Source organism: Xiphophorus hellerii, chromosome 2, assembly GCF_003331165.1.
Source record: "Xiphophorus hellerii strain 12219 chromosome 2, Xiphophorus_hellerii-4.1, whole genome shotgun sequence".
Taxonomy (NCBI): domain Eukaryota; kingdom Metazoa; phylum Chordata; class Actinopteri; order Cyprinodontiformes; family Poeciliidae; genus Xiphophorus; species Xiphophorus hellerii.
Genome location: NC_045673.1, coordinates 26272993 through 26328382, shown reverse-complemented (window position 1 = coordinate 26328382; position 55390 = coordinate 26272993). Strand labels below are relative to the sequence as shown.

The window sequence follows — 55390 nt, the reverse complement described above, 5'->3', positions numbered from 1 at the left end:
AGGACGAAGGCAGAGAAACTCAAATGATCCATCTCATATTACACTGTCACAAGAAGGCGACAGTTTTCACAGATATGTAAAAAAAGAAAAAAGAAAAACATATTCCTTGACGGGACAAAAACAGTTAGATTTTTCAGGAACATCATGTTCTGCCCCCCCCCCGACAACGTTTTCTTGCTGAGCAGTTTGCTGAGGTTCTGCTAATCTAGGTATGTCTCGCTGTCGTATTGTGACTCAATAATTTCATTGTGAGTGCATGAAATGCATTTAGATAAAAACATTCATGTCTGGAGCCCAATCAGGGATTTTGAACAGAAAATCTTCAAGTTTCACATGATGAACGTGACGGGAGCGCACCGTGTCTTTCCACAGGCAAATTTGGAGTATTTGGCGCAGGAAAAGAGGTTTTAGCAACATTTTCCCTCGATGTGAGCACCGAGTGAACGTAGTGTGTCAGAAGGGACACATTTCAGCAGTCACAGTTTTTGGCCATCATTGTGACGGCGTGATACGTCTCTTTGTCGCTCCACACATTCAATAAAAAAAAAAAAAAAACTTAAAGCAGCAACAAGGATTAAGAGTTTAATCAGGGAATCAATCATTGACTACTTAAAAACGTCCACAGCTAATTAATTAATTGCAAACGAGTTCTGTTTGTCTCAATCACAGTTTGCCCTGCTCTGTGTTATTCCCACTTTTTTTTTTTTTTTTTTCTGCAGTGGAACAAAAATATTTCCAGGTAACATAAATTGGTATGTCAGACGTATTTATATGTCGGTGATTCGAGAATGCTCACAGAAACAAAAAACACTTTGATTTACAAATGATGCCGTCACCGGAGACTTCAAGCTGCGATGTTCTTGTGTGGTCCGTGAAAGCAAAACCATAAGTTAAGGCCGCGTTTCCAAGTCTGGAGCAATCTCTGAGAGCCGGTGTGAGTCATGAAATAAAATGGGGTTTGTCATTATTACATTACTATTATCTTTTGTAAGCATTTATCAAGTCAAAGAAAAGCAAATTCAAAGTATTTACCCCCCACCAGATGTCTTCGGATTTACTTTTATACATGTCGCAAGATTGTTTAGTCGTTTAAATTTAAAAATCTAATGATCCAAAAGAGTTGATTTATTTATTTTTTTTACTTTTTCTCAGGTAGTTTTAAAAACCTCTTGAGCTGGAACAAATAGATACAGCGAGCCCAGAAATGACCTTTCCCTCCCAAGTCTCTTTCGCTGCCATTTTGGGGGTAAGTTGAGAAATCTAAGAGCTATGGGGAGCTTAGCTATCTTCAGAAAGGATTTGTGATTTCGTTTCCTAGGGTTGCTTAAAACAAACCCTCACCAAAAACACTGAGCAAATAGTCTCTTTTCTTCTTTCTTTCCTTGTGTGCACTTTTAACCGATTAAAGATTTTTCTTTTCCCTCGAAAAAGTGATCACGTGCAACAACCTCATAAAACTGGTTGGACCCGTACCTTTCTCCACTTGCTCAGCTATGTCTGTTCCCCCCCTTTACTTTAGCTGAAAGCCACACAGAAGGTGCCTCCTTCTCGCCCCTGAAGAACAAGGCGCTGCGGGTCGTTAGAGGCTGAGAGTCAACTCGTTAGAGGCTTTTTACGCCGCGTCGTCGAAGAGAGCGAGAGCCGCGCAAAAAGAGCTCGAGCGCCCTGAACGCAAAAGATGCTAACGGAAGTATGTGGTCAACGGGCTGCCATTAATGAAGCACATTAATATTTGATTTCATTAAAAAAATAAGGAAAGAAAGACAAACATCCAGAGCTCATGACAAACTGCATTCCCATCGGATATTTCCTCTCACCATTTCACTGGCGGTCTGGCTTCACGAAGGCCTCGCGCGGATGATTTCTTTTTTTTCTTTGATCTTTTTTCTCCTTCCCTTCCTCCCTCCGCGCATTAGGTTACACGTCGGTTTCATGACTTCAATGTAATTCTCTTTTAGAGCAGCGGTCTGATCTCCAGGAGGTTCAGTTGCGAAGCCTGGAGAAAAGCAAACAGCTCAGGATTCTACCTCACTGACGAGGCCGCTGTTCTGGGAAAAGTGCGGCATTTCATGTCACTGAAGGGTGAAGAAGATGCGAAGTGGCAGGGCAGAAGAAGAAATGTATCTCAGCTATTTGACTTCTCCTTTAGACTGGCATGAGGTCAATTTTGTAATGGGATAAAAAATAAGATCTCCTCTGTTGTTTAAGGTTGTTTTTTTTTTTTGGGGGGGCTTAAGAATTTCTTTAAATGAGTTTACCAAATTAAACCGCTGCAGCGTCCACATGCTTTTTCCTCCTTAGCAGCAGAGCTAGTTTGGCAGCCGGCCCTGGAACAGCTTTCTCAGGCGCACCGGGGCAACGGTGTGTTTGACTTGGAGGCCGTTTCCGGCTTCATTATACAGCTTTTTCATTTCACTCAAAAAACCGTGCGGATTATTAAGATGGGCACCCTGCCTTTCTCTGATTTTCTTTTAGTTCAGCTCATTCCCTTCACCACCGTCTCTACCTTCCTTGGAGTTGACCGAAAAAAAAGATGTTCCCAAAAAAATGTTAGAGGGTACACTCAGTCTTTATCCAATGCCGCTTTTTCCGCTAATAATGATCGCAGCTCGGTAAAAAAATTAGACCAAAATCATAGAGGGGCAGAGTGAAAAGAGCATTACTTCATTGCTGAGGACATGGAATAATATCTATGTCATTTTTAGCACAAACGATCGCTCACCACAAACCCTCGTCTTTAGTCCAAGTAATATAGACATTATCCTGCAGCCGCCTAATTACTCCAGAGAAAACGTTCAGAGTAGATAGTAGACAATCCAAACCATCAATAATATCGATTCCAAGTCGCTATCAGTATCAGATCGACACTTTAGTTTCAGATTCCCTCTTGAAATTGTATTGTAGTTTCTCAGTTCTACTGTAAAAATAAAATGTTGCCTTGATTTGCTCTGTGGCAAGTCACAGTGATAAATTTCATTGGCCGATAAATTGTCCCAGTAAATATCGCAATAAACGGTAATATTTGTCTTTGCGAGGCAATTTTCAAGGAATATATTGATAATAGCATCATAATTCAAGTTTGCCCTCTCAAAGACCGGTAAACTTTAATTTTGTAAGGAACATTTAACACTGGAACTGGAAGACGTATTAAATATCCAAAATAAACAATATCCATAACCAAAAATAAAATGGATTATGAAGTCTCCTTATGGAAAATCGTCTTTCAGAAAAAGAAAATCAGAATGGAAATTATAGAGTGCATTTTACACGGTGATTGCTTGTTGCGACAGACTAATTTGCTCTCAATAAGTATTTGCATTTTATTTAGAAAATAATGCACACAAATGTGTTTGATTTTTCTATTGTTTCTGTATGTCATATAAAGATGTTATTAACGTATTTTGCAGACATTTATAAACTTTGGCTAAATAATTCTGTCCAAGATTTTAACAAAATAATTCAAAGGAAAAAAATCACAAAAATGCCCTCAGGCAAGAAGTTTAATGATATATCAAACTTAAATAATAAGTATTGGTATCGGTAATATTGGCTCTTTATTTACTTGGTATTCAAACCAAGTAAATTAGTTTCACACACATTTAGGTGTGTGAAACTAAATATCACACACCTCTACTAGACAGCAGTAACATTGAAATTGATTGTAAATAACACATTATTGACCAAATTTGATTGACTTTATCACATGTACAATGAGATTTAATTTTATTCTCATTGCACATGTGTACAGTGACAAACAACAATAAATTCTATTCTATTTCAATGACTTCTTTTTAATTTCCTTCATGTTTTTAATCGGTTCTTCCCGAATGAAGTTAAGACCGTTGAACTTGTCCTTCTCAGATGTTGTAAATGTTGCCTTCTACATAATTTGATTTTTTTAAATCCTCATGTTAAATTTCCAACCCGCAGATGTCCCAATGTCAGATAATCAAGTGTTCCCTGCACTGATTGCTGCTTGGATCCCACAATGTTACACTTGTATTCTCCGTTTGAGTCGATGATGACTTATCACTGAAAAGAAAGCTTTCTTCCTGTGCACAGTACGTCAAGAGACCTCACAGTAGCAGCTAATTTCCAGCGTAGTCCAAGCTCATAGAGATTGCGTAATAAAGGGTCCATTACTGCAACGTGAAAGTATTAAAATCTGTAAAAAGTGGGTGAGTTATGGCAGGTTAAGGATCCATCATCGCTGCTCCAAATGCAGAGTACCATATGGTGGCTCAACACTGGCACGAAAGAAATTTCTAAAAGCACATCCATCTGGAATGCAAGAATCTGAGGTTCCCAGCAGAGAAGTGCTGCAGTCGGGCCAAAACCTGCATCAGTTTTTGTTTGGAAAAGTAAAAAAAGAAAAAAAAAAAAAAGCGTTGGCCCATTTGTTCAGCTGGAAGGAGTACAATAAACGTTTTATTGGAACAAAATGTGTTTCGGCAGAGAGTCGTTACTACTTACCATTAAAGGAAATGTTTATTAGAGCAATTTCACGTGGCGTTTACCAATTTACAAGAGCAGCCGAACAAAAGGCCAACAGCAGAATACATTTCTGGAGTGAGGCAGCTGGACGTGAAGGTGAGATTTTTAGTGACTGCGCAACACTTCTCGAATCCTCCCTGCGGTCGATCGTCTCTTCTCCTCCCCGCAATCCAAAAGCCACTTGATGTCAGCAAATCCCATTGGCTGAGAGGGTTTCAGGAAGCAAGAGGCATTTAAGTGCGGTACATTTTTCTTCCACATTCATCTGCTCCCCTCCGCCCCCCTGTCAGCTGCTCCTACAGCTGGTGAAATATAAATGCCTCACATATTGATTTAATCCGTTCGCAGAATTACCATTTGCAGCAAAAGATGGAGGTTACACTGTGGGAATGAGGTTAACAGCAGAATCGGTGTGCTAACCCTTCGAAGGTTTACGATAAATATACTTTAAATATCAATTAAAACACAATTAGGTTTTGCACAGAAATAAATGAGCCAGGTGTTTCTGATTAGGTTAAGGGAAACCAGAGCAATCTACTGAGCGGGAGATAGTTAAACATGAAGAATTTTATAGGACACCTGAACCACCTTTATTGCTATCGTCCATCGTATTTTTTCAGCAGTGTTGAGGTTCGTAGCTCATGCTGCTGATATCAGTTTATCAATTTTCACGTCTGAAATCGATAAATACTGCATGGCAGAGCAGTAACCACAACGCTTGAGCGTCACGAAACTCAATCAGTGTTGAAACCCCATGCAAACACACCGATAGCAGCAAAGTCTTCAGCTCAAACTTTAGTTCATAAAGTGAAGATTTACATGGCCACATTTCCAGGAGGTCAGCAGAGTGGTACCTAGAAGACTCAACAAACCGGCATTCCACTGAAGGGTTTAAAAGCCTTCTGTGTTGAGACCATTCAATTCAACCATTCAAAACACTACAGTTCAGGCGTTTTTACTCTAATGTGCCGCCAGAATGCATAATGTTAAAAGATTTTCCTTCAGTTTTGTTTTGCTTGTGTCACAGCAGCTTCACTTTTCAAAACGTGTATCTTAGGATGAAATCCCAATTTCCTGATTACAGGACTGGATCTTTATGACCTTTAACCTTTTTGGATTGTTTGTGCAGATTAGTCAGTGTGAACGTTTGGGGTTCGTGAATTTTGTGACCGGAGATTTGTGGAGTTTCGACAAGAGAAAGGATCTTTGCTGTTTTAGGATTTAGTTAACATACTTATCAACATTATTCTGACTTGTAATTGTCACAAGCTACATCTTTTCAACAGAATAGTCAATATAGGTTGGAATAGTTCACAAAAGGATAATGTCCAAATAACATGCAAAGTGCAAAGCCTGGGAAACAGCAGATGTTGAGCCGTCAGAGATATAAATTAGACTTCTCAGACGGTTTTAGGGCATAAATGGGGAGTACAGTCTCACCACGTAGATAACAGTGAGACATTTTACATCCCATAAAGCAGAAAGTTGAATATTTTTAGATTTTCTTGACAGCATCTTTTAAAAGGACAGCAGATAGGCGAACATAATGAAACACGATGAAAAGGAGTAACTGGGAAAAACAAACAAACAATAAAACCCCCCAACAAAGATATTTGGAGAGAGCATCTCATTTTCTGAGGAATCATTTTAACCCATTAAAAAAAAAAAAACACTGGATTTTTAAAAAACTTTTCGCAATCATTTACAAGGAATGTGCAAAGTGGAGATTTCTCGGGGTCTGGAAGAGGAGATGATGTGTGAATGGATGAAAGGTAATATGCAGATGTTCACTAGAAGAAGGAAGTTTGCGTCGTCTAACAAATGGTTGCAGTAAAGCAGAATGTGAATCCAGGAGGTGGTGAAATTTGAGGCTGTGTTCACACCATCCCTGTTTCTTTCCTCTATAATCAAACTCTGATTTGTTTGCCTGGATGGCCCGATCGGTTTGGGTTTTGTGTGAATGAACCTGAAACTCTGATGTGGACCAAAAAAATGAACTCTGGCCCACCTAAAAAGCTAGGTCTCAGTTAGGTCTCGGTTCGGTTGAAGTGAACTCTGGTGCGGTTCGAATGCGAACGCCAAGTGGACCGGAAACCTCTCCAGAAGTAGTAAATGGACTATAGTGCAGGTCATTCTGGGTAAATACAACCAAAACAAACTAGAGTCTGGCTCTAAAGGAAGAAATGTCTGATAGTTTTTTGCCAAAGACGAAAGAGAAATCCTACAACCACTAAAATCATTTTGCGCACATGTTGCGAAGAAGAAAGTTGCGCTCTGATTTTCGTGTTGTTTCCTTCAGTTGTTCTTGGTGCAGCGCCACCACAGGTCGGAGGGGTGAGCAGATTTTTCAAAGGGTTTGGTTTGTTTGGCTTTATGTTGTCGAATGCCGGAGAATCCAGAGGCTCTCTAGAGGAGAGACATGGAGAGCGGGCAGTGAGAAAGATAACCAGGTATTACAAACTGTAGCATGGAGGAAATTGAGACCACCAGTGTAGGTCAAACATCAGGTATGAGTTCATGATGGGAGCGCAGTGACAGGATAAGTTGCTGAGTGCATAAAGACTTCAGAGACCCTTAAAAAAAAGAACTGATGTCCTGTCAGAAAAACTCCAGCTGCCGCTCTCACTTTGAAAAGGTTCTAAGTTTAAACAAATTGCCTTTTAAATGTTAATGTTGCAGTTGTTATGTTAACGCCCCAACACCTCTTATCCTATACATCAGTCTCACATAGTGCTGTTCCACTGCTGTCAGCAGGTTACTTTTTCTGTTGAGCCGAGCTGTTATTGTTGGCCGCAACATGAAGATGAGCGCTTTAAGCTTGAGTATAGATCCGAAACTCTTATTTTGAAGTGACAAAGGAAGTAGTTTTTCACTGCTTGCCTTTTTTTGTTGTTGACAGAGTTAGCTTGCTAAGTCATTAAGCTAACGTTTAACACAAGCATGTTAGAAGATGCTACAATTTTTAAAAAGTATGTCCGGAAACATTTTTGGGACGCAGCAAATGAATCAGTGTGACAGACAAGGTGCAAATTATTGTTAAGCATTGTAAAAATATCATAACAAACTCACTGTTAGACCTTAGTGTGACTAATATTAACTTATAGCCTTTGGATCTTTATGTCACAACTCAAATAAGGGACAGTTTTTCATTTCTTTTTTATTACTTTCACCTAAACTGGAACATTTTTACTTAAAAAACTAAAACACCTAATCCCATAACAGGGTTCTCCCTACATCTACTGTGTAATATAACCCTAAATAGGACTGTGACGATGAGTTCACATCAGGGCTTTGTGCACATCAGTCAGTATTGTTCAAATGAGTTCTTTAAGAGCAGCAGCTCTGCAATTACTGTGAGAGGAGAAAACCGTGATTTTCTTTGAAAATATCCACAACTTCTGTGATGGACTGGCGACCTGTGCAGGGTGTACCCCGCCTCTCGCTCAGCGATCGATGGAGATAGGCACCAGCACCCCTCACATCCTTTCAAAGGCAAGCGAGTTAGATAATGAGGGGATCGGTGGAAAATCCACAGCTTTCTTTATATTTCGTTATCAGGCAAGACTTCCATTTCAAGACCCGCCGAAGCCACTGCCATGTTTCAACCCGAGGACGATGCTTCTTGGGTTGCAAGTCGCTTATTTCCTTCTCCAAACATAAGCAGTGTCTCAACAGGCATCTGACTAAACAACATGGTTCTGGTTTGAGTGATCATTTCCCAGCGTGTCGGTAGCATGTTTCAGTCTGGCTTCAAGGTGTCTCTTCTACAGAAGCTGAGTTTTTTTGGGTTTTTTTGTCTGTAACCTTACAGTCCATCCCTGCGTAGAGATCCAGTGATCCGTGGAGACATCCCTCGGTAGTTTTCCTTCCGTGGTATTTTGCTCGCTATCTTTGCCAGGGTTATTCGCGTGTGCGTGCGTGCATGTGTGTGGTCCACTTTGAATTTCTTGACGTTTCTTCTTGCGCCGGTTCTCGACACTTGGCAAGCCTTGTTTATTCTTCTCCTGTTTTCATTAGCATCAACTATTTCGGCCAGTCCAAACTGATCTCTGTTGTTTTTGGCACAATGCTTTCTCGGGTGACAGCTCTAACCCTTCAAGACCCCTTAGTTTTAACTTGATTCCACAAGCTTTGAGCTTTGAAAATATCCAAGTTAAAGTTAAAGAAAATCAATCAAAAGGTCAGTTCTTTAAGTTGTGGTAATAATTTTGACCCATATAATGATAATTTCAGATGGCAAAGTAAGAAAAAGCCTCTAAAACAACAGAAATATCTTCAAATCCACAAAAATGTCTTGCTAATTTCATTCTCAACGACTTACGTTAAAAAAAAAAAAGAAGACTGGGATTGCCTTTTGTTCACGAAGCCCTAAAATAGAAAAAGGGCAGATGTGATTCCAGTACTTTCCCAGATCACGATGAGTTTGATAAACAGATTAAAACTCGGCTAGCAGGCAAAAATAACGTGCCTTGCTAAACACTGTAGTGTAGGCAAACATAATATATGGTCGTTTGTTGCCTAATACTGTAGATTGGAGGATGATACCAGAAACTTGGCAACATAATTGTTTTTTTAGTGCAGCTATGAATGAGAAAGACTCCCCTTTCCTGGTATCAATTTTCTTCCAGTTGGAAAAAAAGAAGAAAGAAATGGGAACATCTGCTAAGAAATATGATTTGGACGGTTGTAAGCATGATGCGCATTCTTTCCTCTTCCTGACCCTGCTCGGATTGAGCAAAGGCAGATCTTCGCAAACTGTTTCAGAAAGCAGGTCAGGTAATTCGCTCCGTGTCGTCGCCTCCTGCTGGACCGTCTCTCGATCAGCTCTACGCCCCCCTTTGTGACCTCTCTGTGGCCTTTCCGTCTTATCGTGCGTTGCACGTCTAAAATGAGTGCAGCGTCTGTCGTCAAAGCTAACAACGCCATAAATTAGCTTTATCTGTGGGCTCAAGCGTTCAGCACTGGTGAAAAAATAAATAAATAAAGCCCCCTCTATTTGAAAAGTCCCAGTCTCACCTAATTGAGTTATCCTGTTTTTTTCTGCTAATGTGCGAGAAGGGCGGGCCTGATCGCCCGTCTGCCCACGCGCACATGCAGCCGTCACGCGTGGCCTGACCCAGGGTCTGCTTGTCGTGGTCGGGCTCGGCGTCAGCACCGCATTTTCACATTTGGTCTTTCACTTTTCGCATCAGACGCAAACTTTTGGGTTGAATAATAATAATAATAATAAATAATAGTAATAAAAAAGATAAATAAATAATGTGAAAGACTATGACAGAGTATTAGAGCCATATTAAGAAAAGAATTCAATAGAAACACGAGATTAATATCATAATATTCCAAGAAAAAAGTTGTACGAGAATAATGTTGTAATAATATGAGAATAAAGTCGTATTATTACGAGAATAAAGTTGTAACTCTGACCTTATTCTCATAGTATTCAGACTTTATTAACATAGCATTATGGTTTATTGTCGTAATATTCAGACTTTATTCTTACACGAATGTATTCTTGTAATATTATGAGTTTATTTTAATTATTTTGTGACTTTGTCATAATTTTATAGATTTTTTGCGTGGGTCTTGTACTTGTTCAATTTATATTGTGAGATTTTATAAAAAATTTTAGAATATTAAATATAATGTAAAACATCTTGTGCAAGTGTTGCACTGGAATCCCAAGTCCTGCAAACTGCAACGATCAACTTCCATCCAGCTTTTCCATCCAATAGTAGTCCAAGACTGAAAAATAGGGTTCAAGTTTGGGTAAAAAAAAAAAAAGAAAAGAGAGAAGAAAAGTAATTTGTACTTTTTTTTAATTTGAAATCAACACTTTGTAATATTACAACACTGGGACAAGGTTAAACAGTTTGCTCCTTAATATTTGCAATGTTTTCTGGTCTGCTTCCTCTGGATTCTCGCTGCAGGTATGTCTGATAATGTTTCACAATGTCTGTGTGGTCCATCATGAAGTTCTTGATCTGAGGAGGAAACACACAAGCACCCATCAGTTCTTTCCTTTTCTTACTCCGGCTGCCTTACGCCGCTTCCCTCAGGGTGACCTACCGCCTCCAGTTGTTTCTCTGTGTCGTGGATGTGCAAACCGCTTACTCCAATCACCCCGCCGGCCATTTCGAAGAGGTTAAGGGTCGCGTACGTGATCTGGCCCAGCTCCAGCGTTTTCTTTGCAGCCGTTTCCTGAATTTGGTTCCACTGCCTTTCCTGTGGAAACACACGCGACACCTGAGCTTCTCTCGGAACGTCTTTTGCTTCTTGGCTACGGTGAGGCTATGATTAGGCGCCCTCATACCCATATCAGAGCTTTGGAGCGGGCCTTTTCCAGGTTCGTCTGGAGCTGCGACAGGTGGTTGTTCTTTTGCAGCCACAGCAGGTTGTGCTGGTCCTTCAGGATCTGGAAGGCTTTCTTCTGCTGCTCCATGTGTTCCTGCACCTGAGTCTCCCTCTGGTACAGCTGGTCCCTGATGTAGAGGAGGTTCTCGAAGTAGCCTGCGAGCGCGTCCACGTTGGTGAACTGCAAGACACGGAGTTAGGGTCGCCTGATGACAAACGGGAGCCAAAAATAAATGCGAAGTTCAAAATAAATTCAAGGGTGCGTTCGCACCGGCTCTGTTGCTGTAATTGAAATCCGGTTCGCTTGCCCAGAAAGTCTGGTTTGTTTCGGACGGTGCGAGTGTGCAATCGATCCAGAAAGCAAACTCTGGCTCGCCTAAAAACCTTGGTCTCAGGTCAGTTAACGGTGAACTCTGGCGCGGTTTGAATGCATGTCTGAGCGTCAAGCGGACCGGAGACCACTCCAAAAGCAGGAAGTGGGCTATAGCGGAGGGAGTTATGTGTGCAGGAAAAGGACAGATGGGATAGATCCCCTATCATGTTTTTTTTTTTTTTCTCAGATGTCCAAATGCAAAATAAAAATGAATTAAAAACGTGTCCTGGTTTTAGATTTTTCACACAAAGGTTTTACTCAAGTAAAAGCAAAAAGGTATTTGAAATAAAAGGTACTTTATGGAGTTATGTCAGGTGTCTTTTTTTTTACTTCATTTAGACTGTTTCAACTGAACTTGTGTCCCAACTTGTCCTTTTTTCCCCCTCGCCATTTCTGTCAATGAATTAAAAGAAAACTGCGCCACACGTCGGGTCACTTCCGTACTTTTGTTAGCTTGAGCACGCGCTCCAAGAACTCCCTGTAGTGTGTGTATTTGAGGGTCTGAAGCTGCATCTCCCGCTTCCTCTTCTTCAGCCCAACGCACTCCTCCCTCAGCCTCTGTACTTCCGCCTCCTTCTCCATCGCCTCCTTCATCTCCTTCTCAGCCGTCAACCTGTCGGATTCCGTTTCTTCGTCCTGGAGCAGAACGACGGATTTACTCAGTGCCATAGACAAGTCGCGTAAACAATTTGTGCGCTTTTGGACATTTAGGAGACATACCGTCAGCATGAAACAAACTCAGAAATGTAAGTAGTGTAATCCAAAACCTAAAGCCAAAGATGTGGTGACTAAGTATCCTCAAACAAATCTCATAGCCTGGGGGAGCATGTCCTATTTTTATTCCCCAGCTGGTAAACAGACGATTGTTGAGATATTTCTTTTCAGAGGGAAAAATAGGATTAAACATTTATATGTGAGCACACTTTAATAGAAAAATGAATATTTAGCAGTGTTAAATAATGACTTACAGATTGTCAAACTTGATAAACATGTTTTCGTGTGTGGGTGTGTGCGTGTGTGTAGGGGTGGACGTGTGTGTGTGTGATTTTTGGAAGTACCCGAAAAAACATTTCCAGCTTGAAGCGCTGCTCACGTGCTTCCTTTGCGGTTTGCTGCAGCTCCTCGTTACGCCGATGTAAATAAATCAAATACTGCCACAAAAAAAACAAAACAACAAACATCAACAAAACAGATACTCAGTTATAGTCATATGAGTCACACGATATGAGTTTTGACATGGCGTACAATGAAAACATCATGATTCTGGCTCTAAAGAAGTAAACAAACAGTTCTGGATGTTTAAAAATTTAGGATTACATAAAAGTCGAATGTCGCATCATAAAATATAAACGGTTCTAACTTATGCCTTGGTGGCTAAGATGTCTAAGCCTAAGGCTACGTTTAAGCCAAATGTTTTGTCTGGCCTGAGACGGCATTAAAATCCATCCTACTGAAACGTTTCACAAAGCACCAACTATGTTTTGCATAATAACAGCATAATTCTGCCCAGATTTGAGCTTCCTGTTGTGTTTGTGTTTTTTTTGTTTTTTTTAACATAAACCTTTTAACATAAACCTCTCCTTGCGATCCATTTTAGCAATCAATTGAGCTGTGCAGGTGTTTCAAACTGGACCAACAACAAAGGCGGTATAAGAGAGAGAGAGAGAAAAATGCCTTTATTTATTTCTAAACAACTGGTCAAAGGTTTGAGCAAATCAGACTAATCTTTCTCTGCTGCTTCAGGGTCGTGTTAAGGATGTGATCGAGGTCAGCGGTCCGCAACCTGCAGCTCCAAAGTCACACGTGGGTCGCAATAACTCGAAAATAATGACAAACACTCTCTGTGTTTTGGGGAAACCCTCTGCATCACCTTCACTTTTTATTAGGTCACACGCTGGCTATCTAACATTCTAGAAATATAGGATTCAAAGGAAATGCATCGCATAAAACTTTTTATATTATCTTTCTGTATTCTAAAATCTAAAAGCAGCCGTGGAAAAAAAAGAAGCTTTTTATTGATTCAAGTAGCACAACAAAGGGCTGCGAGCAAATTTCCTTTGGTAAGACACAGAAACGGGTTTTTGGATGATGAAGGTTTTTGGCCCCTGGTCTAGTTGTCAAACCTGAAACCACACTAAGACAACTACATAAAAAAAAAAAAATTGAATTTTCTTTTTTTTTGAGTTTTTGCAAGCAAAATGATAAAAATCGCAAAAATTTGACGTGACCTGGGGAAGAATAACCAATTCAATAATTCCGTCTGATGTAGTGAACAAGCAAACAAACACAAAAACAATACAGTTGCCCCTCACCAAATTGAACAACACGGTGTTTTATGGCGTCTGTAATTATTTTAGAAGTGACCCAGTTTTAGTTTGACCATTCCAAGTGTTGCAGAGTTCCGTGAATGTTAGTTAAACGCGGCGGAATTAAAACCAGCGTCGTTAGGGCAGTGTCTCCTTCAGCTGGACCAGAACCGCCGGACAGACCGTCCCAAACCTGTTTCTGCTCATGGGTCTTCTGCTTGAGCTCCTCCAGCTCTCTCTCCTTGTCCCTCAGCTCAATCTGCGCTGCTATGAAGTCCCGTCCCGTCATCGCGTCTTGGACATTCGACTTCATGTTCCTGCGAACACAAACAGAACAAACGTGTTGGCCACGATGGACCCGGACCGGGTTCGGCTGAAGGTGGGGGTAGAGGGGTACTTACAGACAAACCGTCCGGTCGCTGGTCATCTTGGAAAACATTGCTTGCTCTGTTTCCCGTCGGCCTCCAGATGTTATTTTTTTCCCCCCTCAATGTAATTCACTTCTACAGTAAACTCTCGAGAGCCTTTTCGTCGTCTCTATGGTAACGGGTCGCTTTCTTTCACGGGCGCAAACTGACGTTTTGTTTTGAAGCAAAACAGTGTTTATGTATGGAAGCCCGAGAGTGCCATTTGTAGGCGTTTCAGCTTTCGGGATTAAATGTAATGTGATAAAGAATTAGGGCTACTGGAGAGTGAAAGAAAATTAAAATGTGGCCACGGAGGAGTATAATCCTAAATTTCTGGATTAATTTTGCATAATTGCTAAAAAAATAAAATAAAATTAAAAAAGGATATTCTCTCGTGGAAAAGTTGTACATTTGCAACACACGTAATTTTTTTTTTTCATGATTAAAGGTATATATTTAGAATATTAGACCTGGAATATTCTCTAACATTGTAAAGCCAGCATGATAAATAAGTCAGTTTACTAAGATTATAAAGTCAGACATTTGGTACAAAACATACCATAGGTCTTCTAACATTTAAGTGGTACATTTTTAGATATACACACATGAATATTTTCCCAGAGATGCTGTGCTGATGCAGAACAGAACTCACATATACCCTCTGACATTTCGGAAAACAACCAGACATGAAATCACCACCAAACCTTAGAGGACTTCTGGTATTTTTTGTTGCAAAAATGCCCGTATATGTACGGTAAGAGAATATCAAAGTTTTAATACAATGAATTTATTTGTTTAATGATGCACAATTATATTTTTTTTCTTGCAAATTTATGACTTTCTGTCATCAGCGACTATCCAATTTTTTTATTGAATAGGTTTTGAAAGTCCTCTGCCACATCGTTCTTTCTTTTACCTACGGTGCAGCTAACACGCCGTTGCTAATACTCCTTGGTAAAAAAAACCCTGACGTTTTATCTCAAAATGTGCAAAGCTAGCAGAGACATACCACCTATAAAGACTTGTTCCTGTAAATTGAGTGAAAGAAGGTTCAAATATTAAGTTATTTGTTTTTATGTGGCAAAACATGAAAACATTTAGCAAGTGTGAACTCGCTTGCAAGATATGCTGACTTAGAGATTGTACACAGTTCACAGCATTGCTAAAACCTCTAACCGTGTGATATTTAGTTTCTTTACTTAACCTGGAAATAAACAACAGTCTCATTCTGGAGGACAGAAGAAACGATGTCAACGTAGTTCTCCAGCTGAAAATAAAGCACTGTTCCTTTGTCGAAAATAATTACCTTTAATATCTTCTGGAAGGTTTGCCAACAACAGAACAGACAGAAAAACCCGATTCACACACTTGCCCGCTTTTCAGTGCTTTTATTGAGAGTTTCTAGAGCCGGGGCAAAGTTCAGAAAAACCCTGAAATTTTGTGCATGTAAGAAAATCTGTTTTTGATGTAGCCTGTTGTCAGTCGGCAGTCAGGCAGCAGACACCCTGAAGCTTTTTCTGCTCCCACGAAAGAATGATAAATCTGTCAAACACGACCTCAGCTACTCTAGTTTACGGAGATCTGCAAATCCAGCCTGGGGTCACTTCCAGTTCGGTTATATAAAAATCGGAAAACTACCTCTCTAAGATATAGGCATACACATATATATATGGGATAAAAGGTGGAAATCATAGAATCAGGAGCGTTAAAGGGATCCGCATGGCAAACAGGCACAGAATTACCTTGGCTACTTCATATGAATTTCAAAGACTAAACATTGCATTTCAAAGGGCTTTGAAAAAACGTGTGAATGTCGTGTGATGTGTGCTCGTCTGTTCCGAGGCCCGTTCATCAGCGGCACAGAGAAAACGAGACTCCACTATTCAAATGGAAACTGATTTGGTCAAAGGCCTTTTGATTTTCATTGTACTGCGAACTGAATTTATATTTCACCGATGAAATCCCATGTGCAAAACTCAAAAAAGGCAGTGTACGAAAACACAACTTTATTTGCTGTGTGAACACTTAAAAATGTAAAAGTGTGATTTATTTACCGGGCTTGTTACAGAATGCCGTCGGGGGCGTTCTCTTTCAGACTGCACGGGTTTTCCAGCTTGGAAACTTCAAGTTGACTTTATTGTCTAAAATCGCAAATGAATGAATCTTTAGATCTTTCATGCTGTGCGGGGTAGCCTGCCATTTGTCCCATTTGCTGCTGGAGACGACTCGTCCACGACGACCCCGCAAATACTGAGCGTGCGCTGGAAACGGCTGGACTCACACAGCTCATACACAAACAGGAAGACAATACAAAAAAGCAACAAAAAAACAATTTAAAAAGAAGGTCTAAATCAGTCAGTTACAGATAGAAAAATGACAGGTTAAAAGTATTCATATAAATTTAACATCTCTATGCCCTTCAATTGTCGAATTATAGAGAAATCAACAAAGAATAGTTAAATGAAATACGCCTCATAACCTTGGAATGAAGCTCTTGCACATTTTGGCTTTTTTCTTTCCTTTTTTAAAAAAAATAAAATCACATCTTATAAATTGCAGGAGGTCAAACTGCTTGTGGGAAGAGTAAAATGGGCATCTCAAGTACGTAAGAGCCTCGCTGCATTTCATGCTAAAGCAGTCACTGAGGGGAGCCAACATGGCCGCGCTCCGCCCACGAACATCACGCACTGCACGCAAGAATCAGGCTCGTGAAAAATCACCAGAATTTTAACAATCATTGTAGCAACATGTCAAGAACGAAAATATGCAAAGCATTTTGAAAGATTCAGTAAGTACTTTTGGTTGAGGAAAAGGACGAAGGACTCTTGTCTCTCTGCTCGCAGTGCAGGAGTGATGTTTTATTACACTTAGACATAAATATGTAAAATGTAACAACACAGGAACCCATTAGGTTGCCAAATAGAAAAAAAAATAAAAAGGAAAGTAACAAAAACACGTTAAACACCTGAACAGAGAGACGTTCATACAGAGCTAAAGTATTGTCTTAGAGGAGGACAGCAGAATTTACTCGCCATTTCGTGTCAAAGTGGTGAACAGAAACTGAAAATATGGTTATCAGATGTTAAGGTTGTAAAAACAGCGGGGGGGATAAACCAAATCTACTCTTCTGCCAAGCAGAGTGAGCCGATCCAAAGGGGAAATTGGGAGCTGAAGAATGTTCCACAAAGTGATTTTGTGACTTGGCTTCACACACATATAAACTAAAGTCACAGCCGTTTTTTTTCTTTTCAAAAAAGGTTTCTTGCACCCTAAAAACTTTCAATGTTATTTGGTCAACATCCTTATTTTCTTGTGACTAACCTGGTCTAATTGTAACATTTCCTTCTTTGTGTTTTGAGATCAACCAATGCAATTACTATTGGTGCAGCAGAGAAAATAGTGCTGCCATCTATTGGCAGACACACGCAATTACTTTGCACCACATTCTTAATAAACGAGCTCCAAGCTAGAGAGAAAAATATCAGAAATGTTCCACCAATCCACAGGCTCCCCTACAGATGTGATTTTCAGTTTGTGTTGAGTCTGAAATGTTACCGTCCACGTTTCATATTGCCAAAGAAAATTGGTTCCACGCACACCATGTAGCGTCATAACCTGCTCTGGCTAGCATTCCTAAAATATGATGACTGTGACTTTATGAATAAAAACAGCTGTTCAGCAGTGAACAGCAGCAAAGAAACGCCTCACGGTTGCTTTTTTTTTTTTTTGTCGTTGTTGTTGGAAACGGTAATAAAAACGGATTGGATCAGTTACAGCGCTGAGTCTGAAGCGCCGGTCAAGTCTCATCTCTTCTTCCTCGGTTGTTGTTCGGCGCCTTCATCACGACGAGGCGTCGTTAATAATACGCAGAAATGCACCCGGGGGGGACGAATGAATGCCTGCCCTGCTTGAGGACAAATGAGATCCTATCGAAGGCCTGACTGCGTGTGTAACCCCTGTCATTAGCGAACAAATGCGCCTGGAAACAAAGGCAGATGAAAATTGAGAAGACTTCATAAATAAATGCCATACAAAGGTACTGGATTTTGAGTAAAGGTTGACTAACCTCGTGAGGGTTCAGTTCATCTCAGCAGGGTTGTTCTGTTTTGATGGCTGCCTCCCTCTGGACATGAGGAAGATGCTGTTTAACAAAAACATCAGTCTGAAAAGGTTGCATTCATTTATTATTTAATTATTTTTATTTTATTTGCAGTACATTTAGAAATAGCCATCTCAGAAACTCAACTGTACGGAGCCCACTTGATGACATGGGGGATTTTTAAAAATTTTTTTGCATCCCCACGCAATAATGTATTTAGCAGTCATGCATCATCTTGATTACTGAAAGTCTTTCTGCTACAATGTCATGTTTTTGAAAGATTTTTTCACGTACGCAATGTCCCATCCCCACTCTGAAGCCTAACCATGGCAGAATTGTTTTGCGAGAAAGGAAGAAAGAATAAAAACGATCCAAATTATTGACTTTTTTGAGTTATATTCACAGGGTAATATCGACCTTCTGACAGTTTTGTTGTGTCTGTTAGTCTGAGTGGTTAATAAAGGCCAAATCCCATCTCCACCGAAAGACATCACACAAACACGAAGAAGCAGCTAATAGATGGATTTTTAATAAGAGTTAAGAATGTATAAACACGGGAATCTTTAAATTTGCACCGCACAAACTATTTAGTAACTGTTGTTAGAATCAGGATTCTGTGAGCGGCACTTTGTTGTTTTTTTTTCTTGTGTTTGTCATTTAGTAGTGCGGTGTTAAAGTAGTAATATTGCTGTTGCTACGTCGTCTCGCAATGTATAAGAGCTGTGCTTGTTTAATCTTTTTAAAAAAGTTTGTAAAGATATTTTGGCAAAAAACCCCCCCAAAAAAACAACAAAACTAGATGCTGCTCCTGTATTTTAATCTTAGTTCTGGCAGTAACATACTCCCGTACTATTGGAACAAATCCAAACGATTGCAAATCCATACTCCACACTTTAGGAACCACTGATATAGGGAATGGTGCGGTCAGAACCTAAAGATATCCACATGTGTGCTGCTTATCTGTTGTACGTCTTCCATACTCTTCGTAACCTTTTTCATAAGATCAGACAGAGAGCAGAGTAAAACTTCATGCACAATAGTTGCCAACCAGCAACAGTAAAATCATGATGATATTTGCATTATTCTAAAGAAGTCCCTTGAAATAGAAAAAAAAACAAACTTGCACACTAATATATCTTTGGCTCCTATAGAAACTGTAATGTTCACAAAAAAAAATGTGCAAGGTGTTTACGTGAATGAGGTTTGGACGTTAAGTTGCGCAATATGTAGCCCTTTTCAGTACGTTTCCATGGAGACTTACCATACATTTCTTGTTTGTGAAAAACTCTAAGTCTGATTAATGAAAGCATTTCTTTTGTTAACCCCCAGATATCCCTGAAATCCGCTTGTTGCCTTTTAACAGTCTAGAGATCTGCTCCGTGTCCGGATTTATTGTGTTTACATTCCCCCGCCAGAGTACCATTGCACTCAACAACATACCTGAAAAGCAGAAACAACCAACAGGCTCCAACATTAAGTTTACCCTTCGTGAGTTTACATAGCACAATTTTTAGAGACTGTAGAATCTAATAACATAACAGGCAAAAGAGAGCCACAAGTTCAGTCACTAACACCTGAATCCCAACGTCACATTTAGACAAAAACAAACAAAAGTCTTTAAATAACATGAAAACCCAAACAATGAGTTCCACTTTAAAGAAAACAATGCAAAAATACAAATTCAAAAATGATAATGAAATTATAAAGACCTTCAGGAAGAGTAAAAGCTTACACATGACGAATAACCCACACACACAAGTAGGATGGCCACAATTTCACGTTTGAAAGTGTGGCCATCCTTGCTTCTTCCGGATCTCACCCACAGGTGGCAGTACTTAAAATTACCTGATGTATTATAACTTTCTATAACTTCTTTCCTCTCTTCGTGCTACAACAAAATGGAGCACACCAAGACAAGCCATGTCCCACAGACTAATGTTATGCTGTCAAAAAGAAGCCTTGCGTCAGTAGCCATGTTCCCACCAACATTTTCTTAAATTAAGTATCGCAAAGAAAAGGCTGATAGAAATGACAAAATTCAAAATAATTTTCTCAACGTCTACGTCCAAACCTTTAGTCCCAACCCATGAATGACTCGGGGACTGCACTGGATCCGCAATGTGAAGAGTTACTGCGGCTCTATTGCACTTTATAGTTAGTGCTGCTTAATTGGGGCCTGCCATGCAAAGCAATGGCAGGAACCTATTGCTATTCTCCCAATTCTTTATTTTTCATCCGTAACCGTTAATGCGGCTCATACCGCTGGGTGCACACCTACAAATGAGGTATCAAAACGTGCAGAAAATTCACGCCATTGGAGCTATTACTTTTGGTGGGATTCGGGGTTAACATGGCGACATAATTCGCAAAAAACTATGAAAAAAACCCCATTATAAGTCAATGGGAAAAATCCTAGAAATACTCTATTTTTGAGGATTCTCTGTGTCGTCACGAATTCACGTAGAAATGCCATTCAAATTTCATTTTGTAGATACGTCTGTGATCTCTTCGAAAGTGAAGACGGCTCGTCGATACCAATTACGGTTTGTCCACAATTTGTCTCTAAGCAACCCAAAGTTTCTCATTTTTCCTAAAATTAGAGTGTGAATCTTCCTGAGTGCCCCTCTGCTAGAGTGAGAAATGAAGACAATTTTTCACCCCAAAATAATTTTGAAATCGCCATCACGCCCACAAATATCGCACGATTGGTATCAAAATCGGTCCTGACATTGATACGCATGTCTGCTCCGGTAAAATGTTTTCGAAATTTATCTAGATCGTACGGTTTTCTGTCACGGTGCTTCAGAGCAAAGTCATGCGACAGGATTTTCTAGGCTGTCTGAGGCTCTGTCACTAACAGTTCACACCTTGGTGAGAAACTTATTTACCATAGCAACGGAACTCAAGAGGCTATTGGCTGCTGATTAGGACTACAAATACGCATCACTGTAGTTCTATCTATAGTGGAACGCTCAGTTGAAACAGATCAGGACTGAACTGGCCTTTAGAACTACTTTCTGCTATGGGCTGTATATAACTGATTTAACTCAGTAACTGTTACACATGGGATTAGTTTGGAACTTTAAAATTAAGCATACTGAAAATTTCAAAATAAAAGCCTTGAATATTTTTAAATCAGGTAATTGCTCTGTTGAGCACTATAATTGATTTAACCCAATGACTGTTATACATGGGATTAGTTTGGACCTTTGAAATGAAGCATAATAATAATTTCAAAGTAAAAGCCTTGACAATTTTTACATGAGATTATTGCTCTTTTCAGCATTATATAACTGATTTTATCCAATGACTGTTATACATGGATTTAGTTTGGCCCTTTGAAATGAAGTTTTACAAAAATTTCAAAATAAAAGCCTTGACAAAAATTTTAAATTATACTGAATGGTGCACGGCCACCTTACTTAACGTTCTTGTGATTCTCCACATGCTACTGATTACATTGCAGCGTTCTTTAGCATTGATGCTAATTTCTAGCATGACAACGCCGGGCCCAAACCGACGGGCACGCTTTGGCAGGCCCCGGTTAAATTTCTTCAGAAATTTTCTAGTCTGTATTTGTTTTTTCTTGAGGCAGAACAAATGTTTCTCTCTGTCGTTATACAGTGTTAATAAAGTTTTTTTTTTAAAAAAACATCCCCCCTTTCCCCCCACACCCAACAGACTTCTTGTGGCTATGATGTTGAACTGTGATGTCACACATCCTGTTTGTGACATCACTGGTGACTGTCTTTGTATTCCCAGATTCCACAGAGAAATTCATTTGCAGTTTAAGGTTCGAACGAGAAAGAAACAATGGCGGAGAAAGATTTCACGTTACAAAAGTTAGAGATTCTCCAGAAGAACCAGATGAAGCTGAACAGTGAAAATGAGCAGCTTCAGAAAACAGTGGAGAGTCTGAAGAGGAAACTAGAGAGACTGAACAGGACCGATGACTCAACAAATTGGCATGTAGAGAATAGCAAACTCATAAGTTCGAATGGGTATTATAAAAAACAAATGATTAAAGTTAATTTGGAATTGGAGGAAGCGAGAACAACAATTGAAAGAATGCAAAATGATTATTGCAACATGCAACAATTAACAATTAAACTAGAACGGAAGCGGGCCATGGCAAAAAATGACGCGGAAAAATCTTTAAAAGAAAAGTCAGAAAAACTGCTGTGCCTTACTAGGGAGAACGAGGAATTAAATAAGGAGATCGTGGCTTTAAAAATCAAGATAGACAGAATGGAATCCAGGGTGGAAAAAACCAAGATTGAGCCACAAATTGATCAAACACAGGAGGAAGAAACACCAAAACTGAATATATTCCGGAGAGTTGGGCGTGTTTTTGTTGACATGTATAATTCGGGAACGCTGAGGTACTGGGTGCCACCCTGGATTTTTTAATAACTGAAAAAAATTTCAGGTAACTGGACATAAGTATTGGGGGGTCACTGTGTTGTGAAAACTGGTATGAGGAGGTGGGATCATTCCAGACTAATGCAGACAACAGATCATGAAGGCCTGAGCAAGTGAATCTTGCATTTTGATTTTTTGATGATTATGGGACAAGATATTTTGAATTTACTTATGATGATCATACACCATATATAAAACTGTAATTGAAGTATTAATCAAACAATGTGTTAGATACAGAGGCAAGGGAAAAAGGCAAGTCTGAACATGTCTGGACTTGCCCCAGAGCTGTGTCCCAATTAAGGAGCTGAAACTAAGATGGTCACGAGGAAAGTAAGGGAGGGAAGCAGGGTATATGTGGGAATGGCTGGGACTTTCCGATGAGGTAGTTGCATGCTCGAGAGGTCACGTACGCCTTATAGAGGCATGGGTTGAAAGGGTATATAAGGCCAAGGGGACCAAGAAGAGAGGTCTGGCACCCTGGAGCCATGGGGAAGTTGAGACTTCGCACCGCCAGAAGGGACAAGACCCCTTGACCCTCAGCCCTGGTTCCTGATTTGGCTGCCTTACTCTGCCTCAACCCTAGGATTTCAAAGTTGCAGCAACAGACTTGGAGAAAAGACAAAGGTGACTGAGTGATGAAGATCTGAAGTGTTCGAAGGACAACAGCCAGGTCTGCTTTGCTTCTATTTCAAAGAGGATTTTGACTAGTCTGTAACAAGCGCACGTTGTATTTAGAGGGGGCGCTACCGTTAATAGGAGTGGTTATTGAGGTTGTGCAGGTGTGAGGGCTACTCAGCTGATTGCTTCTTAACTGGAAAAGGCCATAACTCTTGGACTGTAGGTAGTTAAAGGCTAGTTGAGTCTCCTTCGACACCAGCTTAGATAGATCATCTCTACTAGACTTGCTTCAGGGTAATACTCGAAGGCTTAGAGATTTTTTGGACCCGTTGGACGGAGAGCTGGTCAGTAGTCACTCCTTGGATGTTGTGAGGTTGAGGGCGGGGCTGACTATTGCGTAACGACAGCTGGTACCATAACGCTGTGGGGTTAGCGACAGCAGAGAGGAGAACTTGGGGGGTAGCTGGTACCAGGATGTTTGAGGATAGCGCCAGCAGAGAGGGGAGCTTGGGGGGTTGCTGGTACCAGGATGTTTGGGGATAGCGCCAGCAGAGAGGGGAGCTTGGGGGGTTGCTGGTACCAGGATGTTTGGGGATAGCGACAGCAGAGAGGGGAGCTTGGGGGGTTGCTGGTACCAGGATGTTTGGGGATAGCGACAGCAGAGAGGGGAGCTTGGGGGGTTGCTGGTACCAGGATGTTTGGGGATAGCGACAGCAGAGAGGGGAACTATCATTGTTTCCTCAAGAAATGCTTTACAAATGTCACAGTTAAGACTTTTAAGACGTGCATATTAAATGTGCAGCTATTAACATGAAGTATTTAAAATAAGTTATGCTTTATGATATTTTCTTTGCAGAAAAGACAATAGAACAATAGTTAATTGAGAACTTTCTAAGCTCTTCTGGATGCAGATCAGAGCATGTTTACTTAGGGAATATTAGAGCAGTTTACCATATATTTATTTCTCTGTTTTCTTAATTAACTAAGTGGGAGGAGACATTAGAGAAGGAAAAGTGGAAAAGACAGAATTATTAAAGTAGAAGTTTAAAGTATACCGTTGTCTTTCTCATTCACCCAGATTCCTTAGATCAGGGGTCACCAACCTTTTAGAGACTGGGAGCTACTTCACGGGTCCAGAGTAACACGAAGGGCTACTTGTCTGATACAGACATAAATTGTCTTGGCTATATATATATACAGTATATATATATATATATATATGATTACATGCTGCCTGATCATGTTAATGTTAGGGACTACTGACAGTAGTTATCAGTAATAATTTACCATGGCAGCTATGGTTAATTGCTATTATGTGATCAGAAGTTCTTAGTTCAGAGTTTTGAGTTTGATTCCCTTTTGGAGCTTTTCTGTGTGATTCTAAATTGCCCACAAGTGACTGAGAGTTTGGATTGTTGCAGCAGCAGCTGTACAGCTGGACGCACTGAGAGATTTTCCTTTAAATTAAAAAAAGAAAAGTTATTGTATTTCTATTATCCAACCCTGTTTACTAATAACAAAATTATGGAGAAGAAAAAGTTCTTTTGTGCCAAAACATCTTGTATGTAGCGCGGATCAGTGTGAGTCTGTGGGGGTCAAAGGGCACCCAAAGCCTAAATTTTATTGGTCAGTTTGCTTTTTCTGTGAGCTAAAAATGATGAGTGGAGTTTGAACCTCCCGTAGTTATAAGATTTCGCCAATCCTCCTCTTTCCGTGGATCTCACTGCTTCGCTTCAATGTCTTTATTATTTAGCATCGTTTGTGTAAAAAAACAGAAAAAAGAAATAAAAGGGTGCGCTGCTTTAGTGGTTTAGTTTTGTGCCGATGTTTGCGCGTTGGAGAGGTGGTTGTGCTCCTGCAGGTCGGGTGCAGTGATAGTTTTGTACCTTCCAATCTGTCAGACATTTTTTTTCGACATCTGCTTGTGTCAGCCCGCAGGTGACCCATCAGCTGTTCAGTTCACAAAATCACAAAAAAGCTAATAAACCGACAACCCGCCAGAACCGCGCACTGTAAAAAGCTCAGGCAGAACCTGAGGTTCAAATGATGAGTGGTTCAAACTCCGGTCATCATTTTTAACTCACAGAAAAAGAAAACTGACCTATAAGATTTAGGCTTCGGCGTTCCCCACCTCACCAACTTAAAACTCTGAACTAAGAACGTCTGACCACAATATAGCAATTAACCATAGCTGTCCTTACTGATAACTATTGTGCATAGTCCCTAACATTAATATGATCAGGCAGCATGTAATCATATTTACTTAAATGAATTTTTGTTGTAAAGAAAATTTATGTCTGTATCAAACAAGTAGCCCTTCGTGTTACTCTGAACCTGTGAAGTAGCTCCCAGTCTCCAAAAGGTTGGTGACCCCTGGTCTGAAAATAGCCAGACTTACCATGATTTTATGTAAAAAGAAATCAACTGTTAAGTACTATTTTTTTTTTTTTTAAATGGTTTCCACTAGTATTTTAACCATTTTCTTTCTTTCCAACAAGAATCCAAACAAGTGTTTGTAGTTGGAAGTTCTCTTTTCCATGACATCATCTTCATTCCAAATTTCTAAAATCTTCAACTTTTCAAGGTTAGAAAATTTGTATCCCTAACCTTCTTGAAAACAAGAAGGTTAAAACAAGAATGTCTTGCATGGCAGGCACCTATTGTTCCACACCTAATAAAACGTCTCTTTATTGGGGCCTAATATTAGCCTGCATTATCTTGTTATTTCAGGTTAAGGCACTGGCCTGCGCAGATAGTGCCTATCTATTAGCATTAGCCTTTGACCTAATGCTAATAGATAGGACTACAAATACGCCATATCTGTAGTTCTAACTAACACTGAATTAAAACAGAGGACTGAGCTGCCATTTAGAACTACTGGCTGTTTTGCCAGTAAATAACTCATTTAACCCAAACAACAATTCTATATGAAGCTTACTGAAAATTTCAAGATAAAAGCCTCAATATCCCTCTGAGGATAGTCACAGATTGACTTCAATGCATTTCTGAAAAATTTCTGAGCTCAGCACACACCATCTTTCTCTCATCGCTGTTATTACTGTGAGTGAGGTAGAGAATATGAATCGTGGTACTATTGGAGACGACAAATAGCCCTCTCAGATGCTTCAAACGGTTTTCAAGTACGTATCACGGTTCCCGAACGGGAAGGAGTTGTTAGGACTGCTTTTTTCTGTCAAACTGGCTGACTCAAAGAAATAGAATTCTGTCAGCCCTGAGTGTCTGACAGACAAGCTTCATTACCATAGCAACAGAACAAAGAACAGGACAGGGCAGAGCAGCTGATTAGGACTACAAAAACGCATCACTGTAGTTCTAACTATGGCAGAACATGCAGGTTAGAACTACGACATGGCAGAACTGTCAGTTACTACAGAGGAGGACTGAGTCTGCCTTTAGAACTACTTGTGTTTTGGGCATTTTATAGCTGATTTTACCCAACCATTGTTACACATGGGATTAGTGTGGCCATTTTAAATTAATCTTAATAAAAATGTCAAAATAAAAGCCTTGACAGTTTTTACATCAGGTAATTGCTCTTTCGGGCATTATATAACTGATTTCACCCAATCGCTGTTACTCATGGGATTAGTTTGGACATTTAAAATGAAGCTTACTGAACATTTCAAAATAAAAGCCTGAATATTCCTCTCAGATCTTTCAGAAAAACAAACTACTTCAAACTACTGGAATTCTGTCTCTTCCTGTCTGCTTCATCATGCGACAGCTGAGCTGCTCTTTAGAACTACAATGACTCAAGGTTAGGACTACAACATGGCGGAACTGTCAGTTACTACAGAGGAGGACTGAGCTGGCCTTTAGAACTACTTGTGTTTTGGGCATTTTATAATTGATTTTACCCAACCATTGTTACACATGGGATTAGTGTGGCCATTTAAAATGAAGCTTATTAAACATTTCAAAATAAAAGCATTGACAATTTTTACATCAGGTAATTGCTCTTTTGGGCATTATAGAAACGATTTAACCCAATCATGGGATGGGTTATGGGATTAGTTTGGACATTTAAAATGAAGTATACTTAAAATTTCAAAATAAAAGCCTTAATACTCCCCTCTGGTTAGTGCACGGCCGTAGGCGGTGCAATAATTTTAGCCTGTATTATCTTTCTCTCTTAGGTTAGTGCGCTGCCTTTCATAGCAAGGCAGTACATTAACATTAGCACAAACATTAGCACTTCACTGCCCTCCACTAGTGCACCGCCATAGGTGATGCAATAATATTACCTTGCATTATCTTTTTCTCTCAGGTCAGGTCACTGTCTTGCGCAGTAGCTAATCTTAGCATTGATGCTAATTTTTAGCATCCGAACACTGGGTCCAAACCGACAGGCACACTTTGGCAGGCCCCGGTTAAATTTCTTCAGGAATTTTCTAGTTTGTGGTAGTATTTCTTTACCACTGTATGGTCACCATTAACTATTTTACCAGACACGCAGCCTTCTACCGGGTTATGTAACGAGGCTATGTGTTTAGTTTGTCATTCATTAGTTTCAATTGTATCTAGTTACTGTTATGTGCTGCTGACTGCCATTAACGTGCTGCTCAACAAAAAAAAAAGTATGACAGGAAATAGGATTATTCATATGGGAAAAAAATGCTAAATGCTAATTTTAAGTGTTTTATTACAATAGTTTGAGGCGTCACCTGTGTAGCTGGCGCTCTCTAGCTGCTATTCCAGAATAGAGACACACTTATTTACAAAACTTATCTAGAGTTATGTCAAAGTCCAACCTCAACCTATACTTTTATATTTAAATCACATCATTAAATGTGGCAACATGTCAAACCCATGATAGCCTTTTTAATAAGTTAATTTGTTTTTACCGTTTGGTGGCTGGGATGGAATTCAAATGATGCCAGTCTTATTACTTCGCATAATAACAATTCATCATCTTTACAAAATTTTTATTTTGTCATTTCCAAAATGAAACATACGCATCATTTGACAATATAATTTTGTAAACTCTAGAATGTGTCTCAACTCATAATATTCTTCTACGTTTTTCTCACTTTGTTCATCTACAAACAAAAACTTGCATGATTATAAATGGCCAAATTTTTGCAGGTGAAGGTAATGCCGAACAAATTGCATATTTTTCGTCTCCAACCTCTGCGTTCCCGTGTCGTCTTCTGTCTTTTTCTTCAATTCCCCGAAGCCTGAGTGGAAATTTCAGCGTAACTAAACTGAGCGACAGACGCGGCTTTGCACGGAGACCCAGACATGCAGTGAGAAGATAAATATCCAGTTGGCTAAAGTCGTTCCGCTCTCATTCAAGCTGTGTCATTGTGTCTTCAGGAGATCCAAATCTTTTTCTTTTTCTTTCCTTTGCGATAAGTTTATTTCCACTCAAATTTTCTAAAAGTAGGTTCTTTATCAAGCTGAGCTTATTTAACTTATCTCATTATTTATCAAGTCATCCGCTGACTTTGTGTAGTTGCTTAATTAAGTTCAGACTTGCTTTTACCTCGATGCTGATTTGGCTTATGGAGGGCAGATCCAAGCACCTAATCACACATCCAACAAAAACGATTGAGCAAGGTCAACTTAAAATTTGCAGTAAGACTTTAATTAAAGAGGAGTACATAAGACTGAGATGACACTGTCATAAACATGACATAGTAACAGGCATGGACATGAAGGAGTCTTTATGAATGTTTACGACTGTTGTCACAAAGTGTCATTCAGTCAATAATGACACTTTTAATGCAAAGTTCTATTAAAAGTTCATTAAAAGTGTCAACTTTGCATTCAAAGTTGTGTGAGTAATCTGAAATTACACTCCAGAGAAAAATCAGCCAGTAGGTGAATCTGTGACGACTGAAAAGCAAATAGGACGGGGTCGACTGTAGCTACCCCCAAAATTTGTTTGTTCAGTGCAGTATCAATATCAAATCAATATTTGTGTAAATACGCACGATAGTGACGTCATACAATATGTGTTTGTGAGCCATCTGGAACCGTTAAAGGTGGTAAGAATTGTGATGAGATCCTAAAATGCCACAACACTTCGAAGGTGAGTTGGTTTCACAAAGAGCTGTCGTTTTTAGCGTGTAGCATCGCATGTGCTGATATGTCTGATCCTTTACATGCTGAGTTCAGACTTTTGAGTATAAAAAGTAACAGGTACAAGCACTCTTTTGTTCCTACAGCTATGTCTCTTTTTAATGCAGGACAAGGTAGGGGGACTCGCACCTGATTTGGTGTTTGTAGAAACTGTCGGTCAATAATGAAATACACTGCTGCACTCTTCCCATTATGTATTGTTAAGGAAGAATAATTTATAAATTAACTTTGGAAAAAAAGTTTGGCTCTCTCTTCCTCTGAATCCCAAGTCCTCTCAGCAGGCGACGTGCGGCCACAAGGAAAAACAACAATGCGTGTTGACGTCACAGAATTACAGAGTTTAATCCCATACAAAGCAACGTATGAATTAACAACAAAACTGCAGAGGAACAGAGATATACATTCATTACCTTGAGACAGGAAAAATAGAGAAAGAAAAACAAAGAAAAGGCAAAGACGCGTCTTTGGAGAGAGCTGATGCAAAAAAGCAAAATAGTGGCAGCTTTCTGAATTATTACTCCTGTGCACGAACTCTTATACTGAAGGTGTGTCTTTCCTTTTTAATATATTCAATTAAGGCGTACCTCTGGTTGACCAACTGGAAGCTACCTTGGACACTCAGAGAAACTTAGAAACTCCCCCTAATTTACGCCAAAGATCAAAGGCCATTTGCTCTCTGTTTCAACAAAAGAGCCAACAGCTGCGTCCTGGCCTCCTGGATTCTACGGTCATTTGGGTAAAGAAAAACATAAGATAAGATTTCACAGATACCTGTGGAATCCGGAGTCTCTCCCGTTATCTCTCCTCCAGGCTCAAGTGATACTGCCTTGCAGGAGATGCTAATTTTATGGCCTCCTGTTCTCTGACAACACAGCAGGAGCCCCATTGAGAGATCCCCTCTGATCTGCATTTGGTTCCTGTAGTTTGAATACCTGCCCATCAATAGTTTATTTTAAATCCTTAACACAAACCTGTTCAAAATTAAGAAATTTGTTCAAAATAAGAATGTTCAATATACCTTTTACACATGCCGTAAGATTAACTGTATTAAGCACTAAAAATAATCATTTTTCCTTAACAGTATTGATTTGTATTTCATGTCCTTTTGGCATGTTTTGTTGTTTTTTTATTTTTTAATCTTTGACACTTTGTCTTTTAGTTTTTATACTTGCTGTAGCATCAATTGCCCAATTTGGGATACGAATAAATCTGAAATCTAGCATTAAGCTAACGTGAACCTGCGTGCTTCCAGAATGACAATATTTTAAGGCTCTTATTTAAAATAAAGACAGGAATTAGATCTCGAGTTGTCCTGTTGCTATCAACAGTGAACATCTGTTTGTCAGTTCGTCCATTCGCCGGTTCGTACCCGCATGTTGTCATCTTGGTCCTCAGTCCGACCTGTTGGGTTGGATTCTCCACTCAGTTTCACATGAAGCATGAAATGTCTGACTAGTAAATAACTGTTTTGTTTTCTCAAGAAAAAGAACTGATTTCTCTGTTTTTGCAGAGTAACAAATTTTAGAGCAAAATTGAAAATCCTCAAAACTAGCAATGAAACAATGAACCAGTATTGAACCACTGCGTGAGTTGCTTCAAGTAGGTTAAACCATTTAACACTTCGCTTCAATGACATTTAGTGGCAAACAACAAAAACATTTATTTGTTTTTTGGTTGTTTTTTTTTTTTGTTGAAGTTGGACTTATTTTACTTGCAAACTCTGAGTGCCTGAAGAGAATCATCTGTTCTCCATGCTAAGTTCGTGATGTATGAGGTTACAGAAGAGTCGGTGAGTTGAATTCATGAATTCCATTTATTATACCAAAATACAGCTGGTCCATTCTGACATGCTCCCTGTAACAGCTAACAGTCAAAAGGATCCCACAAGGGTTTCCCATTCCCTTTGTCTCTCTGAGCTACGCCCCAAAAGAGGGCCTAGTGTCATCGCTTACTCCAGCTCCCATTTGCATTTCCTAACATGTGGTTTCCTTTAGCTTTAGCTTAGCAACTAGCTAAAAGAGACAAAAGGAAAACACAGAATTATTTATTCTCAACATGCCTCACCATCACCGTCCACAATCTCTTTTTGAAAAATACTTGCATGACACGAGGTGTGTCAACGTTGAACTTAATTGAATTGAGGCTTTTATTCCTGTTTTTGACCGTTTTCTGTTGATGGTGTGTGTTTGGTAATGCCACGCACGTGGGACAGGAATTGAAACCATTTAACTGGACATTTTTATTTTCGTCCCATTGTTTGGACTCAGTAAGGTTTAAAAAAATGGCTGCGATAACAACAGCATCTTTGTGCGTACCTACTACTAAATTATTACTTTCCCACATCAAGAGATCGGCTCAATCACAAGAATCAGCATTTCCAGTTTAAAAGTGTTTTGCGGTTTGAAGAGGTAATGACCAACAACGTGGTTCACTCAGGACTGACGGTCACACCAAATGTAGGTTTCAGAGTAGCAGTAGCTAAAAGAAAATGCAGCTCCGAGGTTAAAGTTCGTGTTGGACAGTTAAAGGTTTAATGGAGCCTTCCGTGTGGAAAAAAAAAAATTTAAAATTGAGAATTGAATTGCTTCACTGAGATTTAGGTCAGTACAAAATTTGAGTAGCATAAAAGCTCATTTTGTGATCAAAATATATACTTTCCACCCTATTTGGTAAATGTTGCTGAAATCATGTCTTGGTTTTAATTAAATTATTGCTAATGGTCAAATTTCCTGAAATTAACATCTTGTTAGAAACTAAAGCTTTTAAAGATGTTTTTCCCTTTTATTAAAAAAAAACAAACAAATGATTTTCTTTCCCATTTAAAAATATAACTCCTTTCAAACTCTGCCCTTACAATGTAACCTATGCTAATCCCTAATCCAATAAAAATAAGCGTAAACTATAGATTTTTCTCAGTTTTTCTACAAGCACAGCATCTGTCATTCAGTAGATATGCATTTTGGCAGAATAAGTCACCACTATGCAATGCAAAGGCTCCAGAAGCTTTGTTGTTTTATAATGGAAAAAAATATATAAAAAATGAGAAAGGAGACGATTATAACCGCCAAAGCTTCAAATTTATGACCCAAAGGTGGATGTGGTGATGAAACGAGGAAAGTCAAACCGCATTCATCACCCAGCCGTCACGGATACTGTAATAAGTAATCTTTGAAACGAACTTGGAGATGCGGATACAAACAGAAGTCAGGCACGGATGCGTAATGTTCCACTGCCTCTTCCATCCTCTTACTGTCCATCTAGCTGTCCTCAAACTGCCACGGCCAATAAATTGTTTTAATATCTTTTTAGCAGCCAGTAATGACTTCTGCTGTGCAATCTCAGTTTTATATGCTCGTGCAAATGGAAAGTATTTTATAAGTGTTGTCTGTGACGCGTTGGAAACCAGCAGGTTGTGACTTCCTTTAGCACAAACAGGACGGCGAGACGGACAGCGAGACTTCGTTTTAGTATCGGTGTCGTTTACGAGGAAAGCAAATTGAATTTGTTGTTTCAAGATGGTATTTTTGATTAAAATGTCGCTTGCCATTTGTAAAAGAGGACACTGTTTGGCTGTTGATGTTGGAGAAAAGGCTATGTTATTATGAGTATAGAACTTTACTTTGAAACAAATATGATCATAAAACAAATAAACTTCATAGACAGATCCAGAGGTATGAGATATTTTTGACGAGCCCAGAATCCATGAATATAGAAAACAGATTTTGGTTGCAGGTCCAGAGATGTGGAAACCTACCAGTGCACATCAGACAGGCTTCTTCTCTCTCTCTGTTTTCAGATCAACAATCTTTTTAAAACTCTCTGCTTTTCTCTGGCTTTTGACACCTTGAGATGGAAGGTCTCAAGCTTTGTTTTTGTGTTTTTATAACATGACTGACGCTCTGATGATGTCACTATGCGTATGTACCCAGTTGCTCCAGAATGTCTTGGCGGGTTGCCCCATCCAGCTGACATTTTAGGCTGTCTTCTGCCACAATTGATTAAAAAAAAAAAGAAAACAGTTTGGACCTCAAAGATTGACCGTGGAATCAATGATTTGCAGCGCGCTAATTACTTTGTGGATTGAAAATGGTGGCTGAGGTGCTGCTCAAGGAGTTTGCAAGTACTGCCTTCCAACTACGAGCCAATCAACGAATGCCATCTGGTGCTAGTGAAATCATTTCCACGTAGTACCCGGATGGAGATCAGCTTCATGTGGCGTTCAGGGTGGATTGATTGAGCTTTGTGACATGGTGCCATCAGTAGGTGGTAGTAAGGAGCTCAAAGTGTGCTACCAACATATGGATCCTCTACACCAGTGGTGTCCAAAGTCGGTCCTGGAGGGCCGGCATCCTGCATGTTTCAGTTCTCTCCCTGGTTTAACGCACCTGGATCAAATGATGGCTCATTAGAAGGTCTAAGAAGAACATTGACCTGCTGAAAAGGTTGTTACTTCCACCAGGGAGAGAATAAAACATGCAGGATGCCGCCCTTGAGGACAGACTTTGGGCATCACTGCCCTACACCGTCACACCACCAGGCAGGGTGGATCCGAGCTTTCACCTCAATCTTGGTGATGCTGTGTGAACTGTCGCCTCAGCACGACCTCCTCCTTATTGAAGTCAATTTAAGATCTTTTTTTTAAAAAAAGAGGAACTAAACTGTGGGGACTTTGAACAACGGAGAAAGGCTTTTGCTAGACTTGCTCTGTGGTGAATGAATTCTTTCTGCCTGCCTCTGATACACACACAGCGAGTTTTGTAACGTTGACATTCTTGTCAGGTCAAGTGGAGGATGTGAAAGCATCGAGGGTCGTGTCCGTTCTTTGCTCTTTCGGTCCGGGGTTCAAAAACAGACCATTAGACGCTGGTCAAGATTGCGGCCACGTTACATTGTTAGAGCTCTGGACCTGAGGCACTGGTTTAGTTATATCACCAAAAGATTACAAGTCCTCCCCATGTTTCTATCAAATCACTTTAGCTGGACAATTGAGGAGGGCGATGGGGGGGAAACAAATATGGTTTCAGTCCCTTAGGACAAGAAGATTCACATTCTCCATTTTGGTACTGCTTCCATGATTCAAGAAATGTAATTTTTGAGGGAAAACTCACAGAAATAAGCCTATTGCCTGATTTTGACATTTTTTTTTCACTCCTAAAGTTGTTTTTGATGTCAACTCCGATCGGAAGGTTGCTCTTGATGAATGAAATTCTCCTCGGTTTTTAATATCTCCGATATTAAATGGCCCTCAGGTCACTGACACACACAGCTGCTGTTTACTGATGGTTATTGGGTCACTTTTCTTCAGCGTGGAGGACCTCTGACTCACTATTTTCACAGGAAAGCGTTGATTCATTGATTTTCATTTTATATGAGAAGTGCCGGGACTTTTCCCCAGGGATCCTCCGACAGATTTTTCAGCTCAGTTTACAAGCGTGACATCAGGGCACAAAGGCAACGACAAGCCAAAGGAAGAACCAATTATCACTCCGATTTTAGCCTCACATTCAGTATACACCCAGTGAATCGTTTGATATTTAATTCCTGCTTGCATTGTGTTTTCTTTACATTTTTTTTTTACTTTGCTCTATTTATTTGGTCACTTTATTAAAAGAGATACCCATGCTCCGGTACAGCTATCTAAGGTTGGAGTCTAATAACTTGTCCCATCATTTCTTGGTGATGCAAGGAGCAATTGACACACATTAAATGATGAAAAGTATCACTGAGCTCCCGCTGCAGTTTCCCCTCTAAGCTCCCGTCACGCTGCTTTTGTATATCTTGATAGGTGAGTGTCTGAAAAACTAATTTTATCCGGGGACACAGAGGGCTTCTTGACATCAAGAGAAGTCTGAGCTCTTTTCATGATGAGCTCCAGCCACATCTACCATGTGAAATGAAGGATGTAAACTTCGTGTGAGTGAAACTGCGCTGAGGGCAGACCGAGGGATGTTTGTCGTGGTCTCAGCCAGCACACGTTTCCTTTCTCTCTTTCCACACTTCATGTCCTCATAACCATCTACGATAGAAATGCCAAAGTACATAACCCAGGGATGGTGGGCACAATTTACTGCAGTGTTTTCTAGTCAATCCAATAGTCAACAAACCTAAGAGATCTGAATATTTCACAAAGGGATTGTTACGGGGTAATCAAGACGTCAAACTAGAGCAGAAGGCCTTCACAGCTTTATACGGAGACGTTGATTGAAAAATGTCCCTTAATGCCCAGCAGAGAGGTGTTTGTGTTTCTTACATTAATTTTAAGAAGTTAAAAAAAAGTAGGTGTTTGCAACAAGATAATTTAATTATCTCATGTTTTTTATATATATATATATATATATATATTGGGTATTGGTAAATATACATAATTTGGATCATTTGAAATTTGCAACTGTGAATAAAAACTAATTAATGATGGTCTTTTCTGTAGGACGAGCTTGCTGTGTAAAGCCAGGAGGGTGAAGTACAGTTACGGCACCTATGATGGGAACAAAAAGTGTACTAACCCATGCTTCTTAAATTGCTTTGTAGTTTTTCTTTAGCAGGTGACTGCAGAGGGCATCGTTCCAAGAGCATTTCATCCAGACATGCTGCCACTAGACAGACACTTTCCTCTCCCCCAGGGACCATTAGGGGACACCTGGGCACAGCAGGGAGTCTCTGGCAGGCAAAATTTTTACAAGTTCAGAAAAGAAGAATCAAAAACCAAGATACAACGAATAGTCAAATAATGTTGCTTGTAATTTCTGTCTATAATATTGCCATAAAATGTTAGAGAAGGTTTTTCTTTAAAATAAAACAATCAACCCCGTTGCAGACTATATAAGGATTCTTTTGCTGCAGACAAAAAAAATCACTTAAGTTTAATTATTGTTTAGTCTGAGGGGGTAAAAAAAAAAAAAGATAGCAAGCTGCTACCATTAGATACTGGAACTGAGCGCAATGTGCAAGAGGATTCAGAGTAATTAACGGCCAAAAACGTGAACACACTTCTTTTTTTTTCCCCAGCAGCAGTGAAAGTGATTCATGTCATACAAAACGCTGGTAGCTTTGGAAACATGCGTGATTTTTTGCATTCTGCTCCGATTTTTACTCTGCTTTGCTGAACTGACAGCATCAGCTGTTTCGCATCGGGTGATAAACGCGATGCGATGTGAATAGATACTGAACGACCGGCACAGGGTCCGGGTGCGGATATAAGCCCTGTGGTGTACGACGTATTGCAAAGATGGAAAAACGATGAAAAAAAAAAAACCCCACAAAATACAAACTAAATTGTTGAAAAAAACTTGTGGAAGAGTTAAAAAATTGAACCGATTTTTAAATTAAAATCAAACTGTAACAGGCATCATTAGTGGTTTATTTTGACTCCATTCTCAGTTCAGATGTTTTATTTCCGTCTCAAATCAGAATCGCCACGTTGTGTCACTCTTCCTCACCTGAACGTAAGCGGCAGATCAGTCCTGGATTTATTTACTGTCTACAGAAATCTGGCCAAAGATACAATCTGTTACTCTGTCTGGACACATCCCGACTGTCGTCCCATTGGACTTTTCAGTAACTCGGCTTGACGTTTATTTGGTGGCGCTCATTGTTTGTTTATTATTGTTTGTCTGATTATGTGGTTGCTGCTGCTGCCTGTGCAGCAATTTGGCCACTGGGAGCAATAAAGACCTCCGTGATCCTTGAATCTGGACGTATATTAGTGTGTAATGAAAAGAGCTTGGCTTTGTTTATGAACCATAAACTCTACAGCCAGATGCTGTTCGCTCGATCATTCAGGGTTGAAAAAATAAAATAAGCCAGACGCAGCTGTGTTGTGGTTTGGATTTGGTTAGACTCAATAAAGATAAGATAAGATTTATTTGTCATTGTCATCAACAGATTACAATGAGATTGAGATTTGCTCGACTCGAGTTAAGATGCAGGTTATGTGTATATACGTAATATACAAAGATAAAGAAATGAATAGTACAAAATGAGAAATAAATAGACATCAGAAGATGGTTGCAGCACCTGGAGGTGTCGCAACAGAATTTACATTTTTAACAAAGTGGTGTCAAGAGCAGAAGTTCTTATGCCTTTGAATTTAGTGCCATGATTGCCATCGGGTAAAACCAGTTTTTTAGGCGATTTGTCCTGGTTTTTATTGCTCTGTATCTCTTGCCTGATGGCAGCAGCTGGAAGAGACCATGGCCAGGGTGTGAAGAGTCATTTAAAATGTCCAAAACTTTCTTGTGGAGCCTGGAAGTGTAAATCTGTTCCATAGTGGGGAGGGGGCAGCCTATGGTTCTCTCTGCTGCCCTAACAACCCTCTGGAGCGCCTTCTTGTCCGCGGATGTGCTACTGCCGTACCAGACACACAGACCGTACGTGAGCACACTCTCTATGGAGCAGTGATAGAAGGCCTGCAGCAGGTCTGAGGGGAGACGGTTCTTCTTGAGTATTCTCAGAAAGTACAGTCTCTGCTGTGCCTTCTTCAACAGCTCCTTGGCGTTGGTGCTCCAGGTTAGCTTGTCCTCCAACTCCATGTCCAGAAACCTGAACACTGGGACCCTCTCCACACAGGTCCCACTGATGGTGAGAGGCTGGATGTCCGTTTTGTTCTTCCTGAAGTCGATCACCAGCTCCTTTGTTTTGGAGGTGATGAGGAGCAGGTTATTGACTTTGCACCACTCTGACAGCCGCTTCACCTCATCCCTGTACTCCAGCTCCCCCTTCCCGCCTGAGATGAGACCAACAACAGTCGTGTCATCTGCAAACTTTATGATCTTGTTGCTGAGGTGGTTGGAGACAAAGTAATGAGTGTAGAGGGTGTAGAGAAGTGGGCTGAGCACGCAACCCTGTGGCGATCCGGTATTCAGGCTCAGAGCAGTGGAGGTGTGGGGGCCCAGTCTGACCCTCTGAGAGCGATCTGTTAGGAAGTCCAGGATCCAACTGCAGGTGGCTGATGGGAGCCCAAGGTTTGCTAGCTTGGACACCAGACGTTGGGGAAGTATGGTATTAAATGCTGAGCTGAAGTCCACAAAGAGCATTCTGACATAGCTCCCCTGCTTCTCTAAGTGGGTCAGGGCAGCATGAAGTGCAGTGGATACAGCGTCCTCTGTGGACCTCTTTGCTTTGTAGGCAAATTGGAGAGGGTCCAGCTCAGCAGGCAGACCAACGAGGACGTGACTCCGCACCAGTCTCTCGAAGCACTTCTTGATGATCGGTGTGAGTGCCACTGGGCGGTAGTCGTTCAGGGTGTTGATGTTGGTTCTTTTCGGCAGGGGGACAATGGTAGAGGACTTTAGGCAGGGAGGGACAGTGGCTTGAGACAGGGACTGGTTAAAAATCTTTGTGAAGATTCCAGCCAGTTGGTCTGCACAGTCTTTAAGCACCCGTCCCGACGCACCGTCGATTTGTTCTGGCATGAAACACAAGTTGAAACCTGGGAGGGCTCCAGACACGTTACTCTCCAGGATTATTATCAAAATTTCCTTGAATCTGCTCGTAAACGAACCCAATAAAAAGGATTTGCTCACCAAAGATTGTCGAAGACCTTTGAGATTATCTAGAAATCGGGTTTAGAGCTTTGAACATGGAAGCTTGTAAAATCCCTACAATAAGCTTTCAGGGTAATTATTAAGTAGATATTTTCATAGATGTAAAGAAATGTTTCTAACTAGTGCAATTTGGGGATTATGACCATCTGAGATGGGGAAAAAAAACAGTTTCTCATTCCTTATTAGGAGGAGAGATTAACCGGTGCCTGGCGCCAGGATTCGAGCAGGACGATCAATATTTGCCGTACTTTATAGGCCTCCTGTAACGGGTTTCCGGATATGAAGCGGAGACGTGACACTGTTGCCCAGAGAAGGCTGCGTTGTGACAAACCCTGACAAATAAGCAGAGCGACGCCGAGATTGCCTATCAGCGACTCTCGACGGCAGGGTCACAGAGTACACATTAAATTGTCCCTGATGAGAGGTGGAAATGTGCTCTGACAGCAGCAGCGCCATCAGACCTTAATAAGGATGGATTGTGCACACATGTAACGGGTACAAAAAAAAAAAAGAAAAAGTGTAATGCGGAAAAATATTTGCTGTTCATTTTGTGGTAACAACTGTAGATTTAGTTCAGTTAACTCTAATGCATCTCACATTCATTTAAATGGCAAGTGTTAAAGTTTTAAAAAAGTCAGCTCAAATAAATCTGTTTCGCCTACAAAAGTATCCCGTCTTCCCCGCTTTGTGTAAAATGTCATCAAATTATGCTTATATATATATTTTTTTCTCTTTTTTTTAAACCACCAAATTACAGCCTTTGTGGTTTGAAATTGGCTGCTCTGAACTGCCACCTTCCCGCTTTCCGCAGAGAACAGGAGGGCCTTGCTCAGCTGGAAGTCAATTGATACACTTTACAGATGAGTCACCGATGCGCCATTTCATGGAGGCTCTTAAATCCATTTCCTGCAGCCCTGCGCTGGTCTGCTGTAGAGGAGCGCAGTTGCCACAGTTACGCACTGATACAGAGGGGGGGGGGGAAATAGCCTGGGGATGGAGCACCATCTTACACAAGTGTCTGTATTTTATTTTTTTTTATTAATCTGTTTTCCACCAAGAGTCCTTAAAAGAAAAAGAAAAAAGTTGGGCTTTATTCACTGTAACTCTGAGCTAAAGCTGGATTGAAAAACCTGTGACGGAGTACGTTAACAGAGCAGCAGATAACGGCTTCGTCATGTTTATCAAAACATGAAATTATCAGCCGGACGACATGTTCACTGAACTCCGAGGGAACATGAGTTTTACTTGGATTTCGCCCAACCCACACAGTCGCTGACATTTCATATTTGAAGCCATCTTGTGCTGGAATGAAAATTGGCCATTTCTCATTAAAGCTCATAAAAAATGGATGGCTTTTCTGAGAACAAAAAAAAAGAGCTTGAGATATGAAAGAAGCCAAGCAGCTAAAGAGACTGATCTTTAATCAAGAGTCTGTCTTGATTGATAAAGTTGGTCTGTTTTTATAAAGGCTGCCATAAATCACTAATGAGAAAATAGTTTTGTGATATGACAGAGCTCGGAGTTTTCTTTGGCACCGAAAAACGTTTGATTAGTGCAGCTGCCATCCCCCTAGTCTGCCCACTGGCGTAGCGGAGGCAGAGCACCGGCGCTAAGTATGTGATAGACGGGGGTTCGTTGTTCTGACTGGAATCATCGACTGCACTTGTGTAGGTGTGGAAGTCAATCTCAGCGTGTTTTGTAGCGAGACGCCACGACTCTTGCTCAGCGTGGTCCCGGTCGCCTCCTTTGTTCCCTCACTCGCCCTTCTTCCATCCCCGCTTGGTCCCTTCCAGCTCGCTATGGGGGGGCTGGGACCTCTACCAGCAGCCATAACCTGCAGGTACAGGCTATTAGTTCATTAGGGTTTCGGAAACAACTTCAGGACAAATGGACAAGACCTGATGTATGAAACTTCTGGCTTAAGAAAATGAGTCAATCAATTAGGTACACAGGTCACCTGGTCATTGAATTCCAACCCAATTCAGCTTGATTCTCATCTCCTTTCACTTCTCCATCTGGGCTTTCTCTCGTCATCTTGGATTTCCTCCGGTATAAGTTGTAAACAATGACGTTGATTTCTGTGCTGTTTTATGCTTGCAGTCTGCCTGAAGTTTTAGCAATGAAGGAAGTTAACAAAGTTAAGTCCGTGTTGGCCACACTTCCAAATATTGAATTAACATTACTGTTCGGCTCGGCACGTCTCTCTTCACAGTGGAGGATGGTTGTTTACAGCGCAGGCAGCTTCATAGCGTTGAACTAGCGCGTTACATACGTCACAGGCAAATATTAACGATTGAGTAAGATTTTAAACTTGGAGTCCATGCCTCTAGCAAGCAATCGTTTCCAGACCATGTATGAAACGATCTGTCTTCGTTTAGAGATTAGACTAGATTTTTTGCCCTTGTCCTTATCTCTATAAGGACTCATACCTCCAGTGGTCATGGGGTAAGAGACACATCCTGGACAGATCCTACCCAGCTCATGATGATCCTAAATACTTAACCAGAAGGCAGGAGGACTTGCTTCTGTCAGATGGATTGTATGACCTTCAGTTTTGATCATACAATCATAGGTTAAGAGTTCCAGTCTTTAAAGAAGTTTCCAGAAAGAGTGTAACTCCTGACTCACATTGAGAAGACTAGAATAAGTCAAACAGTAAATGGCTTGTACATTCATAAACCAGATAAATATTAAACATCACTGATTCACTAAATGTTATGCAATTTGAGCAGACCTGATGGAAAAACATTCCCCTGAAGCACCACGTCACATCGGCCCTGAAGCCGAGTGTACAGTTAATCCAGTCCACCTGATGAACTGGAGTCCATGATTACTCTTATAGACACTTTCTGAATTTTAATCTTGTGCTTCATGAATTACTGGATTCCTCTGCTCCTGCTGAGAACCTGGAAAGTCTAAAGAAGAACCCTATGTCCCAGCTAAATGAGGAACTCATGAATCTGAGGAGAGGTTGTGGAACGCCTCAACTCCACTGGCAATATTCTTGACTGGAAGCATTTCCACAGGCTTGGAAAGACACTTTGTCCTCTTTTCAACTACCAATGTACACAGCAAGCACAGCTAATTCCTCAAATCTCATCATAAGTCATCAGCACAATTTAAAATTTTTATTTGTTACGGGAACACAACTCCGAGTTAATCCACCTTGTGCTGTTAAAGTTTGAGCAGCTCGTGACCTTTTCATGTTTATTAGAGAGGGCTGATATACTGAAAACTGTTTGGGCAGTTTGTCAGACCTCAAGACAATTTACCTTTTTGGATTAGCTCAGGTTGTTAACTCAGCTCAATGTACAACCTGTGATGTGGACCCTCAGCCAGCCTGGGCTGTAGAGAAACTATGGTCAGTATTTGGACTTTTCTGACTACCGGAGTTTTCCCTGCCTGTTTTCGGCATGTTTTCACACCTGTTAGCCCGGTAGACTCGGTTCGATTGCCGACCGAAAAAGCAGCACTTGTTACATTTTCAGCTGATGCAGTTCTCTTTCACACTGCTCAAATGAGCCAAACCCTTTCAGCAACCTGTTCTTCTCTTCTCCTGTGGTGGTGCTGCACCAAGAACCACTGGAGAAAACAACACAAAAACCTCCAAAGAAGACGCTGAGCGTAAACAAAAATGGAGTGGTGTCACATTTTAGCGGTCGCAGGATGTTAAATATTTTAAGTTAAAACTTAAAAATACCTAGCATGTTGTTTAGGGATGCATAACTAAACATGGTTGTTTTGCATTCACTATTCCCTTTAACTCACTCTAAATACAAACGTTTTGTCCTGCTTAAAGTAAAATAAAAGTGAAATAAGTCAAGAACAATTTTATGTCCGTTAGTGAAATAACGGCATCAATAAATGGGCAATAAATTAGGTTTTCAGAGCTTTGGGAACTTTTGGTTGTTTAAATGACTTTTGATTCTTCCGATTAACGTTTCACTTGATAACTATTTTATCCCTGAAAATATATAATTTTGTAAAAACCCAGTCAAAGTATAGAAAAAACTTGCAGTGTATTAATGCCATGGGGCCCAAAATAAATCTGTTCCGAAGTATTTCTGAACATAAACGAAGTTGTAACCTGCAGACCCAGAGCGGTGACCTACTTGATTAGCATCCAACTTCACATCCTGTTTCTTTGCTTGGATTGCTCTCCAACAAGGCCTTGCAGCCAAGTGGCGTAGATGAAGCTACATGAAGGAGCACACTTTCCATTTTCCTGTAGGACTAATATCAGAGGAGGAGAAACAGCTTCTTGTATTATGTCAAACAATCAAAGACCGGTGTAATGAAGACTGAGGCTGGTTTGGTTATGGATAAACAATCACTCCAGGGTGTCGGGTTAGGACAGCTGATATATATGTTTAGGTGAGTTAGTTAAATAAGAGAACGTCCGAGTCCAGAATTGAGCTTTACTTAACTTTAATTAGCTCTTGCGGTTCCTCCATACATATAAAGGCACGTTTGGGTGGTTGATGGTGTGTGTGTGTATGTCTGTGTGTGTGGTTTTCTATAAAGATAAACAAATACAAATTATTAGAACTTGCCTGTAAATACTTTCACAAATAAACCAAATGTCCACAACGTGAATAAACGTGTTTAAATATTACTAGACTAGCAGCTGGTTAATATCCGAGTATGAGAACATAAATAATAATCAACCCTGCTAATAATAGCGTCACACGATAAAACATACAAGAGAAATAAGGCATTTCAATTAGAAATGGTAACACGAATAACAGCTGCATCTAATTAACCGAGCTAATTAAGCTTAATAGCTTAATGCTAAACGGCTAACTTTTAGCTCTCAACAATACGAGTAAATCACACCAAACGACCATAATATTCAACAGGACAAAGTACAAATACAGCTCTTAGGCATTTATGAAACCGAACTAAACACCAACAGCATTACTTACATTCAATGGACGCACAGTAGAAAGAGGTAATAAACGAAGTCTGCCTAGAGAGCCTCACCACTCAATGCTCACATCTATAAGCAAGAGGTAGCGAATATGAACGAGAAGCCACCCAGTGGCTGAAATAAAATACTGCATCTAAAACACCTTGATAAAGAAAAACTAAACTAGAGGGCTGAAAACAGGTAATTAACAGTCTTTTGTACGACCGGGATAGATCAGAGCATTGTGGTCCAACATCAAAACCAGAATTCTTTAAAAATAAAATAAAAATCAGAGGGGAAAATTAAGCATATCGTGTTTACCTAAACGTTTCATAAACACTGTGAGCTTGAAAGTAAAGGAAGTGAAATTACAACGAAAGTGATTGGAGGGACTTTGTTGTTTCTGCTGGGTTAAAGACAAAGAGCACAATGGCAGCTGCTCAGCAGGTCAGTGGAGTCTGGAGAAACGGTAACGTAACTATGTTATCTGCAAGGTTATGACTCAACACAGAATCTGTAGCGATACACCAGGATCCTCCTGATGAAAGTAAATTAGGATTTAAAATGACCATGTTACCATTTGGAACTTGAATGTTTGGTTTGACTAATTTGGCTCGAAAGTTAAAAAAATTAAAATAGGGGAGAAAAAAAAATTCCCTTAGGACATGCACACTTAAAAATGCAGACACAGCCCCACACATTGCATGCGCTGTTTCCCCTTTTCACATTGTTTGAGGCTGGAATATTAGGACAAACACGATAAAGCCCCCCTAAGGAAATAGCGGCCATGAGCTTAGATAAAAATAGGAACCTTTCCAATCTGACATTGTTGTGTTGAGTTGACAAGGCGACCAGAGAGGGAGATTAGCATCAGGACTTATCTTTTTCAAATGACACGACATTTGGCACGCTGACACTGAACCCCTCGACTGTAATTATTGTAATCCTTTTTTTTTGGTGTGTCTTACACGCCGTATACCCAAGCTGATGAGAAATAGGCTATGGTAGGTAGTAAATTAGCCGGGTAGACGCAGCGTCTAGGCTTTTGCTTTCATTTATCCCTACCATGCCTATCAGAGTGATATAACTCTTAAGTGACGCACTATGCACAACGAGGCACTTGAGTCAACAAAGTGAGGCAAAGACATCACCATTCATCAACCCTTTGGTTTATCCAGTGCAGGTCTGACCACATACTTCCTGGGTAAACACAGCCGTTTTAGGCAACCCTGCTGTGACGGGAAAAACTAAGGCTGAAAAGAGAAAGTGATATACAACAGTTCAAGATTCCACTTTAGGCCCTTCGGTCAACATCGCAGAGCTGGTGAGGGCACTGATGAAAGTATACCACACCGGATACGGCGGCGTGTTGCAGTCCTGCAGTCCTGCTTGCAATTCCTGCTTGAAACTTTCTAGTTTCGTTTTGAAAGATTAGATGCCAGGCAGCACGCACCCGATGCTGCAGTGTAGAAAATCTTCAAAAATGGTGGGATGCACAGCACTACTTTGATGACAAGTGGGGCACAACCCTGTTTAGGCAACAAGTTTTGGAGCAGTCGAGGCCAGTGTCTTTATTTTTGCGCGTCTTTCCCACTACTTCCTGACCTTGTACTATTGAGTATTTGAAATTAGAGCTGAAAAACAAAACTTCAACGGTCTTGTGATCTTCGTCAGGAGGACCGGTAGCGGCTGTTGTCCCGTCAGACCATCAGTTTCCGAAACCATGCAAAAAACAAAAACAAAACATAAAACACAGGATCAGTGCAACCTCGCCGCACCGCGTAACCGAGTAAAGAACTTGTCGGGTCTAAACGACGCCATTGCTTAAGACTTTGGTAAACTAAAATAATTTTATAGAAAGAGCTGTAATGCCCAAAAAGGGGTTGGGAAGCCTGCCATCTTTCAATGAAGTGTTTTTTCCCCTTAAGAATTTATATTCATTTGACCTCATTTTCTGATGAGAGATTTCATGTCCTTGGTTGAATAAAAGCACATTTAAATATCCAAGGGGTCTGAATAAATGTAGGCTGAGTTGCAGAGGGCACAGCCAACATGTGGAAGAATTTCCTCTGGTTAATTGAAACAAAAATCCAGGTTTCAATCGTATGTTGACAATGCTCCGTGTGAAACATGGTGGCGTCTTCCTACTGGAAAGATTTACATCAGCCAGAGCAGGGAAGCTGGTCAGTTTATGGGAACGTTTCAACTAGAGGCAGTGAAATCTTAGATGAAAGAGCTTGAAAAGTATCTTAGACTGGGATGGACTTTTGTTTTGTTTTTTTCAGTGCTGAGTATATTTAACTGACCCAGTTAAATTCTAACATAAATCCAGTTAACAAGCCTTAAATGTAGATGTTCGTACATCGAATGTAACCGACTTTTCAAAGAATGGGAACATTTTTCTAGTCTCTAGATCTGAAAAACGAGCAGAGACATATTCCATAATGTGTTGATGTTGCGATGGACCCAAAGACAGAAACAGCATTTATTCTAAGATTGAGAAACTTTTTTTTATTTGCACGAGGCAAACAGGACATGGAACCAGGGTGATAGTAATGGAGTAATCCAGAAACCAGGGAGATTAACGTTGTGGAGGTGTGATGGTGATGTAGGAAACAGGTGAGGCTTCACAGGTGGATGCAGAAAAGCTGGGGGCAATAAAAGCATGGAACTGAGAAAAGGTAACTCATAAATATTGAGTGAGGGAAATAAAAGCCTAGAAGGATCAACGAACCAACGGGAGAAAATAGGAACACGAAAACAACACTAAGCTGAAATATACAGAGAACAGAACTCATGAAAAAACCTTTACCTTTATATGACCCTAATGTTGATTATGCAATGTTGCCTCGTTTCATGTTGTTACCCAATGAAAACCTAAAAGAAGGGGGAAATATACACTGCGTACCTTTTTGCGGGTAGGTTCCACCTACTAACAAAACTCAATGGAAGCCCTCAAGTGTCTCAGGTTTTATTCTTTTGGTGGTTATGGGGCCTGTTTAAAGAGCTATTTGAGAAAGGCTAACTCGCAGACGTGGCACTTTCCTGGCAAATGGAAAGAAAAGCCTCATGGGGAGATAAGGCCCTCTGGTAATTGCGTATGATTTTGAAAATATTTACACAGTAATCAAAATTTCATTAGAGGATGTTTTCCCACCCGAATATTTTGGCCTCGCTTCCAACATGTCTGCGTAAGGTGGGGTAAACGTGGGGCTCTTCGACTTTTTTTTTACCGGCGTTTTATTAGGAGACCCAGTCTCCAGGAGAGCTCACAGACTTCACTTTGAGTCTGACTTTAAAACAAAGGTGAAACGTCTCACGGCAAAAGCGCAAGACGAGCTGCAGCTATCGAAATGGCGGCTACAACAGAGGAAGAAAATCAGCAATTCCTCGTGAAACAGCGAAGCTGCCCGGAGCGCGACGTGGAGGAATTACAGTAGAGCCACTGACAGTTCTCAAGACCTTTCAGAGGTTAACAGGAATAGAAACAGGTTTTTCCCTTGACTCAGAGAGATGAAGTCTGTTTGCTCACACACCGTTAATAACTAAAATTATGTCATCGTGCGTGTGATACGGTGCCCTACTTTTCCGCTGACTCTCGGCTTTGTACCTGGAGGAAATTGAAAACTCAAAACTAATAGTTACCGCTTCTCTTCCATAAGCCGGCTTCCTTCAAATGTAAACATTTAGATCATTTTGATGTAGTAATATTTCGTGATTCATATTCAGTTTCGTCTGACTGACATTGGACAGCCTTTCTCGCGTTCTGCAGAATAAATCAACGCTTGCCCTGACAATTCAGACGGTGCATTTAGGTTGCCAAACCTCAAGCTGCATTTTCCATTTCATGTACTTTGGTTCTCTTCAGCCCCATCATTCTCTTCTCCTCACATCCTTGACATGTTGAGGAAAGTATTAAAGTCAGTCGGTCTTTGATCAGATGAGACCAACAGGAAGTTTTGTTATTATAGGTGCAGAAAAAAAGGGCTCTACAGAGAATCACAATTCCAAGTCCTGGGAATTCGATTCAAAACGTTCCAAAAATCGATTTAAAAATTAAGTTGCCTGTCTTTGACGCTCCTACTTCCCACTATTCTACATTGTCGCATCACGTATCCACTCGGTCGCCGTAGAAAGCCGTCCCGACCACCATACGTGTTTTTGAATATTTCTTAGATTATTTTTGTTTCTTTTATTAGCTAACCTAATACTGATCATTCAAGTCACAGAATATTTTTGGCACAAACCTGTTTTAGTTTAATTTTATTTTTATTTTATTGTTGATAACTGAAAATAAAAAGTTCAAAAACAATGCTGGAGTTTTCTTCTTTTTTTTCTATCGATGGAATCTTTTTACATGGAGTCGACATGTTCTCCTTGTGCATGCGTGCATTCTCGATGGATGGATGGATGGATGGATAACAATACATTGCCTTTGCAGTGAAAGTTAGACAATAGGTAAAACAGAACCTACAGATTAATGAGCTGATTTGACGAAGACAAACAAATGCCTAGGAACCAGACGTCATGGCCGCCAGGGCTGAACACATGGAGGGACGAACAGTGTGGGCTGAAAGAAGGAAAATGAAGAACAGGCAGAGATGTGAAGTTTAACTGTCACCTCTTGGATTTGTCTTAAGAGAATAAAAATGCTCTCAGGTTCAGCTAGAATGACTGCCTGGAATAACACATCTAAAGGAAAGAGCTTTGGATGGAAAATGTATAATAAATCAAAAGATCAAAGGGAGGATCCATCTCCTCTTTGTCAATAAGTCTGCTTCCAACATGGCCGTTGCCCAATATTAAAGTTTTTTTTATTTTAGAGAGGCAAAAACAATGGAGTGTACACACATAAATCTGATTTTTACAATTACTTGATGGCCAAGATTTTTTCAATCCCAGTTTTTGTACCAGTTGAACCTCTTTCAGTGCACACAACCAAGCCAGAGAGAAATAACTTGACCTGACTGAGGCCCTGTGTACACAACAACAATTTCTGGTGAAAATGGAAGAGTTTTGTTGTGTTTGTACCATACATTTACATGAAACCACCGAATGTTTTCTCTGACAACGACACAGATTGAGAACTGGTTCCAGAGTGCAACGTTTCTGAAGCGTACCGGTGTCCGTTGTCTTGTAAACAGAGTAAAATGATCTTTCCTGTCAGGGAATCCCTAGCTCATGCATAGTATGACGCAAAACATAGCTGCTTCCTACAATCCACAGAAGAAGAAGAAACTACTGACAATGCTGGTGTTACTACAATTCGTGTTTTCCCATCAGATACGGTTCCCTCAGTGTCTCTTCATCGCTCCGCACCGCCCAGGTCGCAAAATACACGTGTTCTTGTTCAACTCTCATAACAAGCACTCGCTTGTTAAGACCGAATTGATTATCTAGAGAACTACGTACACCGTGAAAGCTCAAACAACGTATTTCAGGAAAGTTATCCCACTTTTTTCCAACTGCACCCTAATCAGACGCACATAGTGCGTGTTTTTCCCCCACTATCTGGGGTAACTGTACCTGATGGGGAAATGAGAATCGACGGGCTTTCAAGTAGAACTTTTTTTTTAACACATGCGCACTTAGTTTCAAAGAACCTAGCACCAACTAGTGGCGTGGCGAGGGCATTACACCTTTTCGATGTGTACCGTTACTGTGTAAACAAAGATTGTAATTAGAACGTCTTCATGTAAATGTGAGAACAGAAACAAAACAAAAATTTAATTTTCATTGGATCATTGTCATGTAAACAGGGCCTGGACTACAGTTCCTTTGAGTTAAGAATGTTTGAAGCGTGTTGTTTATTTACATTTAAAATACATAATTGACTTGAACGCTGGGCCGATATCTGCTCCAATACAAAGGAAAATTGAGTATGGCAGCAATGGTGTAGGACTGAGTTGAAAAAATAAATAAGGATCAAAAAGTCTGAAGTTAGAATTTGCACAAACTTAAAGAAAACATGACACATTTTAGGATTGGTCTAATCATGTTGCTGGGAGATGAGATGTTCAATTCGGTTTGTTTGTGTAGAGTCAATTCACAGCAACAGTCATCTTGAGGAAATTTACAAAACAGTCATAAATTCAATATCAGTTAGCATTGATGTTAAGTTTGTAAATATCTCTTTTTTTTATATACTCATTATTATCTTTAAGAATGGAGAGATTTCTGTTCTTTCTTTAAGTATGTGTTTCTTGGAGTGATGTTTTACAGGAAGCAACAAGTATTCTAAAATTGGGAGCAGATACTAGATGGTCTGCAGCAAGAGTGATAACTGACGTGGCAGAATAAACAATGGATGATTAAGGGTCGAAGTTTATTCACCAGAGACAGAGGAACTGTACATGAGACCACGGAAACGCAAGACACCTCATTGTTCTGTGGGATCATCAGTTCCTGCATCATTTCTACAGAAGGAAGTAAACAAGAACTCTGAACATTGCACTCTACATGACGGCAGCTTGTGGGTGCAACATACCTGTGATTCAAGAGAACAGAAGAAACAGCTACTCTATGTGATTAACTCAAGATAATCAAATAGGCTATGTAACTAGGACCGCCCTAAGGAAATAAAAAGAAAGGGTCAGACAGGAGCTGTTTTAGAGCGGGCAGGAGGTTGCAATTGAAGCATGCTCCTGTCTGTTCTCCTTGCAAGTAAATCTTAAACTCACTTGTCTCTTTCTTCTTTTTATGGGTGCTCAGATTCTTCAAACCTAACAATTGACATGCCTGAAATTAGACCTGTAGTTATTGTGCAATGCAGTCAAATTCAGCTCATAGTGCCGATTGGTAAGAAACTATTGAAGGAAGCCTTGTTGGTTGCATCAAGTCACTCACTCACTCACCCATGTGGCAACAGAAACACTTTATGGTTTGTCGCTGTTGATGCCTTATAAGAAAAGTTTATTTATTGTGACGTGTGATTTTTATTTACAGGTTATAAACTGTTAATATCTGTGTACTAGTAGATAACTCTCTCAGTGGCTAATCCAAAAGGAGCTAACACCAAAGTAGATTTCCATTATTTCAGCTCTGATGTCTTAAACATCGCAGTGGTTCATGAAAAGTCTGTTTTATGAAACTTTAAACTGCCGTCATGTTTGTTGGCTATCTTGACAGCATCTGATGAATATTTGAATAGGGAACAGAGGTTGGAGGCAGTGCGCAACCAAAAATGTTCCTGAATGAAATGTCTACTAGGAACTACAAATATAAAGTGTTTTAAGTCGGAGTAATCATGTATAAAGCAGAAATGTTATGCTATAGTAGTTTAAGTGAACATTATGTTTTTTTTTATTTTTACACTGCCCTGCTTTTGTTTTTTAGTGACCAAAATTGTTCAAAATGTTCTGTTCTCACTGCATGTTTCATGTAGGAAGGTCATTGGTGATGCACCGTGTCCAGCGCTGACATCAGTGAATGCCAACAGGATAAAGGTCTCATAACATGTGTCATAAGATATTAGCCTTTATTAATAAATGTTAATTTTAATAACAGTTTTCCAGAATAATAGGCTAAACGACATGGTTTTCATGAAACAATATCACATTTTTGAGATTGACTTGCCGACTGCAATTAGATATTCCCTGCTTTTAACTTTTACGAAGAATGTCTCATTCAATCAAATGTAAGTCTGCATACTGATTTTATTTAAGTAATTTCCACTGGTTAGGCTTAGCAACACAGTCCTTTCTAAGAAACAAAAGTCATATAAATGTATTTGAAATATTCGTTTTCATCCCTCCTCGTCTTTCCTTTTTTAAGCCCTATATATAGTCAGGTTGTGTTTACAAAAGTCCCTAACCTAATGCCCATGAATTAATCAAAGGCAACTTTACCAAATTGTTGACTGCTTAGTTTACAAACTTTGAATTGCAGCTTTCACTAGAATGAGCGGGCTCCTTGTTTTCCTGGCAGTTCTTCTAAAGGAACAGATGCAACTCCTATGCCGCCCTTCGTGTGTGCCGTGAAGCGGCGTCCTCTGCGAGCTGGACCGCGTGCTCGTCGTTGATGGAAGGCAGACCACCAGGGGCATGTTAACTTTGACCAATCAGATACTTTGCTGTGAACATATTTTCCCACAGATCCAAACCCATTTAGCCGGAAAGTGTGCAAATTCTAAGAAAAATGAAGAAGAAGAAAAAGTCAGTGGAGGCATCCTTAAAAACTCTTACATGTAAATTGCTGTAAAAGTGGATCTCAGTGATCTACATATATATATATATAAAAAACAAAGTCAGCGCACGGTTACTGGATGTACCTCCCTCTTACACTTCATATGCTCAGCAGATGTGTAAAAGTCAGAGCGTTCTGGGTCAATGTTACTCAAGAAATGTTTCATTTCCCTTTTTCTCCTTGCATGAAATAAGAAAGTAAGACGCAACATTTTTGATTTGGAAAATCCAAATTCTGTCATGAAGGCAGGCTGACCTCTCAGCAGTAAAAATCACAGACATAAAGACAAGTGCAAAAAACCAAAAGGAAACATCAACACAGACGCATAATAAAGTGCCCTACAAACGTATTCCTCCTTCTTTTTATGCGTTATGTAAAGTCACAACCACAATCTTCAAAGTACACTTTTATGAGATAGATCAACACAAAGTTGCACACGATTGTGAAGTGGATGAATGAAAAAAGGGTTAAACTGAACACAAAATGTTCTTACTGCATCAGACAAAAATGCACAGGGAAGAAAAACAAAAGAAAGTTCTAAGAAAATCAGTACAAAGAAACATGCTAATGTGGAAAGACGTCGGTGACAACGGTAGGATAATAATGAAAGTGCAAAAACATAAACTCATACGGATCATGATGAAACGTATCACATCTCTACTACCTTCGCCAAGATTTCTTTATAAGCGAAAGCCCTTGGAGCTAGTTTTACATCAAAATGTTTGTGCACTGCCCACAATCAGGACTGAGCCCAGTGAGCAGAGCAGCCGTCATGTAGCCAGAGGCACTTTTGCTCCTGATGCTTTCGCAGCAGGAGATCAGAGTCCCGACACGCCTCGGAGCAATGTTTACATTTTTATTCATTTTAAATAACATTTTGCCCTTAGTCCCAGTCATTCTACTGCAGACATGCACACAGAATGAAAGGGATTTAGGAACACATGCGATGTTGAAGACATAGCTTTTTGTGTGTGTACTCCGGCAGTCCTGCACGTAGAAAGTTACACCAGCTGTGGTCCATTTTTAAAGATGCATTCATTCATCTGTACTTTTATTAAATGCTGTAAAAAAAAAAAAAAAAAACCCTGCTTGCTCCCTAAACAGATTTCATCTGTTTTTCCTTGTTTTGTCATACTTTACTCTTCTTTTGTCTTAAGAGCCAGGCTTCATTTGGTCCTGATAAACTTTTCACTCTGTGCGCAGCCCATCAGGGTTGTACTGACCTCGCGTGCGCTTTTACAAGGTTTTTTTTTGTGTGTGGTTTTGGGAACTGACGGTCTGATGGGACAATGGCTTCCCCACTGTCCGACCGTAACATCTGCCTCCTGAGCGCCGCGCTAAAACTACGGGAGGGTCAAATACTATATATCTCCAAGCTAATTTTAATATTGGAGAAAGATAACTTGAATAAATACAAAAAGTAGTCTACAAATGGCCAAGAAATGTTTTATTTCAGCCACATTTGGGGGCTTTTGAGTATGAACAGTACGTTTGAAGTCATACTCAACTATGACTCAAGTCCGGAATTTGAAACACTCTTTCCAAAACATTTTGTTCAGTCAGTCTACGAAATATTTTCCCAAAAGTCATGTGGATCATCAAAATGTTTCTTGGTAAATCTGAGACAAGCGATATGTTCTTTTTGGTCAGTAGTGGTTTTGGCTTTGGAACTCTCTCATGGAGGCTATTTTTGCCAAGTCTCTCTTTTTTATTGTCAAATCATGAACACTGAGGCAAGTGAGGCCTGCAGGGTCTTAAATGTTGCTCTGCATTTTTTTGTGGTCTCACGGTTTTATGGTCTTCAGCTTTGATGGTTTTCTGGTGTCCAAAAGTCTTAGAAAAGGCTTCGGACCCATTTCCACACTGATAGATGTAAACGACTTTTTTTTTCTTTTTTCTTTTTTTACTGTTTTTTTTTTTTTAGATGACATGTTTCTATTCAGCTATCAAATTTATGGTTCAGTTTTAATAGACTTTCCCTTATATGAATGAAATAATTTCCAAACAGCTTTTTTTTTTAATATGTCTGACATGAATCTGGTTGTTGACTTGAAACATATAATGTGACAAACGAGCAAAAACGCCTGTTTTTCTTTCTTTTTTTTTTAAACCACTACACATGATTATGTTCTTTTACTGGAGCAAATTTTGTTGCTTAAATCGTTTTTCTGATTCAGCAAATTGTTCTCCATGGAATTAGTCACTTATCTGAACAGAAGAAGGGGAAGATGGGAGGATTTCAGAGGAGACGTATTACGCAAAATTCACATTTTTGCATATTTTGTACTTCCATTTGAGTCTTAACTGCTTCTAAAAACAGCACAAACACTTTAAAAAAAAACACCCAGCTTATTTTTGGCAATAGGGTATTGTTTTTTGCTGCCTGGAAAATGAGCCATTTCAAAAGCCTCCAGAATGTAACGTCACTAATCAGCAGGCGCTAGCAACCCGAGCTAAACCCAGCCTGTCACCTAGCAACCCAATCAGAGCTCCAGCATGTTTAGTCAGCAGGTTTTCCCCCTACATGCGATGTACAATGGCTGCTGGAAAAGACAAGTGTTTTGCTGTTGACCTACCATCCAGAAACACACTTGCTGTATTCTGCTTGGCTGTGCAAGAGGCTCCACTTCTGCTTTTCAAAGATGTAGAGTTGAATAATTGCGCCTCTGTTTGCAGCCGTGTGGCCAGCAGCAACTTATTTTGGATTTTAAGTGGTAAGAGGCCCTAAAGAACATCACAGCCAGGACAGCGTACAGTGTTCAGATATAACGCATAGTTAAGTTGTCTTGGAACAATCTTTCCCGTTTCGAGTAGCAACATCGATGTAACATGCAACCAGTGCCACCCACTAGATGCACATCTGTGTGTATAAATGGACCATAATCCCTCATTTCCATAACACCGTGTAAGCAGCACATCCCCACTTCCTCAGTTGGTAGCAATCTATCATGACTGTGTGGCACACTTTGTCCCGTACATAATTTTGGATCGGTGATTCAGAAAATGGTGACGCCTCGTTACCAATGCAGAGTGATACTTCCCACCCTGACGGTGGCTTTTTGAAAGCTCCATTAATGGTGTGCATTAGAGCATTCCGTCTGCGGCGTGAACGGTCACTCTTAATTTAAAAAAAAAAAAAAAAAAACAGCGAAAAGACCTCAGATGCGTACTAATCCGGTCCTAACTTTTCTTTCTCTGTTGATTTTAAGCAAAATATAACCACATAATTGCTCCCGTTGCTTTTTGCTGCCTCCGTGTGCGAGGTCATTTCAGAGCATTTCATGCATGGGAGTAACAGTAAAAGGTTTTCTGTGTGTAAGGGGGCAGGGTGAACCTTCTTCACTGAAATTTAGAGTGGCCAATTAATCTAACGTGAATATTTTTGAACTGCGGGATAAATCAGGAGTGCCCAAGAAGGTCCTTGATTCCCGGCCCGGGGTCTTTCTGCACGGAGTTCGCATGTTCTCCCTGTGGATGCGTGGGTTCTCTCCGGGTACTCCGGCTTCCTCCCACAGTAAAAACATGACTGTCAGGTTAATTGGTCTCTCTAAATTCTCTCTAGGTGTGAGTGTGTGTGTGC

General features: G+C 40.2%; 1 protein-coding gene across 3 annotated transcripts; it reads right to left on the bottom strand.

The window, feature by feature from the left end:
* Window positions 1–10293: 10293 nt before the first annotated feature.
* cfap73 (cilia and flagella associated protein 73) lies at window positions 10294–51885 on the bottom strand. Of its 3 annotated transcripts, XM_032548904.1 has the most exons (9): window positions 51502–51885; window positions 17998–18054; window positions 13926–17910; window positions 13718–13841; window positions 12277–12369; window positions 11663–11854; window positions 10805–11026; window positions 10561–10716; window positions 10294–10475 (listed from the first exon to the last, which is right to left on the bottom strand). In XM_032548904.1, the coding sequence occupies exons 3-9, from the start codon at window positions 13961–13963 to the stop codon at window positions 10356–10358; spliced, it is 945 nt and encodes a 314-aa protein (XP_032404795.1). In that variant the 5' UTR covers window positions 13964–17910; window positions 17998–18054; window positions 51502–51885; the 3' UTR covers window positions 10294–10355. The 3 variants fall into 3 exon arrangements, with proteins under 3 accessions (XP_032404795.1, XP_032404806.1, XP_032404815.1); XM_032548915.1 differs by lacking the exon at window positions 13926–17910 and having other exon boundaries at window positions 51502–51884; XM_032548924.1 differs by lacking the exons at window positions 13926–17910; window positions 17998–18054 and having other exon boundaries at window positions 51502–51884.
* Between the last annotated feature and the right edge of the window lie 3505 nt (window positions 51886–55390).

Excerpts from the sequence above, each read along its gene's own strand:
- cfap73 (XM_032548904.1), bottom strand. The coding sequence starts at position 13,963 with ATGTTTTCCAAGATGACCAGCGACCGGACGGTTTGTCT. Across the intron at positions 11,855-12,276 it reads AGCTGGAAATGTTTTTTCGG|GACGAAGAAACGGAATCCGA; the intron begins GTACTTCCAAAA and ends GTTCTGCTCCAG. Across the intron at positions 11,027-11,662 it reads GCGTGCTCAAGCTAACAAAA|TTCACCAACGTGGACGCGCT; the intron begins GTACGGAAGTGA and ends CGTGTCTTGCAG.